The sequence below is a fragment of the Tachypleus tridentatus genome, chromosome 3 (genome assembly GCF_004210375.1).
Source record: "Tachypleus tridentatus isolate NWPU-2018 chromosome 3, ASM421037v1, whole genome shotgun sequence".
Classification (NCBI taxonomy): domain Eukaryota; kingdom Metazoa; phylum Arthropoda; class Merostomata; order Xiphosura; family Limulidae; genus Tachypleus; species Tachypleus tridentatus.
The window spans coordinates 106,920,181-106,982,522 of record NC_134827.1 but is presented as its reverse complement, the minus strand read 5'-3'; the positions used below and the strand labels follow the sequence as shown (position 1 = coordinate 106,982,522).

Below are 62,342 nucleotides of genomic sequence, written 5' to 3'. Positions count from 1 at the left end.
AAGAGAAAATGTCGATACTAATAAGAGTGTTAGTTAATAAATCAATATTGTCCAAGGTGTCTAGAAGAGTATATCAGTCGATACTAATAAGACATGTTAGTTAATAAATCAATATTGTCAAGGAGTTTTAGAAGAGTATATCAGTCGATACTAATAAGAAGTGTTAGTTAATAAATCAATATTGTCCAAGGTGTCTAGAAGAGTATATCAGTCGATACTAATAAGACATGTTAGTTAATAAATCAATATTGTCCAAGGTGGTCTAGAAGAGTATATCAGTCGATACTAATAAGACATGTTAGTTAATAAATCAATATTGTCCAAGGTGTCTAGAAGAGTATATCAGTCGATACTAATAAGAATGTTAGTTAGTAAATCAATAATCCAAGTATATCAGTCAATATTGTCCAAGGTGTCTAGAAGAGTATATCAGTCGATACTAATAAGACATGTTAGTTTATTAATAAATCAATATTGTCCAAGGTTAATAAATCAATATTGTCTAGAAAGTATATCAGTCGATACTAATAAGACATGTTAGTTAATAAATCAATATTGTCCAAGGAGTTTAGAAGAGTATATCAGTCGATACTAATAAGAGTAGTAGTTAATAAATCAATATTGTCCAAGGTGTCTAGAAAGTATATCAGTCGATACTAATAAGAAGTGTTAGTTAATAAATCAATATTGTCCAAGGTGTTTAGAAGAGTATATCAGTCGATACTAATAAGACATGTTAGTTAATAAATCAATATTGTCCAAGGTGTCTAGAAGAGTATATCAGTCGATACTAATAAGACATGTTAGTTAATAAATCAATATTGTCCAAGGAGTTTAGAAGAGTATATCAGTCGATACTAATAAGACATGTTAGTTAATAAATCAATATTGTCCAAGGAGTAATAATAGAGTGTTAGAAGGTATATCAGTCGATACTAATAAGAAGTGTTAGTTAATAAATCAATATTGTCCAAGGTGTCTAGAAGAGTATATCAGTCGATACTAATAAGACATGTTAGTTAATAAATCAATATTGTCCAAGGGTTTAGAAGAGTATATCAGTCGATACTAATAAGACATGTTAGTTAATAAATCAATATTGTCGTTTAGAAGAGTATATCAGTCGATACTAATAAGAGCATGTTAGTTAATAAATCAATATTGTCCAAGGTGTCTAGAAGAGTATATCAGTCGATACTAATAAGACGTGTTAGTTAATAAATCAATATTGTCCAAGGTGTCTAGAAGAGTATATCAGTCGATACTAATAAGACATGTTAGTTAATAAATCAATATTGTCCAAGGTGTATAGAAGAGTATATCAGTCGATACTAATAAGACATGTTAGTTAATAAATCAATATTGTCCAAGGAGTTTAGAAGAGTATATCAGTCGATACTAATAAGAAGTGTTAGTTAATAAATCAATATTGTCCAAGGAGTTTAGAAGAGTATATCAGTCGATACTAATAAGAAGTGTTAGTTAATAAATCAATATTGTCCAAGGTGTCTAGAAGAGTATATCAGTCGATACTAATAAGACATGTTAGTTAATAAATCAATATTGTCCAAGGTGTCTAGAAGAGTATATCAGTCGATACTAATAAGACATGTTAGTTAATAAATCAATATTGTCCAAGGTGTCTATTGAAGAGTATATCAGTCGATACTAATAAGACATGTTAGTTAATAAATCAATATTGTCCAAGGAGTTTAGAAGAGTATATCAGTCGATACTAATAAGACATGTTAGTTAATAAATCAATATTGTCCAAGGAGTTTAGAAGAGTATATCAGTCGATACTAATAAGAAGTGTTAGTTAATAAATCAATATTGTCCAAGGTGTCTAGAAGAGTATATCAGTCGATACTAATAAGACATGTTAGTTAATAAATCAATATTGTCCAAGGTGTCTAGAAGAGTATATCAGTCGATACTAATAAGACATGTTAGTTAATAAATCAATATTGTCCAAGGAGTTTAGAAGAGTATATCAGTCGATACTAATAAGAAGTGTTAGTTAATAAATCAATATTGTCCAAGGTGTCTAGAAGAGTATATCAGTCGATACTAATAAGACATGTTAGTTAATAAATCAATATTGTCCAAGGAGTTTAGAAGAGTATATCAGTCGATACTAATAAGAAGTGTTAGTTAATAAATCAATATTGTCCAAGGTGTCTAGAAGAGTATATCAGTCGATACTAATAAGAAGTGTTAGTTAATAAATCAATATTGTCCAAGGTGTCTAGAAGAGTATATCAGTCGATACTAATAAGACATGTTAGTTAATAAATCAATATTGTCCAAGGTGTCTAGAAGAGTATATCAGTCGATACTAATAAGACATGTTAGTTAATAAATCAATATTGTCCAAGGAGTTTAGAAGAGTATATCAGTCGATACTAATAAGAAGTGTTAGTTAATAAATCAATATTGTCCAAGGTGTCTAGAAGAGTATATCAGTCGATACTAATAAGACAGTGTTAGTTAATAAATCAATATTGTCCAAGGTGTCTAGAAGAGTATATCAGTCGATACTAATAAGACATGTTAGTTAATAAATCAATATTGTCCAAGGTGTCTAGAAGAGTATATCAGTCGATACTAATAAGACATGTTAGTTAATAAATCAATATTGTCCAAGGAGTTTAGAAGAGTATATCAGTCGATACTAATAAGACATGTTAGTTAATAAATCAATATTGTCCAAGGAGTTTAGAAGAGTATATCAGTCGATACTAATAAGAATGTTAGTTAATAAATCAATATTGTCCAAGGTGTCTAGAAGAGTATATCAGTCGATACTAATAAGACATGTTAGTTAATAAATCAATATTGTCCAAGGTGTCTAGAAGAGTATATCAGTCGATACTAATAAGACATGTTAGTTAATAAATCAATATTGTCCAAGGTGTCTAGAAGAGTATATCAGTCGATACTAATAAGACATGTTAGTTAATAAATCAATATTGTCCAAGGAGTCTAGAAGAGTATATCAGTCGATACTAATAAGACATGTTAGTTAATAAATCAATATTGTCCAAGGTGTCTAGAAGAGTATATCAGTCGATACTAATAAGACATGTTAGTTAATAAATCAATATTGTCCAAGGTGTCTAGAAGAGTATATCAGTCGATACTAATAAGACATGTTAGTTAATAAATCAATATTGTCCAAGGAGTTTAGAAGAGTATATCAGTCGATACTAATAAGACATGTTAGTTAATAAATCAATATTGTCCAAGGTGTCTAGAAGAGTATATCAGTCGATACTAATAAGACATGTTAGTTAATAAATCAATATTGTCCAAGGAGTCTAGAAGAGTATATCAGTCGATACTAATAAGACATGTTAGTTAATAAATCAATATTGTCCAAGGAGTCTAGAAGAGTATATCAGTCGATACTAATAAGACATGTTAGTTAATAAATCAATATTGTCCAAGGTGTCTAGAAGAGTATATCAGTCGATACTAATAAGACATGTTAGTTAATAAATCAATATTGTCCAAGGTGTCTAGAAGAGTATATCAGTCGATACTAATAAGACATGTTAGTTAATAAATCAATATTGTCCAAGGTGTCTAGAAGAGTATATCAGTCGATACTAATAAGACATGTTAGTTAATAAATCAATATTGTCCAAGGAGTTTAGAAGAGTATATCAGTCGATACTAATAAGACATGTTAGTTAATAAATCAATATTGTCCAAGGTGTCTAGAAGAGTATATCAGTCGATACTAATAAGACATGTTAGTTAATAAATCAATATTGTCCAAGGTGTCTAGAAGAGTATATCAGTCGATACTAATAAGACATGTTAGTTAATAAATCAATATTGTCCAAGGAGTCTAGAAGAGTATATCAGTCGATACTAATAAGACATGTTAGTTAATAAATCAATATTGTCCAAGGTGTCTAGAAGAGTATATCAGTCGATACTAATAAGACATGTTAGTTAATAAATCAATATTGTCCAAGGTGTCTAGAAGAGTATATCAGTCGATACTAATAAGACATGTTAGTTAATAAATCAATATTGTCCAAGGTGTCTAGAAGAGTATATCAGTCGATACTAATAAGACATGTTAGTTAATAAATCAATATTGTCCAAGGTGTCTAGAAGAGTATATCAGTCGATACTAATAAGAAGTGTTAGTTAATAAATCAATATTGTCCAAGGTGTCTAGAAGAGTATATCAGTCGATACTAATAAGACATGTTAGTTAATAAATCAATATTGTCCAAGGTGTCTAGAAGAGTATATCAGTCGATACTAATAAGAATGTTAGTTAATAAATCAATATTGTCCAAGGTGTCTAGAAGAGTATATCAGTCGATACTAATAAGACATGTTAGTTAATAAATCAATATTGTCCAAGGTGTCTAGAAGAGTATATCAGTCGATACTAATAAGACATGTTAGTTAATAAATCAATATTGTCCAAGGTGTCTAGAAGAGTATATCAGTCGATACTAATAAGAAGTGTTAGTTAATAAATCAATATTGTCCAAGGAGTTTAGAAGAGTATATCAGTCGATACTAATAAGACATGTTAGTTAATAAATCAATATTGTCCAAGGTGTCTAGAAGAGTATATCAGTCGATACTAATAAGAAGTGTTAGTTAATAAATCAATATTGTCCAAGGTGTCTAGAAGAGTATATCAGTCGATACTAATAAGACATGTTAGTTAATAAATCAATATTGTCCAAGGAGTCTAGAAGAGTATATCAGTCGATACTAATAAGAAGTGTTAGTTAATAAATCAATATTGTCCAAGATGTCTAGAAGAGTATATCAGTCGATACTAATAAGAAGTGTTAGTTAATAAATCAATATTGTCCAAGGTGTCTAGAAGAGTATATCAGTCGATACTAATAAGACATGTTAGTTAATAAATCAATATTGTCCAAGGTGTCTAGAAGAGTATATCAGTCGATACTAATAAGACATGTTAGTTAATAAATCAATATTGTCCAAGGTGTCTAGAAGAGTATATCAGTCGATACTAATAAGACATGTTAGTTAATAAATCAATATTGTCCAAGGAGTTTAGAAGAGTATATCAGTCGATACTAATAAGACATGTTAGTTAATAAATCAATATTGTCCAAGGTGTCTAGAAGAGTATATCAGTCGATACTAATAAGACATGTTAGTTAATAAATCAATATTGTCCAAGGTGTCTAGAAGAGTATATCAGTCGATACTAATAAGACATGTTAGTTAATAAATCAATATTGTCCAAGGAGTTTAGAAGAGTATATCAGTCGATACTAATAAGACATGTTAGTTAATAAATCAATATTGTCCAAGGTGTCTAGAAGAGTATATCAGTCGATACTAATAAGACATGTTAGTTAATAAATCAATATTGTCCAAGGAGTTTAGAAGAGTATATCAGTCGATACTAATAAGACATGTTAGTTAATAAATCAATATTGTCCAAGGTGTCTAGAAGAGTATATCAGTCGATACTAATAAGAAGTGTTAGTTAATAAATCAATATTGTCCAAGGAGTTTAGAAGAGTATATCAGTCGATACTAATAAGACATGTTAGTTAATAAATCAATATTGTCCAAGGAGTCTAGAAGAGTATATCAGTCGATACTAATAAGACATGTTAGTTAATAAATCAATATTGTCCGAGGTGTCTAGAAGAGTATATCAGTCGATACTAATAAGACATGTTAGTTAATAAATCAGTAATGCCCAAGGTTTGTTTGTGTGTATTTCCTGATAGCAAATCCACATCAGGCTATTTGTTGTGACCACCGAGAGGACTCGATCCCCAGATTTTAGCTTTGTAAATCCGTAGACTCACCATTGTTCCAGCAGTAAACTTGTTTATGCGTTTGATCCAAATTGGATGCGATTAGTTTTAAACGGTAAAGGTCAAAGGTTACGACCACAGCAAGTTCACGAAAAGAACATCCCAAACTTTGAATATGGTGTCGATTTTTGCTTTATAGCTCAGTTGAAAGTGACGGATTTTGATTAAACTCGCTGGACTTGTAGAATAATATTTCACATTGTCCTGCGTAAAATGGCTCATGTTTGTTGGTAACAAAGGATAGGTTTTCGCTGTTTTTTTCTGGAGAGCCCAATATGGCAGGGGTATGTACTCTACTGTGTTCCACCAATTCATTTATTAGTTCATCCAATAAGCATGTGCAGTAACAAAACAAAAACTATAGGTGTTATTAGTCGGTTGTACACAAATAAAACTCAAGGTTTTATGTATATTACGAATATTTACACATTTAAATAATAAAATAACAACAATGGGAGTAATACTTCTGTCCAAGTGTCACCATAGTGACGTTTGTACTTCTAAATAACTTTCGTTTCAATAAAACTAACCTCACACTCAAACATCACTCCTCAGCCCACTGACGATGTCCTAACTAAACTTACACTCAAACATCACTCCTTATCTCACTGACGATGTCGTAACAAACATTACACACAAACATCACTCCTCAGCTCACTGACGATGTCGTAACAAACATTACACACAAACATCACTCCTCAGCTCACTGACGATGTCCTTACTAAACTTACACTCAAACATCACTCCTCAGCTCACTGACGATGTCCTTACTAAACTTACACACAAACATCACTCCTCAGCTCACTGACGATGTCGTAACAAACATTACACACAAACATCACTCCTCAGCTCACTGACGATGTCCTTACTAAACTTACACTCAAACATCACTCTTATCTCACTGACGATGTCCTACTAAACTTACACTCAAACATCACTCTTATCTCACTGACGATGTCCTAACTAAACTTACACTCAAACATCACTCCTCGGCTCACTGACGATGTCGTAACAAACATTACACACAAACATCACTCCTCAGCTCACTGACGATGTCCTTACTAAACTTACACTCAAACATCACTCCTCAGCTCACTGACGATGTCCTTACTAAACTTACACTCAAACATCACTCCTTATCTCACTGACGATGTCCTAACTAAACTTACACTCAAACATCACTCCTCATCTCACTGACGATGTCGTAACAAACATTACACACAAACATCACTCCTCAGCTCACTGACGATGTCTCTAACTAAACTTACACTCAAACATCACTCCTTATCTCACTAACGATGTCGTAACAAACATTACACACAAACATCACTCCTCAGCTCACTGACGATGTCCCACTAAACTTACACTCAAACATCACTCCTCAGCTCACTGACGATGTCCTTACTAAACTTACACACAAACATCACTCCTCAGCTCACTGACGATGTCCTTACTAAACTTACACACAAACATCACTCCTCAGCTCACTGACGATGCCCTTACTAAACTTACACACAAACATCACTCCTCAGCTCACTGACGATGTCGTAACAAACATTAAACACAATAATCACTCCTCAGCTCACTGACGATGCCCTTACTAAATTTACACTGAAACATCACTCAGCTCACTGACGATGCTCCTTACTAAATTTACACTCAAACATCACTCCTCGGCTCACTGACGATGTCCTAAGAAAAATTACACTCAAACATCACTCCTCAGCTCACTGACGATGTCCTAACAAAAATTACACTCAAACATCACTTCTCAGCTCACTGACGATGTCTTTACTAGCCTCACGCTCAAACATCTCTCCTCAGCTCACTGACGATGTCTTTACTCGCCTCACACTCAAACATCACTCCTCAGCTCACTGACAATGTCTTTACTACCCTCACACTCAAACATCACTCCTTAGCTCACTGACGATATTGTAAATAAACTCACACTCAAACATCATTCCTTAGTTTCCTTTTCAGGTATAATTATTTTCAAGCACCTAGTGCTCTAAAGAGCCAGGTTAGATCCCTTCTATATGTCAGTTAGAGGTATCTAATTTTAAAACACGGACCAAAATAAAAGGCAGGCGGTTACTTAGCCCTTGTCACCACAAAGCCTTTGTTAGGAATTTAATTGAATAACGAGATCGACTGTCACATTTATAACACACATACACTTTAAATTACGGAACGTGACCAGCAGTGCTGCAGGAAGAATATCAGATCTGTCTGTCCGCAGCCCGCTACGCTAACTCTAGACCACACTTAGTTTTAATTGAAACACTATATATTAATTAGAAATGTAAAACATAGATATGTACATAAACATTGTCCTAATAATTAAAGTTCCAATTAAAATTGTGAGTTAATTATTTATACGTTCAGTAGATAGCACTTTTTAATTTCATATATTTTCATTATAAAAACGAGTGAATATTTTGGTATCTCTCAACAAATAGAGGCTTAGAAGCTTTAACAAACACAATTGGTAGTTTTTTTTAATCAAAGTTTTGTTTGTATTTTTATTAAGCATGTTGTTTGTTTGTTTGGAATTAATCACAAATCTGCACAATGGGCTATTTGTGCTCTTGCCCATATAGTTATCGAAACCCGGATTCTAGCAGCGTGAGTCCGCAGACATTCCGCTGTGCCACTGGAGGGTTACTAAACCCAAACCCACACCGTAGGTATCTACACAATGGACTATCTGTGCTGAGCCCACTACGGGTATCGAAACCCTGATTCTAGCAGCGTGAGTCTGCAGACATTCCGCTGTGCCACTGGAGGGTTACTAAACCCAAACCTACACCGTAGGTATCTACACAATGGACTATCTGTGCTGAGCCAACTACGGGTATCGAAACTCGTTTTTTAATCCTCAGACTGAGCCAGTGTGAAGGGTTCAACGCTAAACCAAGAGTACAGATAATCAGAAGAATCAAACAGTGAATTTTTTTTTGTACTAAGAAGTAAATACAGCTATACCACTTTACCGCTTAGAATTATGCATTATTCAGTTGTGTACATTTCGAGTGCATTTAAAGCAGTCCAAAGTTCTGTTCCCGCTGAATCAATGTGCACCAATAATCCACACGCGTTCTTTTGTTTATAAGCGTTTCAACAGTCACATTGATCGAAACACCATCCCAAAGGGATCTAAAACCTCCAGTCCTGAATACAACCTTCTTCGCCCCTCCCGTCCAAATATCAACTCTTACATTATTAGCATCTTCAAAGTGAAACAATTGTGTGCTTTGTCTGCCAACAGCTCAGCTTTAAGTAAGTAAGAACAAAGCATTGAGAACCTGGAGGTACTGGGTATTGAGATTTAATCCTTGAAAGAAAAGTGTCCGTGATGTACATTGTGGCGAATGAAAGAGGGTTCTATTAAAAATAATCCAATAACGCAGGTTTATTCTGACAAACGGAATCACACTGTGGCCCCGAACATTGCGACAAACATTTTCTTTATCCGAAGATTCAATTTTAATCTTATATCAATATATATGGAAACTGCACAAGAATCAATTTCCATTTGAAAAGGAACAAAAAGAACTTGAACAAATGACAAAGAATAATCTTAATATACTGAATTTTAATCAGGTGTATTTCAGTACATCTTCCAACCACATTTATAATCTTCAAGTTGAAATTATATGGACCCTGTGGAAAAGTTTTCTCGCTTGAGAAGAATCTTATTTATTATTCTCGAGATGAGGCTAGATCCTAAATCTACCAAAACAACATTTGTTATTCTCGAGATCAGGTTAGATCCTAAATCTACCAAAATAACAAATATATTTGTACCATTCTTGTTAATTTGTGCTAGCCCTGACACACAGTGATTGAGTAATATTGCATAAAAAACTCTTTTCAAAATATCCAGTACTATTACATAAAAGCTATCTATAAGAGATAATTGTTTAAAAACATTAACCGCCGACTCTTAAACCTCTGGTATCTGAGTGAATAACTGGACTTAAACATCAATCTTATCGTGTATGGACATTCTAAATGAGAGGAGTGTGTTACAGCGGTAATGGGTCGCGAACCATAAATCATACACAGACCAAACAGGGACCTCGTTTTAAGTAGCACAATTTCATAGTGCGAGTGTGGTTACTCTAGGTTACGGTTCAAAATATAACAGACATTCTGTTGCCTCAACTAACTTGTGCAGAATTAAAATAATCGTCTGGGTGATAAAAATTTCCAAGTCAGAATATAAATAAATTTACCCGTAATGCAACTGTGAGGAGAGATTTTATCTAGAAATATGCTTAACTAGTTTTGTTACCAAGGTTTGAAAAACGTTTAAAACTAAAACCGTAGAGTTCTTTGTTTCTAAGTTATCTGGTTTGTTCGTTTTGAATTTCGCGAAAGCTACTCGAGGGCTATCTGCGCTAGCCGTCCCTAATTTTGCAATGTAAGACTAGAGGGAAAGTAGCTAGTCATCACCCCTTCCGCCAACTCTTGGGCTACTTTTACCAACGAATAGTGGGATTGACCGTCTCAGATAACAAGTCGAGTGCCTTATCCACTTGGCCGTGACGGGCCTGTTTGTTTGTGGAAGTTTCTTTAATTTGAAAATGTTAACGTTTAACTTTCAAACCACCAATATGGTTGGTCATGTAGCTTATTTGTCCTTCCATTTTGGTGATTAGGGGTTAATGCTATATTCGGGCGCCCCAAGAACAGTGACATAAAATAAATTACCAAATGGACAATGGCAAAATCAGCCAATACGAAACTAATGGTCAAATTTTTAGTAATACAATAAGCTCAAATTAATAGCAATGTAAGTAAGTAATTATCTAATTAAACTCGGTCCGTTTCATCTTTGACAATTACATAACATAGTCGTAAAGATCACTGGAAGACGGCAACCATCATCGAGACATGTCGCATCGGACTAGATGCTTCAGCCATAACAGGTGACCTCAAAATGATGGCTGTCTTGAGTTACGTCATATCAGCGTAAAACCCGCAGCCATAACATAAAACAATGTTGTACGCTGTGAAATATAGTATTCCTCAGATAGACTATTATAGAGGTGGCAAGGCTTAATGTCATGTTTGAAGTTATGCCCTGGGGTATAATGTTACGATACCTCCTTTGATGTTACAAGTGTATTTATACCATAAGGCATACTGTTACAAGTGCTATTAGACACTGAATGATATTACTTATACTCAGTGGCACTTTACAAGTTTAATAACGCCCTGAAATCTCAGATTTCAAGGGGGCAGGTTAAGATGAATGTGAGCAAAAACGTTTACAGCTTAGGTAATTTCTACCACAAACATTGAACCTACTGGTCCATATGTATATCTCAGTGATGATATTATTGGAAGTGTAGATGTCTTTTGAAAGAAACTGTTGTCATTGTAGCTAGGAATTGTTATATATCTCTAGTGTTTTGTGGTTTCTAAGACACGTCTTTGCAAGTACGTCTGTACCCTGTATTCTAGCTCGAAAGTAATTTAGTCCTAAAGTGAAGTAATGGAAAAGTTTAGAAGTTTTGTTCCAAAAGTGTGTAATATACATAATTTAGTGCACGAATGTATTTAAACGAGAATTGTAAATGTTATGTTAAAACTTTTAACAAAACAAACTAAATTTGAAACTATCTTATTCATATCTGCACCTGCTTTAAAAAACAACTAACGAATCACGGAGCTCGTAAAACACGTTTTATAGATTGCCATATCAACGAGAACAGTGATTCGTGAACTCCATTTTAATACTTAACCAATCACAACTGTGATAAACACATCTTATAGATTTCTATGTGAATGAAAACAGAGTTTTGTGTGCACGTTTTCTCAGGATACTGCCATAGTTTATTGTATCTATAATTTCTTGAAAATATGTTAATATGTGAAAAGACGTCGGTCACCTTCTCGCTACAACAGCTAACGCCCTCTATTTCCTTTATGAAAAGAAACACGCGCAGAAGGAAATAATTACAACAGATTTAGGAGGAAATTTTCCACATTAAACGTTTTAATAACAACAGAAAGCTTTAAAAGCTATATTCATGATGTAGTGATACTGAAAGGCTAATTAGATACACTGTTTGTGATCTCAGCTTGATAACAGAATATTAGATACACTGTTTGTGATCTCAATTTGATAACAAACAGTATCAGGTACCTTGTTTCTGATCTCAGCTTGATAACAAACAGTATTAGATACACTGTTTGTGATCTCAGTTTGATAACAAACAGTATCAGGTACCTTGTTTCTGATCTCAGCTAGATAACAGAATATTAGATACACTGTTTGTGATCTCAGCTTGATAACAAACAGTATCAGGTACCTTGTTTCTGATCTCAGCTTGATAACAAACAGTATTAGATACACTGTTTGTGATCTCAGTTTGATAACAAACAGTATCAGGTACCTTGTTTCTTATCTCAGTTTGATAACAAACAGTATCAGGTGCCTTGTTTCTGATCTCAGCTTGATAACAAACAGTATTAGACACACTGTTTGTGATCTCAGCTTGATAATAAACAGTATTAGATACACTGTTTGTGATCTCAGCTTGATAACAAACAGTATCAGGTACCTTGTTTCTGATCTCAGCTTGATAACAAACAGTATTAGACACACTGTTTGTGATCTCAGCTTGATAATAAACAGTATTAGATACACTGTTTGTGATCTCAGCTTGATAACAAACAGTATCAGGTACCTTGTTTCTGATCTCAGCTTGATAACGAACAGTATTAGATTCATTGTTTTTGACAGTAAAATGATATCACACATGGAACGCTTAACGCTGCAATTTGTACAGTCGTGATGTCAGTGAAAGTGCGTATGCTATGAATCACGAGAAGAATTGTGCACTCTGAAGACTACAACATGACTATGAACATGAGGAACAAGATATTAAAATATTTGTTATTTTAATTTCTATTTCATTTACTCTTGAAATAGAACAGTCGGAGAATCTGCGGAAGTACATGAGGTGTGCGCATGCGTGTGTGTTATTTACAGCTTTTTTAAGCCCACAACATAGATATACAAGAAGAAACTATTCTATTTGCTATCTGCCAGCACGGCTTAAAGGTAGAAGGCGTGATATGACAAATGATGACCACTGATGACAGAACACTGGGGGGCAGACACTTGGAACCCATACAACAACTGAATATCACCTGGGTGTGTAAATTGTTCAAAGCATAGATACTGGAGAGATGTTCCCTAAATTGTTTTGTTTTTTCTATCGTCAGTAAACCTTCTTTGAAGAACACCTCGGGTTCGTAATATTCTAATCGACTTTTTCATTTGATATAGATGAACAGTTACAAGGATCCGATTTGAAATAGAGAGAAATAACACTTGCACCTTCAAGAATAAGCCTGCGTTATCATTTTTCTTTATTTTATATATGAACTGTCCTATCTCGGTTTATTGGGACAGAAATTATTACCATTCTTTATGGTAAGCCTCTGATGGCATTCGTTGGTTTTCAAACTAACTGCTCTTTGTCAACGTTAGTAGAAATGCTTTGATAAATTAATCATTTTACATTATACGTTTATGTTTTTCTATATAACAGCTTGGACAGATTAATGCGAGAACTAAGTACTCTGTACTCACACATACTTAACTTTTCCTAAATGCCTATCTTTGTACAAGTAAATGAACAAGTGTACAAGAGGAATTTTGATATACAATCTTTATCTTACATATGTAAGGGTCAACAGCCACTAGGGACCTAGCTAGGTCGAACAGCAAGGTGTTTCGGGGTACTACCATCCTGAACGGCTCCTTATGCCATCACAAAGGTTAAACGGACAGGCAAGAGACCTCAAGAGGCAGACGTGGGCTTCCACAGTTAACAAGTTAGGGTTACCTTTCAAGAAAGGTCACCGCTAACTACAGCTACTCTTAACCAGATAAAAAGTGTCCACTCTGACAACGGAAAGTGTTCACAACTGAAAGTGTTCAGCAGTAATTAGAAAATCTGAACTTCCGGCATGCCACCCCCCCAAAAAAAAAAAAATCGATAATAAAAACTGCTTTTTCGGAAATTCAACAAGGTAATTTTTATCAAGTTTATCCACAAGCACTTTTTTCATATGTGAATTATTTTAATGTGTAATCTGTTCTAATTAACATAACTATATATTTGGGTTATTTTAGGTAAAGTAGATGTAAAAGAACAAAATGCTGGATTTTACTGATAAACAGAACAAACTTACTCAGAAAACGTAAACCTGGTTAAAGAAGAAAGTTAGGTGCGTGTAGGTACTTGTGAGATATCGCGGAATCCCTTGGGATCTAGAGAAATGTGAAACTTCGCGTTTTCTTTCATTTTTAGGTGAAAAACATCTGTATTACAAGTCAACAAATGTTACATTTCAGATGGCTGCATATCACCAAAATCATACACTGCTTCCAAGAAACCTTAGAACGTGGACGTATTTCGAATACTAAAAACTTACACTCACCATGAGAACATTAGTATTATTCCGACATCAGGAAATTCCATTCCGAGTGTCTTCATAAAATAGCTTCATAAAAATCCTTCCGCGACATACATTTATTCAAAATTTCACATTCATTTCTCTCTTATTTTTTTTCGCGGACGAACACTGGTTCTGTAGAAGTTAAAATTCCAATGCTTTCAGCTACTCCCATACCTTTTTTTGTACTCGTGTATTAATTTTCACTTTCAGCGTGTTAGGATTTTATCAGAGACAAGGGAAAATCAAAAAGAGTGATTTGTTTTGTTTTTTCCATTTCGCGCAAAGCTTCACGAGAGCTATCTGCGCTAGCCGTCCCTAATTTTGCAGTGTAAGACTAGAGGGAAGGCAGCTAGTAATCACCATCCATCGCCAACTCTTGGGCTACTCTTTTACTAACGAATAGTAGGATTAATCGTAAAATTATAACGCCCCCACCGCTGAAAGGGCGAGCATGTTTGGTGTGACAGGAATTCAAACCCGCGACCCTCAGATTGCGAGTCCAACGCCCTAACCACCTGGCCATGCCGGAGCCTTACAAATCTAAGGTCCGGAATTCAATTCTCCAAGATGACGAGAGAGAAAACACCCCACTGTGCAGCCTTGCTCTAAAACAAACGAAACATATACAAACGAAAACCAAAAATACCCACTTATCACTCTTCCAATCCATCAGAGAAAGGCCACATGTCGGTCTGTGAGAATAATACGCATGTCAACAGACGAAACGTACCCAGGACTTACAACATTAAAATTGGGGATTCGATTCTCCCCAGTGGACACAGCAGATAGCTCAATGTGTCTTTTCTTTAACTGACGTACTTTCCACAGATTTATCACAGTGAAAGTTGTTTAAAACTTCAATAAAAGTGAACGAATAGGCCTATTCTTTAGGACTGAATCATCGTTACTAGCTAGGACACTTGAATGTATATTAGTACTCCAACTCATCTTGAGCTGTTTTACTGTACTTCTGATCGGTTTGTTATATAAGAATAGGCTTAACAACTTGTGAAGTTGTTTTTAGCTTTGAACTCTCTGCCCTGTCCATCGAGGGGATTCCAACTCCGGATTTTAATGTTGTGAGTCCGTAAACCTATTGCTGTCCCATCTGGGGACTTTTAGTTTTATACACTTTGTTTGATTTAGTCAGGAGTTATTGATAATAATGTAAAATCATGAAACCAGTTCTCTGAGCAAAATGATTTTTTTAAAAATGTCTTTTAATTTTTCCATTTTCATATGTTATATATAGACGTAACACACATTAACTCAGAGCTAGGTAACATTAACGAAAGATTTATATTAATATCCACTACTGATTCAAGCTAAGCAGTTAATATTAGTCAATGATTCGAAATGGGCGTGGTAATAATAGCCAAACGTTCAGACTGAACGGAGGGTAATATTAGCCCATAACTTTAACTAAATGTTATTAACATGGTTTAACTAGAACATTTCTTTCTTGCTTGTTGATTTTGCAGTTTATCCAGTGAAGCGATGCTTGTAATGATTACCTTCTATAATCTCAATTATGGTTACTTTTACCATTGAATTAAGTGATTTAGAAGTTTATTTTCACGTAGCACGGCATTAATGACGAAACGCCCCTTATGGGTCAAAAGTCAGACTGTCCTGTAGCAATCAATGATGTAACGAAGTAATAATTTCCAACCTACATTCAGGGTAGAAAGTCAGTTGCTGGAAACGTCTATACGTTATGTTCTACAGTATTCAATGTGGCTTAAGAATCACATTTCGCTTGAAACAACACACCGGATGTTTACGTTTTGTGAGGAGACAGCACCTTGATATGTCTCTTGAATATTTCCCAGAATGCAATATTCTGATAGACGGAAATGCCACGAATTCTGTGCTTTCCTTAAAATAGCCCTACGTAAATTATGTAGCTTGAAATATCTGTATTATAAATATCCAGGCATACACTTACTTGTTAGACGAATTATTTAGTCTCTGCAAAAGAAGAGATAATTTAGAGAAAGTTCAGCGGTATGTCTGCGGACTTACAATGCTAAAAACCGGGTTTCGATACCCGTAGTTGGCAGAGCACAGATAGCCCATCGTGTAGCTTTGTGCTTAATTCAAAACAACAAGTTTGGAGAATAATCAATACGTCATTCTAAAGCTCCTTTAACGTGAACGTGCAACACAAGCAAGCAATGCAGGGAAACCTCTCAACAGTTTGTTTTCTGAATTTCAAGCAAAGTTACACGACGTCTATCTTGCACTAACCGTCACCAATGTTCATGTATAATATAACAACTACACTTGCTAGCTCAGAATGATTAGGTTTCACACTGCCCCTGGTGGACCAGTGATAATTTTGAGAACTTACAAATCTTGTTGTTGTGTTTTTTTATTAATTTCGTGAAAGGTTACACGAAGGCTACCTGCGTCAGCCGTCTCAAATTTAGTAGTGTGATACTAGAAGGAATGCAGCTAATCACCAGTATCCACGACCAACTCTTGGGCTACTCTTTTATCGATGAATAGTGAGGTTGGCCGTCACATAATAACGCCCCCACAGCTGAAAGAGCAAGCATGTTTGGTGCGACAGGGATTCTAACAGACTTGGTGAAACTACACAGTGAGATATCTGCTCACTGTTCTTCCTGGGGAAGTGAACCCCTGATTTAATTGTAATAAGTCTGTAAACTTACAAACCCGCGACCCTCAGATTATGAGTCGAGCAACCTAACCGCCTGGCCATGCCGGGCACTACCACTGCAACAGAATTAGTTACTTTGGATATCCAGTCCACGCTGCACAAATGGGGCATGTATTATCCAGACTGAATTTTAAATCGATAATATAGCGAGAAAGCAGCTAGTTAATAGCACACACCGCCACTTCTTGAGCTACCGTATTTAATTAATGGGGTTTTAATGTTTTTCTTAGCCCAGAAGTAGTATGATATGCGCGTGGGTTTGAAATCACGCGCAAAGCTACACAATGGGTTCTGTGTGCTGAAAGTAGTCGGAGCATGTGTTTTGTTCTTGCTGCAAAACATCGCGAAACACGATCTGTCGAGCTCACAATCTGACACGCTGAATTCTAGGCCACACCAAGCATTCACGTTTGTGAATGCCAACGTATGTTTACCACGTATTATACTAGTCAAAGCTCTCGAGTGCTTCGCGTGTCGGTGACTAAGTGTAAACCTTGTAGCACGTGCTTGAAGCAGATGGCACAAATCTTTCCACTTAAACACAAAATGGCAAGTTTAGTGGTGCACAGTTGACTTCTTACTCTCCACTCCAGTGCTCAACAACGCTACAAACCGGGTTTCGATGTTCGTGGTGGGCGGATCACAGATAGCCCATTGTGCAGCTTTGTGCTTCATAACAAACAAATAAACGAATTATTTTATACCTGTCAGCGCATGCGCAGTTTAAGTGAGATAAAGTAAGGTTTGTTTGTCTTAGAGTAAAGTTACGTTGTGCTATCTACAGTATCAACAGAGGAGAATCGAACCCTTGATTTTAGTGTTGTAAGTCCGGAAACTTTCCACTGTCCCATCGTGGAATAGATAATAAAAGCAGCCACTTCATCTTAATCATTGCAAAAATTTTCCCTGATTAAGCAGCACCGGTGAAACGTTTGCTGGTTGTTTTTATTACTCTTAACTGTGAAGGTGGGCCCGGCATGGCCAGGTGGGTTAAGGCGTTCGACTCGTAATCTGAGGGTCGCGGATTCGAATCCCCATCGCATGAAATATGATCACCCTTTCAGCTGTGGGAAAATTATAACGTGACAGTCAATACCACTACTTGTTGGTAAAAGAGTAGCCCAAGAGTTTGCAGTAGGTGGTGTTAACTAGCTGCCTTCCCTCTAGTCTTACACCGCAAAATTAGGGACGGCTAGAGCAGATAGCCCTAGTGCAGCTTTGCGCGAAATTCAAACAACAAACAAATAGTGTAGGTTTCTCTTTTCAACTTTATTCTCAAAATGTCTCGGTCCCTCCGCCATACACCAGAAATTTCTGAGAAAATAAAGCCATATACATTCAGGACGTTTCAAATGCATCATCTTTATGACAGTATACCACAAAATCGTTCATCTTTGAGACATAAATAATGTAACTGCCATATGATTCACTGCTCAAAGTGATGCGTTAAAACGTGTCAAGTGGACTGGAGACTGTAGATCGTTCTTGAATGATTTAATTATTTAAAAGAAAATAATTTTGTTATAACCTCCGCCACCGGAAGTGGACGGAGGTTATGTTTTCATCCCCGTGTGTCTTTGTCAGCAAGATTTCTCGAAAACAGTTGAATGAAAGTTGAAATACGTTTGGACTATGACTCAACTTACGACAACTTAGTTTATAAAAGGTCAAGGTCAAATGTAACGATCACAAAAATGTCATGAAAATAAAAAAAATCATTCCTATGTGTTAACAGTGAGATAGAATTTTGCACACTAGTTTAGCTCTATAACTCAGTCTAAAACGATTGGATATTGATGAAACTTGGTGGATACGTGTAGAACATTATTCCACATTGTCCCGCCAAAAATGGACCATGTCCGTTAATAACGACGGACATATGGACACCTTTTCGTGTTTTTATTTTATTTGAAAGGTCAATATGATAAACGGCGAAGGGATACGCTACACTGAGTATCCATATAGATTTCTAACAAGATTTATTCATAAAGAAACACCTCTAGATACAGGCCTAACTTCACTAGAAGCACGTACCAACATGGAAATCTGTCAAAACTAACCCCCTGTTATGACATCATAAAAAGAATATAAAAATACTACAGTGTTTCCAGTATCTTGTTATTTTATACTAAAATCATTGGCGGACAATAATACTTTAATAATACTTATCATTCATCAGTATCTCAGTTTCTTACCCTTGTTCTTTCATCCTTTTACCATTTTATTATTATTACTTTGTTCTAAGTTATCCATCTTTGTTATGGCATCACTTATCATTCATCAGTATCTCAGTTTCTTACCCTTGTTCTTCCATCATTTTACCATTTTATTATTATTACTTTGTTCTAAGTTGATAATCAGATTTGTTATGGCATCACTTATCATTCATCAGTATCTCAGTTTCTTACCCTTGTTCTTTCATCCTTTCACCATTTTATTATCATTATTATTACTTTGTTCTAAGTTGATAATCAGATTTGTTTATAATTGAGCACAAATCTGCATAACGGGCTATCTGTACTATGGCCACCTTGGATATCGAAACCCGGTTTCTAGCGATGCGAGTCCACACACATATAATTGTCCCCCAAGGAAGTATGGTAATTAGGATTCTCTACTCGAATCTCGTCACGGATTATACTTGCCATTTCTATTGTGAGGATTTTATTATGCAACGATAAATCCCACTTTTTATTGGTAAAGAGTAGCCCACTTCTAGATTAGGAATGGTTAACGCAGATAGTCTTTGGATAGATATGTAAAAACTGAACAACCTTTAAGTCCCTTGTTTTGTTTTCCCCAAAAGTGCCTTGTTTCGTTTTTCCCCACAAGTGCCTTGTTTTGTTTTTCCACCATAAGTGTCTTGTTTTGTTTTATCCCCACAAATGTATTGTTTTGTTTTATCCCCACAAGTGTCTTGTTTTGTTTTTCTTGTTCCCTTTTTCTCGTGGTCTGCACCTGGTTGCTTCAAAATCACAATCTGCACTTTGAAACCATGGTTTCGTTTTAAGAAATGATAATCAAATTAACTATTCCTTTAGTGCAGCCCAAATGTTGGCGGCGGATGCTGCTTTCGCCCTAGTCTACCTACAAGTTCAGAATTAGAAACGAATAGGCCTTTTGCACCTTTTAGAAAATACCCAAAAACAATGAAATGTTCGTCTTTCATATAATCTCAAAGATTACGAGTAATGTTGAGTCCAAAATAAACATAAAAAATGTTTGTTTTTTAACTTGGCGTAAAGCTACACGAGGGCTATCTGCGCTAGCCGTCCCAAATTTTGCAGTGTAAAACTAGAGAGTAGGCAGCAAGTCATCATTACCCACAGCCGACTCTTGTGCTATTCTTTTACGAAAGAATAGTGGGAATGACTGTCACATTATAACGCCCCCACGGCTGAAGGGCGAGCATGTTTGGTATGACGGGGATTCGAATCCGCGAACCCTCAAATTACGAGTTGAGTGCCTTAATCACCTGGCCTTGCTGGACCGTCATCAGAACTGAAAGTGATTCATTCATACGAAATATTGAATTTAATACTGGTTAGATCTTAACTTCATTATTTATTTATTCACTGCATATATTCAATAACTCCAATTAATGAAATTTATAATATCATTTCAAGTTGTAATTATTTATTTATTGTATTTATAACTCAAGAGTTGATGTCATTTTGAGACTTAAAAGTTACCATTTACATTAAATAAAAAACAATTGCAAATTTTTGAACAATGATCTTCCAGTATATTCAATTAGGCCTAAATAACAGCACTTAGACCTGAATAAAATCACTTAGGCCTAAATAACATACATTATTTGATCACATCGTCGACAATTATTATTATTTTTTGAGACAAAAATATTTTCAGTCAACGTTGTCTGTAGGGTGAAATTCAGATTAATCATTGCCACAAGCGTTAGAAGTTTGTCTCGACAATACTGGAAACATTATTCCTCCTAGCGGTCACGATCTATAACTAGATGTTTTTGTAATAATAGTACAATGTTTAATCTATTTGATAAAAATATAATGGCCTTCAACAAATTAATCAAAGTTACTTTTTCACACACGTTATCTGTACATCAGTTTTATAAATATATACTCTTAAAAAAAAACGCAAAAGGAATATTTTTGTTATTTTAAACAGAAATATATGTAATAACGTTACAAGCTCAGAGTATGTGATGTTACACGTGTTAAGGCACTGATTGTCAGACCAAAATGACAATAAAAGTTGTGCACTTTGAAAACGGAGGAAAGCATCGGATTTTTCGCCAAAACACATTCGTGTCCAACAAATTTGTTTGAGAGATCTGCATGTTCTGCAAGTGCAACATGTGTAAAATCCCTATAAAAAGTGACGGGTTCTCGGTTTTCATAGCTCAGTATTAAGCCACCGACACGCAATACAGTTACGCCAAAACTGACTGAAGCACAACGCAACAACGCCATTGGTCGCTTGGAAGCAGGCGAATCTCGATCAGATGTTGCCAGAGCTGTGAATGTCCACCCAAGCACCATCACAAGGCTATGGAATCGTCACCAACAACATGGATCAACTCGTGACCGTCTACGATCTGGCAGACCTCGTGTGACCACGCCCGCACAAGATCGCTACATCCGGTTACGTCACCTTCGGGATAGGACCACCACTGCAACGTCTACTGCCTCAACCATACCAGGGCTGGGTAGGATTTCCGATCAGACCGTACGCAACCGTCGACGAGATTCTTAGGCCCCATGTGCAACCCATCATGGTGAACGTCAACGACGTTTTTCAACATGACAACGCCCGTCCTCACACAGCCCGACTCACCACTGTCTTCTTGAGACACCACAACATCAACGTTCTTCCCTGGCCCTCCAGATCACCAAATTTAAACCCCATCGAACATCTTTGGGACGAGTTGGATCGACGTCTGCGACGGTGACAACCTCAACCGCAGACTCTACCTCAGCTTGCAGCAGCTTTGCAGGCTGAGTGTACAGCCATTCCACAGGATGTTATTCGTCATCTCATCGCTTCCATGGGCAGGAAGGCTGGTTTCCCACTGCACGTGAAATAACTAACCAGTTACACGATGCACAGATGATTGGCCAAAAACAATTTGAGGGTTTCTCAAAAGACAACCTCATTGAATGAAATACGCCACAGATGATGTGATTTCACGAAACAGACCACCCTTTACTTGAGAGTTCACGCCCAGGACTCTAAGAATGAGCAGGAACTGTCTTCAGTGAAAGAAGACCTGGAGCTCTTGTTATTGTGTATTGCATGCCAGGTATGAAATGGCAGCCTAGACGAATTATTTCGCCATGGTAATCGAGCCTTACCACTATCATCGTCATAAGAAGGAACACTCCACCTGGACATTAAAAACAATCTATTGAATTGTTACATCAATTGTTACATTGATTGTACAGGTTACATCAGCTCTCCTGATGTAACCTGTACAATCATTGACGGAGCAGCTGCCATCTAAATGTTTAGGCCAGGAGCCGCAAAAACATTTAATGAGTTTGGGACAGGTATGTCACTGCCAGAGCTAAACGTGGGAAAGGGGCGTGTAGACGTGTCACTGGTTCTGCTTCCAAACCTTTAAAGAGTCTTCTGCATGTGCGTATTAACAAGAAGAGACACTTTGACTTTCTTTCAGAATATGTCATCAGATCAATAAAGAAACAGGACAAGGAAGTTATAGCCACTGATGGTCAGCTGACCTGTGTGTTCCTATTCCGATGGATCTTGTCTCACTGGTACCATACCATCCAACCATTTCATTCAATAATTGGTAAAATATGGTTTGTCTTTTAAGCCCAAAGCCACATTAGCTATCTACTGTGTCTCTTTCGAGAAATGAAACCCCGAATTTTGGCATTGTAAGTTCGAAAACTTACCACTAACCCGTCGAAGGGCTAGTAATATATAAAAACGATTAATAAAAATCTGAACAAAACACTTTTAATGTGCAGTATTTGTAGTTCACCATAGCGAATCTATATTTATACAGGCTTTGGGGAATGGACTCTTGAGATAAAAATAATTTGTTTAATAAAATGAAAGATACACATTTCTTTTTGTGAGAAATCAGTTAACTCGCATCTCTTCACCAGTCGTCGTGACGGGTTTTCAAATGCAACAGTTTCTTTAACTTTTAATGTAGAAACAACGAAATGAAAACTATTTATTTGTTTTTACCGACCGAGTTGTTTGTGAGTACAGAACTTTGTACATGTGACTGAGTTTTTCATGCCACATGACTCACCATCAATGGTGCAGTTAATCCAGCTAATTAATGTTAGGATTCCATGTGGGTTTTAAATAGAAAATGAAAGATTTCCCCAAATATTTTAGCACGTTATTTATAGTGAGTTTTGTAGTGGACAAACACGCACACAGGAAAGAGTAAATAACATGAATTCTACTTATATAAAACGTTGTAAAAATGTATATTTGCAATTTTAACGTTTCCAGTCCATCATCTTGTCGCTTCTGTTCGTACATCCCACTACGTACGAGTACTTCATCACGTGCATTTAGAATATTATTCTTCGCAGGTGGTTTTAGCATTACGTCATCATAATAGTCGTACCATATTGGTTAGTGTTCCTCAGAGTCCACAGTATCTAGTCAACATAAAAACCTTCTCAACTACGTTCTACGGTACGAGATTGTCTTGAAAATATTGTACAAGATAGGTATTCTATATTTTACTTTGGTAAAAACGAACTTTAGCTGCAACAAACAAACAACAACGACAGTTTTGAGAAAATGGGTGGCGCTGTGGCTAGGATAACTGGTGAACATATAGTCTATGTCCGCACGGGAGACAGAAAGGGCGCAGGAACTGACGCCAATGTATTCATGATCCTCCATGACGAGGAGGGTACAAAGACCCCAGCAATGAAGTTGAACAGTTTTCTCAGAAACGACCACGAGCGGGGGGACACGGGCTCTTACTACTTTCCCAAGATAGAGGGATTTGGTAGGGTCAGTAAAATTGAGTTGTGGAGAGACTCATTCGGCCTCGCCGACGATTGGTTCGTGGACCGAGTGGCCCTGGAGTACCGAAAAGAGAAGAAATTGAAGGTTTACTTCCCCATTAACCGCTGGATCAAACCCAACAAGAGATATATATTTAAACTATATGACTGCAGCTTGCCACAGGAAGACGAACACCAACAGCAACGTTCAGAAGAACTGGCCGAGAAAAAGCAGCTCTATGAATACACACAGAACATCGAGGGGGGTCCGGTTCAGGTACTCATCTTTATAACTTCTTGTTATCGTAAAGCATAAATAGTAAGCCACACACTTACTAGTGTTTTCAGCTAAAGTTAGTTTTACGTTCGACATTAACGTTACAACATTTCTTTAAGTGACTGAAACCTGTTGAATCCAAACCAAGTGATTCACTTGTTGCTTGTAAAGAAAAAATTTGAAACTATGGTTTCGAAACCAATTTTTAATCATGCGGAAATAAAAAAGAATAAGTAATGTATTGAATGTTATAAAGTAAACCGTTTTAAAAACACACCCGATGTTATAAAGTAAACCGTTTTAAAAACACACCGGATGTTATAAAGTAAACCGTTTTAAAAACACACCGGATGTTATACAGTAAACCGTTTTAAAAACACACCGGATGTTATACAGTAAACCGTTTTAAAAACACACCGGATGTTATACAGTAAACCGTTTTAAAAACACACCGGATGTTATACAGTAAACCGTTTTAAAAACACACCGGATGTTATAAAGTAAACCGTTTTAAAAACACACCGGATGTTATACAGTAAACCGTTGTAAAAACACACCGGATGTTATACAGTAAACCGTTGTAAAAACACACCGGATGTTATACAGTAAACCGTTGTAAAAACACACCGGATGTTATACAGTAAACCGTTGTAAAAACACACCAGATGTTATAAAGTACACCGTTTTAAAAACACACCGGATGTTATAAAGTAAACCGTTTTTTTTTTCATCTAACGTTGTACTATTGAGAAAAAAACTATAATTTAGTTTATTTTTTGTTAACAAAAAACTAAACAATGGGCTATCTGAAGAGAAGACTTAAGAACGTACTGGCTGTGAAAAATTGAAACATTTTTATATTTGGAACTGCATGGTCAATTAGGTGGTTTGTCCAAAAATGTATGATCAATTAGGTGGTTTGTCCAAAACTGTATGGTCAATTAGGTGGTTTGTCCAAAACTGTATGGTCAATTAGGTGGTTTGTCCAAAACTGTATGATCAATTAGGTGGTTTGTCCAAAACTGTATGATCAATTAGGTGGTTTGTCCAAAACTGTATGATCAATAAGGTGGTTTGTCCAAAACTGTATGATCAATAAGGTGGTTTGTCCAAAACTGTATGATCAATTAGGTGGTTTGTCCAAAACTGTATGATCAATAAGGTGGTTTGTCCAAAACTGTATAGTCAATAAGGTGGTTTGCCCAAAACTGTATGATCAATAAGGTGGTTTGTCCAAAACTGTATGATCAATAAGGTGGCTTGTCCAAAACTGTATGATCAATAAGGTGGCTTGTCCAAAACTGTATGGGCAATAAGGTGGTTTGTCCAAAACTGTATGGTCAATTTGGTGGTTTATCTAAACTAGAAGGTAACTCACGTCTCTTTCAGAAAAGCCATCAATAATTGGTATTTCATAACAAGTTTCCATATCTTAATTTCTAGCTATATAGTTCCTGATATGTCTATCTAATGAATTGTGTAATACACTAATTACCTGGATTAATAACCTAATTAAATTGTGATAATTATATATATGTATAATTAACCGGATAAATTATGGTTTAATACACGTTTGTAGTAAAGCACAATGCTTTACAATGGGCTATCTGTTCTCGCTGCCCACTTCGAGTATTGAAACCGGATATTTAATGTTATAAGCCCACTGACTTACTGCTGAGCCATCGGGGGCACAACATGTTTCACCTTTGACAAACTATCAAAGTATAATAACCGAAAAATATCATAAAACTAGACTCTAATCTATGTTTGTTGAATTTTGTACAAAACAACTCGAGGGTTATCTGGACATAGCCGTCTTTACTGTTCAAGTGATAGACTAGAGGGTATGTAGCTAGCCACCAACACCCACCACCAGTAAGCACCCTTTATAACACAATCACTAACCCCAGGTGCGCAGCGCGTTCATTTTTGGCGGTAACGAAATGTGTCCTTAGTGGTATAAACTGCGGTCAAACAATCGTAATGAACGGGTAATTCTTTAGTGTGTTTGTTTTGAATTTCGCGCGAAGCTACACGAGGTCTATCTGTCTAGCCGTCCATAATTTAATGGTATAAAACTTGAGGGAAGGTAGCTAGTCATCACCCCCCACCACCAATTGTTGGGCTACTCTTTTACCAACGAATAGTTGGACTGACTGTCTCAATAACATCCACACGACTAAACGGACGAGCCTCTTTGGTGTGATAGGAATTCGAACCTCGATCCTCAGATTACGAGTCGAGTGCTTGAACCATCTGGCCATGCCAGACATCTTTAGTGTGATACTGATAAATGACCTTTAACCTCAGCCTGTTACCAAGACACAACTTGTGACTCAACTGAGTATTGTACAAGTAGTTGTTTTCAGTGTTAATTCTAACGTGTACAAAAATAAAAGTATATGTATATTTGTGTGTACCTGTATTCAGTTAGAAAATAAGGGGAGAAAAACAACAACTTTGATACATCCAACATTTTAGAAACGGCAGAAATCATCACATAAATAAATACATAAACTTGTCTACCGTGATCACATTCCATGACACTCTGGAGAGAAAAGCTGTCTGACATGCTATCTGTACTATGCCTATTGTGTGTTCGAAACCGATTTTGTGGCGTTGTATTCCTCAGTTTTACCTCTGAGCCGCCAGGAAGCATTACTGTTTGTGTATTGTGATTTCTTTTAGAATAAAAAGGACACTAGGTTAGAAGAAAAATATATCACGTCAAGTTGATAAGTTTAAAGAGATCAACAGAAAAAAAAATAAGGAAAATCTTCTAAGGAAAAGATATCAACAAGAATGATGGAGTTAGCTTGGTTAAACGGTTCGAGAGTCAAACAAAATGGCGGATGTTAAACTGATATCTCCTGATGAAACGGTTCAACAGTCAAACAAAATGACGGATGTTAAACTGATATTTTCAGATGAAACGGTTCAACAGTCAAACAAAATGGCGGATGTTAAACTGATATTTTCAGATGAAACGGTTCAACAGTCAAACAAAATGGCGGATGTTAAACTGATTTTTTCAGATGAAACGGTTCAACAGTCAAACAAAATGGCGGATGTTAAACTGATTTTTTCAGATGAAACGGTTCAACAGTCAAACAAAATGGCGGATGTTAAACTGATATTTCCAGATGAAACGGTTCAACAGTCAAACAAAATGGCGGATGTTAAACTGATATTTCCAGATGAAACGGTTCAACAGTCAAACAAAATGGCGGATGTTAAACTGATATTTCCAGATGAAATGGTTCAACAGTCAAACAAAATGGCGGATGTTAAACTGATATTTCCAGACAGATGTGATGCACTACTTAATAAAATGAAACTGACATGTAGTTAATGAAGATTTTTCATGTTGGGTACGCACTTGTAAAGAAGCTCTTTCATGTTGAACAGATACATATTTTGATCATGTTGAAGATACATGTATCGAAGTTATTTGATGAAACATGTCCCTACTGAGCATTTCGATGCTAACATAGATACAACGACATTTCGTAATACTGAACATACAATCAACTGATGTTAATTCACACCGATAACACACCAAGTGAAAGTGGAGTTACTTCATGTTGATCATGTCCTTACTCTAGATGTTTATTATTATTGTTAATGATGTCCACCAGGGGGACTGAAACGTTTAGTTTCTCAGTGTCTAATCCTGCAAGTTTTATATTCTGCCCTTCGGAATACGAAGGTAAACACTGGAGTTCACTACATCCATAAAACTAAGCAAGGAGTCAACAAATATGGCCGACTTTAATGTATACAACTTGTGTACCTGTGCCTGAAAGATAATTTCTATTTAGCTGACAACTAAACACCTGCATTCCAACGAACGAAGCAGGTGCACCCCCTATATACTGGTACACACATATATACCAGTACTACCGGTACAAATAATAATAATAATGAGTCTTAGCTCGGCATCGTGGATTTGATAGAAACCCCATCTGTTAGCATGACGTGGTAAATTATGTAAATTTATATTCAGTTCCGTACTTGCACAAAACATCGGGCAGGCAGTAGAGCTTCATTATCCCTGATTGTTAAAGGGTACAATGTAGCTCTAATGTTTGACCTTCAGAGGTTACAGTGTAACCCTGGTCATTGGAGGGTGTAATCTAACTATATGTTAATTTCACGCACATGAACCCGCCATAACAGTTATAAAACATTACTGCCGAACTTCTATGATTCTTTGTGGTGGACAATGCGACTAAAAAGGTTGATAACGACGAACAGGTGGAGTGAAATTATCTCTCATCTTTGGAGGATATGGTGTAACAATGTGATTTTTTGAGGATATGGTGTAACAATGTGATTTTTTGAGGATATGGTGTAACAATGTGATTTTTAAGGATATGGTGTAACTTTGTCAGGTCTCCAGAGGATTCATTATAACTCTTATAATGTTTTCAGATGTTACAGTGTAACTATTCCTGATTTTAATAAGGTACTATGTAACTACATTTTTAAGGGTACCGTATTTCTCTGTTTCTGATAGCTACAGGGTAAAACTGAACGTCAACACTGGAGTTCAGAGTTTAATCCTGTGACAGAACATTCACTTCACCAAACAGTGTTTACTACTATAATTTAAACCACGACTGAAACACAGCTGGCCCCTGTGAACCGGATTAAGTCTTGCGATAATATTCATGATCAATATGCAAAAACATTAACAACAATAATAAACCTGTTAAGTCGATAAAGTTTTTACGAACCATTCTAAAAAACAAGCCTGAAGCAGAAATTTATTGAAAAGGTTCATGTATTTTGACTGAGTGAAATATCTTATTTTGTTGGCTAACATGTTGTATTGTAAGAATATTAAAAATGGCTGGATATTTTAGAACAATACACAAGTCTTACTTTATGATAAATGTAGATTAACAATCGGAATCGGTATTAATAGTATATCAGATTCCAATATATTCTAACAAAACATTATTCTCTACTATTCCAACAATATATTTTAACATTGTATTGTTCGAACATTATATTAGCCGCTGTTTGTGAATATATTATATACTAATAACAATAAATCTATATAATGGAGGAGTCATCGTGTTTCTAGAGGAACTTCTCATAAAAATAGAACGAATTCACGTTTTTTTTCATCAAATTTAGTAACATAATGAATAAAACAAACCGCTCTGTTAACTGTGTAGAATAAAAACATCACATAAACAAAATAACTGACACTAAATCATTTCTTTCACCCAAATTTCCGACACAAATATAGTTTGTTTGAAGTTAATCGCAAAGTTACACAATGGGCTATCTATGCTCTGCTCACTACAGGTATCGAAACCAAGTTTTCTAAATTTTAAGTTCGCAGAAGTACCGCTGTACCACTTGTAGGGGGTTATATTATAATAAAAAGAATACAAATTTAAAACAGTCTCCTATTTTAGTATATTTCTAGGTAACGTACAATTTATCAAGTTTATGATATGAGACGAAAACTAATAAAGCGAACAGGAAAGTGACTTCATAACAATAAGATTTAATCTGTTTTGCATGGTATTAAACTAGGAATAGGGTTAACACTTAAGAGCTTCACTTTTTTGCACGGTATTAAACTAGGAATAGGGTTAACACTTAAGAGCTTCACTTTCTTGCATGGTATTAAACTAGGAATAGGGTTAACACTTAAGAGCTTCACTTTTTTGCATGGTATTAAACTAGGAATAGGGTTAACACTTAAGAGCTTCACTTTTTTGCACGGTATTAAACTAGGAATAGGGTTAACACTTAAGAGCTTCACTTTTTGCACGGTATTAAACTAGGAATAGGGTTAACACTTAAGAGCTTCACTTTTTTGCATGGTATTAAACTAGGAATAGGGTTAACACTTAAGAGCTTCACTTTTTTGCATGGTATTAAACTAGGAATAGGGTTAACACTTAAGAGCTTCACTTTTGCACGGTATTAAACTAGGAATAGGGTTAACACTTAAGAGCTTCACTTTTGCACGGTATTAAACTAGGAATAGGGTTAACACTTAAGAGCTTCACTTTTTGCATGGTATTAAACTAGGAATAGGGTTAACACTTAAGAGCTTCACTTTTTTGCATGGTATTAAACTAGGAATAGGGTTAACACTTAAGAGCTTCACTTTTTGCACGGTATTAAACTAGGAATAGGGTTAACACTTAAAAGCTTCACTTTTTTGCATGGTATTAAACTAGGAATAGGGTTAACACTTAAGAGCTTCACTTTTTGCACGGTATTAAACTAGGAATAGGGTTAACACTTAAGAGCTTCACTTTTGTGCATGGTTTTAAACTAGAAATAGGGTTAACACTAAAGAGCTTCACTTTTTGCATGGTATTAAACTAGGAATAGGGTTAACACTTAAGAGCTTCACTTTTTGCATGGTATTAAACTAGGAATAGGGTTAACACTTAAGAGCTTCACTTTTTTGCATGGTATTAAACTAGGAATAGGGTTAACACTTAAGAGCTCCACTTTTTTGCATGGTTTTAAACTAGGAATAGGGTTAACACTTAAGAGCTTCACTTTTTGCACGGTATTAAACTAGGAATAGGGTTAACACTTAAAAGCTTCACTTTTTTGCATGGTATTAAACTAGGAATAGGGTTAACACTTAAGAGCTTCACTTTTTGCACGGTATTAAACTAGGAATAGGGTTAACACTTAAGAGCTTCACTTTTGTGCATGGTTTTAAACTAGAAATAGGGTTAACACTAAAGAGCTTCACTTTTTGCATGGTATTAAACTAGGAATAGGGTTAACACTTAAGAGCTTCACTTTTTTGCATGGTTTTAAACTAGGAATAGGGTTAACACTTAAGAGCTTCACTTTTTTCCATGGTATTAAACTAGGAATAGGGTTAACACTTAAGAGCTCCACTTTTGCATGGTTTTAAACTAGGAATAGGGTTAACACTTAAGAGCTTCACTTTTTTTGCATGGTGTTAAACTAGAATAGGGTTAACACATAAGAGCCTCACTTTTTTCATGGTATTAAACTAGGAATAGGGTTAACACTTAAGAGCTTCACTTTTTTGCATGGCATTAAACTAGGAATGGAGTTAACACTTAAGAGCTTCACTTTTTGCATGGTATTAAACTAGGAATAGGGTTAGCACTTAAGAACTTCACTTTTTTTCATGGTATTAAACTAGGAATAGGGTTAGCACTTAAGAGCTTCATCTTTTTTCATGGTATTAAACTAGGAATAAAGTTAACACGTAAGAGCTACACTTTTTTGCATGGTATTAAACTAGGAATAGGGTTAACACTAAAGAGCTTCACTTTTTTGAATGGTATTAAACTAGGAATAGGGCTAACACTAAAGAGCTTCACTTTTTTGAATAGTATTAAACTAGGAATAGGGTTAGCACTTAAGAGCTTCACTTTTTTTCATGGTATTAAACTAGGAATAGGGTTAGCACTTAAGAGCTACACTTTTTTGCATGGCATTAAACTAGAAATAGGGTTAGCACTTAAGAGCTTCACTTTTTTGCATGGCATTAAACTAGAAATAGGGTTAGCACTTAAGAGCTTTACTTTTTTGCATGGTATTAAACTAGGAATAGGGTTAACACTTAAGAGCTTCACTTTTGTGCATGGTTTTAAACTAGAAATAGGGTTAACACTTAAGAGCTTCACTTTTGTGCATGGTTTTAAACTAGAAATAGGGTTAACACTTAACAGCTTCACTTTTTTGCATGGTATTAAACTAGGAATAGGGTTAACACTAAAGAACTTCACTTTTTTGAATGGTATTAAACTAGGAATAGGGTTAACACTAAAGAGCTTCACTTCTTTGAATGGTATTAAACTAGGAAAAGGGTTAGCACTTAAGAGCTTCACTTTTTTTCATGGTATTAAACTAGGAATAGGGTTAGCACTTAAGAGCTACACTTTTTTGCATGGCATTAAACTAGAAATAGGGTTAGCACTTAAGAGCTTCACTTTTTTGCATGGTTTTAAACTAGGAATAGGGTTAACACTAAAGAGCTTCACTTTTTTGCATGGTATTAAACTAGGAATAGGGTTAGCACTTAAGAGCTTCACTTTTTTTTCATGGTATTAAACTAGGAATAGGGTTAGCACTTAAGAGCTTCACCTTTTTTCATGGTATTAAACTAGGAATAGGGTTAACACGTAAGAGCTACACTTTTTTGCATGGTATTAAACTAGGAATAGGGTTAACACTTAAGAGCTTCACTTTTTTGCATGGTATTAAACTAGGAATAGGGTTAACACTAAAGAGCTTCACTTTTTGAATGGTATTAAACTAGGAATAGGGTTAGCACTTAAGAGCTTCACTTTTTGAATGGTATTAAACTAGGAATAGGGTTAGCACTTAAGAGCTTCACTTTTGCATGGCATTAAACTAGAAATAGGGTTAGCACTTAAGAGCTTCACCTTTTTCATGGTATTAAACTAGGAATAGGGTTAACACGTAAGAGCTACACTTTTGCATGGTATTAAACTAGGAATAGGGTTAGCACTTAAGAGCTTCACTTTTTTTCATGGTATTAAACTAGGAATAGGGTTAGCACTTAAGAGCTTCACCTTTTTTCATGGTATTAAACCAGGAATAGGGTTAACACGTAAGAGCTACATTTTTTTGCATGGTATTAAACTAGGAATAGGGTTAACACTTTAGAGCTTCACTTTTTTGCATGGTATTAAACTAGGAATAGGGTTAACACTAAAGAGCTTCACTTTTTTGAATGGTATTAAACTAGGAATAGGGTTAACACTAAAGAGCTTCACTTTTTTGAATGGTATTAAACTAGGATTAGGGTTAGCACTTAAGAGCTTCACTTTTTTGAATGGCATTAAACTAGAAATAGGGTTAGCACTTAAGAGCTTCACTTTTTTGCATGGCATTAAACTAGAAATAGGGTTAGCACTTAAGAGCTTCACTTTTTTTCATGGTATTAAACTAGGAATGGGGTTAACACGTAAGAGCTACACTTTTTTGAATGGTATTAAACTAGGAATAGGGTTAGCACTTAAGAGCTTCACTTTTTTGAATGGTATTAAACTAGGAATAGGGTTAGCACTTAAGAGCTTCACTTTTTTGCATGGCATTAAACTAGAAATAGGGTTAGCACTTAAAAGCTTCACTTTTTTGCATGGTATTAAACTAGGAATAGGGTTAACACTTAAGAGCTTCACTTTTTGCACGGTATTAAACTAGGAATAGGGTTAACACTTAAGAGCTTCACTTTGTGCATGGTTTTAAACTAGAAATAGGGTTAACACTAAAGAGCTTCACTTTTGCATGGTATTAAACTAGGAATAGGGTTAACACTTAAGAGCTTCACTTTTGCATGGTATTAAACTAGGAATAGGGTTAACACTTAAGAGCTTCACTTTTTTGCATGGTATTAAACTAGGAATAGGGTTAACACTTAAGAGCTCCACTTTTTTGCATGGTTTTAAACTAGGAATAGGGTTAACACTTAAGAGCTTCACTTTTTGCACGGTATTAAACTAGGAATAGGGTTAACACTTAAAAGCTTCACTTTTTTGCATGGTATTAAACTAGGAATAGGGTTAACACTTAAGAGCTTCACTTTTTGCACGGTATTAAACTAGGAATAGGGTTAACACTTAAGAGCTTCACTTTTGTGCATGGTTTTAAACTAGAAATAGGGTTAACACTAAAGAGCTTCACTTTTTGCATGGTATTAAACTAGGAATAGGGTTAACACTTAAGAGCTTCACTTTTTTGCATGGTTTTAAACTAGGAATAGGGTTAACACTTAAGAGCTTCACTTTTTTCCATGGTATTAAACTAGGAATAGGGTTAACACTTAAGAGCTCCACTTTTTTGCATGGTTTTAAACTAGGAATAGGGTTAACACTTAAGAGCTTCACTTTTTTTGCATGGTGTTAAACTAGAATAGGGTTAACACATAAGAGCCTCACTTTTTTCATGGTATTAAACTAGGAATAGGGTTAACACTTAAGAGCTTCACTTTTTTGCATGGCATTAAACTAGGAATGGAGTTAACACTTAAGAGCTTCACTTTTTGCATGGTATTAAACTAGGAATAGGGTTAGCACTTAAGAACTTCACTTTTTTTCATGGTATTAAACTAGGAATAGGGTTAGCACTTAAGAGCTTCATCTTTTTTCATGGTATTAAACTAGGAATAAAGTTAACACGTAAGAGCTACACTTTTTTGCATGGTATTAAACTAGGAATAGGGTTAACACTAAAGAGCTTCACTTTTTTGAATGGTATTAAACTAGGAATAGGGCTAACACTAAAGAGCTTCACTTTTTTGAATAGTATTAAACTAGGAATAGGGTTAGCACTTAAGAGCTTCACTTTTTTTCATGGTATTAAACTAGGAATAGGGTTAGCACTTAAGAGCTACACTTTTTTGCATGGCATTAAACTAGAAATAGGGTTAGCACTTAAGAGCTTCACTTTTTTGCATGGCATTAAACTAGAAATAGGGTTAGCACTTAAGAGCTTTACTTTTGCATGGTATTAAACTAGGAATAGGGTTAACACTTAAGAGCTTCACTTTTGTGCATGGTTTTAAACTAGAAATAGGGTTAACACTTAAGAGCTTCACTTTGTGCATGGTTTTAAACTAGAAATAGGGTTAACACTTAACAGCTTCACTTTTTTGCATGGTATTAAACTAGGAATAGGGTTAACACTAAAGAACTTCACTTTTTTGAATGGTATTAAACTAGGAATAGGGTTAACACTAAAGAGCTTCACTTCTTTGAATGGTATTAAACTAGGAAAAGGGTTAGCACTTAAGAGCTTCACTTTTTTTCATGGTATTAAACTAGGAATAGGGTTAGCACTTAAGAGCTACACTTTTTGCATGGCATTAAACTAGAAATAGGGTTAGCACTTAAGAGCTTCACTTTTGCATGGTTTTAAACTAGGAATAGGGTTAACACTAAAGAGCTTCACTTTTTTGCATGGTATTAAACTAGGAATAGGGTTAGCACTTAAGAGCTTCACTTTTTTTTCATGGTATTAAACTAGGAATAGGGTTAGCACTTAAGAGCTTCACCTTTTTTCATGGTATTAAACTAGGAATAGGGTTAACACGTAAGAGCTACACTTTTTGCATGGTATTAAACTAGGAATAGGGTTAACACTTAAGAGCTTCACTTTTTTGCATGGTATTAAACTAGGAATAGGGTTAACACTAAAGAGCTTCACTTTTTTGAATGGTATTAAACTAGGAATAGGGTTAGCACTTAAGAGCTTCACTTTTTTGAATGGTATTAAACTAGGAATAGGGTTAGCACTTAAGAGCTTCACTTTTGCATGGCATTAAACTAGAAATAGGGTTAGCACTTAAGAGCTTCACCTTTTTTCATGGTATTAAACTAGGAATAGGGTTAACACGTAAGAGCTACACTTTTTTGCATGGTATTAAACTAGGAATAGGGTTAGCACTTAAGAGCTTCACTTTTTTTTCATGGTATTAAACTAGGAATAGGGTTAGCACTTAAGAGCTTCACCTTTTTGCATGGTATTAAACTAGGAATAGGGTTAACACTTTAGAGCTTCACTTTTTTGCATGGTATTAAACTAGGAATAGGGTTAACACTAAAGAGCTTCACTTTTTTGAATGGTATTAAACTAGGAATAGGGTTAACACTAAAGAGCTTCACTTTTTTGAATGGTATTAAACTAGGATTAGGGTTAGCACTTAAGAGCTTCACTTTTTTGAATGGCATTAAACTAGAAATAGGGTTAGCACTTAAGAGCTTCACTTTTTTGCATGGCATTAAACTAGAAATAGGGTTAGCACTTAAGAGCTTCACTTTTTTTCATGGTATTAAACTAGGAATGGGGTTAACACGTAAGAGCTACACTTTTTTGCATGGTATTAAACTAGGAATAGGGTTAACACTTAAGAGCTTCACTTTTGTGCATGGTTTTAAACTAGAAATAGGGTTAACACTAAAGAGCTTCACTTTTTTGCATGGTATTAAACTAGGAATAGGGTTAACACTTAAGAGCTTCACTTTTTTGCATGGTTTTAAACTAGGAATAGGGTTAACACTTAAGAGCTTCACTTTTTTGCATGGTATTAAACTAGAATAGGGTTAACACTTAAGAGCCTCACTTTTTTTCATGGTATTAAACTAGGAATAGGGTTAACACTTAAGAGCTTCACTTTTTTGCATGGTTTTAAACTACGAATAGGGTTAACACTTAAGAGCTTCACTTTTTTGCATGGTATTAAACTAGGAATAGGGTTAACACTTAAGAGCTTCACTTTTTTGCATGGCATTAAACTAGGAATGGAGTTAACACTTAAGAGCTTCACTTTTTGCATGGTATTAAACTAGGAATAGGGTTAGCACTTAAGAACTTCACTTTTTTTCATGGTATTAAACTAGGAATAGGGTTAGCACTTAAGAGCTTCATCTTTTTTCATGGTATTAAACTAGGAATAAAGTTAACACGTAAGAGCTACACTTTTTTGCATGGTATTAAACTAGGAATAGGGTTAACACTAAAGAGCTTCACTTTTTTGAATGGTATTAAACTAGGAATAGGGCTAACACTAAAGAGCTTCACTTTTTTGAATAGTATTAAACTAGGAATAGGGTTAGCACTTAAGAGCTTCACTTTTTTTCATGGTATTAAACTAGGAATAGGGTTAGCACTTAAGAGCTACACTTTTTTGCATGGCATTAAACTAGAAATAGGGTTAGCACTTAAGAGCTTCACTTTTTTGCATGGCATTAAACTAGAAATAGGGTTAGCACTTAAGAGCTTCACTTTTTTGCATGGTATTAAACTAGGAATAGGGTTAACACTTAAGAGCTTCACTTTTGTGCATGGTTTTAAACTAGAAATAGGGTTAACACTTAAGAGCTTCACTTTTGTGCATGGTTTTAAACTAGAAATAGGGTTAACACTTAACAGCTTCACTTTTTTGCATGGTATTAAACTAGGAATAGGGTTAACACTAAAGAACTTCACTTTTTGAATGGTATTAAACTAGGAATAGGGTTAACACTAAAGAGCTTCACTTTTTTGAATGGTATTAAACTAGGAAAAGGGTTAGCACTTAAGAGCTTTACTTTTTTTCATGGTATTAAACTAGGAATAGGGTTAGCACTTAAGAGCTACACTTTTTTGCATGGCATTAAACTAGAAATAGGGTTAGCACTTAAGAGCTTCACTTTTTTGTATGGTTTTAAACTAGGAATAGGGTTAACACTAAAGAGCTTCACTTTTTTGCATGGTATTAAACTAGGAATAGGGTTAGCACTTAAGAGCTTCACTTTTTTTCATGGTATTAAACTAGGAATAGGGTTAGCACTTAAGAGCTTCACCTTTTTTCATGGTATTAAACTAGGAATAGGGTTAACACGTAAGAGCTACACTTTTTTGCATGGTATTAAACTAGGAATAGGGTTAACACTTAAGAGCTTCACTTTTTTGCATGGTATTAAACTAGGAATAGGGTTAACACTAAAGAGCTTCACTTTTTTGAATGGTATTAAACTAGGAATAGGGTTAGCACTTAAGAGCTTCACTTTTTTGAATGGTATTAAACTAGGAATAGGGTTAGCACTTAAGAGCTTCACTTTTTTGCATGGCATTAAACTAGAAATAGGGTTAGCACTTAAGAGCTTCACCTTTTTTCATGGTATTAAACTAGGAATAGGGTTAACACGTAAGAGCTACACTTTTTTGCATGGTATTAAACTAGGAATAGGGTTAGCACTTAAGAGCTTCACTTTTTTTTCATGGTATTAAACTAGGAATAGGGTTAGCACTTAAGAGCTTCACCTTTTTTCATGGTATTAAACCAGGAATAGGGTTAACACGTAAGAGCTACATTTTTTTGCATGGTATTAAACTAGGAATAGGGTTAACACTTAAGAGCTTCACTTTTTTGCATGGTATTAAACTAGGAATAGGGTTAACACTAAAGAGCTTCACTTTTTTGAATGGTATTAAACTAGGAATAGGGTTAACACTAAAGAGCTTCACTTTTTTGAATGGTATTAAACTAGGATTAGGGTTAGCACTTAAGAGCTTCACTTTTTTGAATGGCATTAAACTAGAAATAGGGTTAGCACTTAAGAGCTTCACTTTTTTGCATGGCATTAAACTAGAAATAGGGTTAGCACTTAAGAGCTTCACTTTTTTTCATGGTATTAAACTAGGAATGGGGTTAACACGTAAGAGCTACACTTTTTTGCATGGTATTAAACTAGGAATAGGGTTAACACTTAAGAGCTTCACTTTTGTGCATGGTTTTAAACTAGAAATAGGGTTAACACTAAAGAGCTTCACTTTTTTGCATGGTATTAAACTAGGAATAGGGTTAACACTTAAGAGCTTCACTTTTTTGCATGGTTTTAAACTAGGAATAGGGTTAACACTTAAGAGCTTCACTTTTTTGCATGGTATTAAACTAGAATAGGGTTAACACTTAAGAGCCTCACTTTTTTTCATGGTATTAAACTAGGAATAGGGTTAACACTTAAGAGCTTCACTTTTTTGCATGGTTTTAAACTAGGAATAGGGTTAACACTTAAGAGCTTCACTTTTTTGCATGGTATTAAACTAGGAATAGGGTTAACACTTAAGAGCTTCACTTTTTTGCATGGTTTTAAACAAGGAATAGGGTTAACACTTAAGAGCTTCACTTTTTTGCATGGTATTAAACTAGGAATAGGGTTAACACTAAAGAGCTTCACTTTTTTGAATGGTATTAAACTAGGAATAGGGTTAGCACTTAAGAGCTTCACTTTTTTGAATGGTATTAAACTAGGAATAGGGTTAGCACTTAAGAGCTTCACTTTTTTGCATGGCATTAAACTAGAAATAGGGTTAGCACTTAAGAGCTTCACCTTTTTTCATGGTATTAAACTAGGAATAGGGTTAACACGTAAGAGCTACACTTTTTTGCATGGTATTAAACTAGGAATAGGGTTAGCACTTAAGAGCTTCACTTTTTGCATGGTATTAAACTAGGAATAGGGTTAACACTAAAGAGCTTCACTTTTTTGAATGGTATTAAACTAGGAATAGGGTTAACACTAAAGAGCTTCACTTTTTTGAATGGTATTAAACTAGGAATAGGGTTAGCACTTAAGAGCTTCACTTTTTTGAATGGCATTAAACTAGAAATAGGGTTAGCACTTAGGAGCTTCACTTTTTTGCATGGCATTAAACTAGAAATAGGGTTAGCACTTAAGAGCTTCACTTTTTTTCATGGTATTAAACTAGGAATGGGGTTAACACGTAAGAGCTACACTTTTTTGCATGGTATTAAACTAGGAATAGGGTTAACACTTAAGAGCTTCACTTTTGTGCATGGTTTTAAACTAGAAATAGGGTTAACACTAAAGAGCTTCACTTTTTTGCATGGTATTAAACTAGGAATAGGGTTAACACTTAAGAGCTTCACTTTTGCATGGTTTTAAACTAGGAATAGGGTTAACACTTAAGAGCTTCACTTTTTTGCATGGTATTAAACTAGAATAGGGTTAACACTTAAGAGCCTCACTTTTTTTCATGGTATTAAACTAGGAATAGGGTTAACACTTAAGAGCTTCACTTTTTTGCATGGTTTTAAACTAGGAATAGGGTTAACACTTAAGAGCTTCACTTTTTTGCATGGTATTAAACTAGGAATAGGGTTAACACTTAAGAGCTTCACTTTTTTGCATGGTTTTAAACAAGGAATAGGGTTAACACTTAAGAGCTTCACTTTTTTGCATGGTATTAAACTAGGAATAGGGTTAACACTTAAGAGCTTCATGCACCTTTAGTGACTCGAACGTCATTACGCGTCAACGACAGTTTCCGGTCAAATAGTGTTTTTGAAAAATAATTTTGTTCTAATCGAAAAAAAAACGCGATACGTTTTGGCTTTCAGTTCCCTTTTAAAATAGCGCATGATGTTTCACTTCGTTTCAGATCAAGGCAATACCTGAAGGAGAAAACTTTACTGACCAATATTCAGTAAGTAAGCAAGCTGGCAAAAAGGACTACACTGACCAGTACTCAATAAGTATAGATATACTGAAAGATATAATTTCATTGACCAGTATAAGGTAAGTAGAGAGGCTGAAAGAAGTGGATATAACTGGCCACTATAAGGTAAGTTAATACTCTAAAGGAGAGGATTTTACTGACCAATATAAAAAACATAAACGCCCTGAAGATCAGACTTAACTCACCAATAAGTTGATAAATACTGATTACTTCTTAAGTGAAAAAGGAGTCGAACCTATGTACTAACTAAGATATTTTTTCCTTACATGTACGATTTTATTTTGAAATGTAATCTTTTTTTTTCTCAGCCAAACTAGTAAGTGTTCTCAAGATGTTGTCATCCGTCGAATTTGCAGAGGTTTTATTGTCTTGAAAGTTTTACATGCTCTACAACAATCTACACCAGACTTGTACATTATCAATATGTTTCTCTCAGCCAAACTCGCATGTTTATTAACCCTATCTTTAACTGTGTTTAGTGAAACATCAAGTCTATGTCCACCAAAGTCATATGTTTATTAACCCTGTCTTTAACTGTGTTTAGTAAAACATCAAGTCTATGTCCAGCAAAGTCATATGTTTATTAACCCTGTCTTTAACTGTGTTTAGTGAAACATCAAGTCTATGTTCATCAAAGCCATATGTTTATTAACCCTGTCTTTAACTGTGTTTAGTGAAACATCAAGTCTATGTCCACCAAAGTCATATGTTTATTAACCCTGTCTTTAACTGTGTTTAGTAAAACATCAAGTCTATGTCCACCAAAGTCATATGTTTATTAACCCTGTCTTTAACTGTGTTTAGTAAAACATCAAGTCTATGTCCAGCAAAGTCATATGTTTATTAACCCTGTCTTTAACTGTGTTTAGTGAAACATCAAGTCTATGTTCATCAAAGCCATATGTTTATTAACCCTGTCTTTAACTGTGTTTAGTGAAACATCAAGTCTATGTCCACCAAAGTCATATGTTTATTAACCCTGTCTTTAACTGTGTTTAGTAAAACATCAAGTCTATGTCCACCAAAGTCATATGTTTATTAACCCTGTCTTTAACTGTGTTTAGTGGGACATCAAGTCTATGTCCACCAAACTCAAACTTGACGCTAAATTAATCGGCCTTACCTCCGACAAGTGGGAATCTCTACAGGACCTGAAGAACATATTCAAACTCAGTCTTTCAGAGCCGTCGGTAAGCCTTGTTGTTGTTTAACTTAACCAATCTTCTGTGATTGAAATCACCTTTCTTTACTAAGAACTTAAAATAGTGGAAGAAATGTTCGCATACATTTTTTTCCTGAGGTGAAGCCACCAAAGTTACTAATGAACTTGTAATAATTAGATATTATATACTTCTGTATTGAAGCGCATTCTTCTAACATAAAAATGAATTGACAAATAATAATTCATAAGTATAACGAGGTGGACATATTACGTGTTGAGGGGTGGACATATTACGTGTTTCGATAGAATTGATCATAGCTAAAAAAGATTTATCAATGTTCTATCGAAACATTTAGGATGTTCCCCAAATTAAAACCTCTTAATCACGTTGTGGAACGTTATTTGTCAATTTACTATTAAACATTATATAACCGTGCTCACTTAAAAACATAGAATTTTAATTAATTTCTACTACAGAACAGAACTACGCATTTAACTTTATTTTAAAACGTTGTTTTAGAGTGTTGGCTGTTCTGAATTAAATTATTATACCTAAAACGTTTTAGTTTTTGTTTACCTTGAACCTATGATCATTTAATCGATGTTTCACTAGCTAATACTCGTATGCTGAAGCATATGTTTACTAACTAACAAAGAAACTTCGGTTTCTTTTAGTTTCGAAAAATTTTAATCGCTCTAGAAGTAGCTAATTAGATCCTGATAAACGTTATCTCCTCTTGAAGTTAAGAGTTGTTTATTACTCAATGTTCATACTTTGTTTTGTAATAAAATTATACGCCTCATAAAATAAAAAATGACGAAACGCCCTCTATATTGCAGTGCTTGCCACGATGGAACGATGATAAATGGTTTGCTGTGCAGAGAGTGCAAGGACTGAACCCTATCTCTATACAGCTTTGTTTGGAAATTCCTGAGAAGTGAGTGCAATTTGAATATAATAACCATAAACGTTGTTCAGATAAATATTCGAGATTTTATTATTCGTTTCGTGTTCAATTATTTAGCTAAAAGAATACAATGTGTGGTTACAAAAACCAAAGTTGTTAAAGAGTTTAGTAGTAAATTTTGTAAAACCCGATAAACAAAATAAAAACCGGTACATATAAGAGAAACAGAGCTCGTAACTAAATAAAAAAAAATATACATGTATAAAAAAATGAAAACAAGTTAAAGTTGTTGTTTTTTCTTGGCCACGTGTCACGAATGAAATTGATTCCGTCTCTACTCTCTAGCTTTGGAGTTAATGTGTTTGAGTTAGAACCGATGTTGGAGAACCTGACATTGAGGGAGGCGCTAGACGCACATCGCATATTTATTGTCGACTTGAAGGTTTTGAAAAATCTTCCCTGCAAAGATGACAGAACAGTAAGTAAAGTTATACAGAACGTAACTGATGTGTTCTCGTCTATCGGATCGTATGGTTACGGTTGGTGTTGTTTTTATCAGATAAATCATTTCAACACTGCTCTGTTTTTCAGATGGTTGGCTACACTGTTCTGTTTTTAGTTTACCTCAGTATAAATCTCGATAGCGTATGAAACATTATATATATCAGAGGTCTGAAGAAATGTTGGATATTTATTAAAATGAAAGGAAGACAAAAGACGTCGGCTATTCAAGATTGTCATATAGTTTTCTTTGATACTTATTAAAAACACAACATTTGTCGTTTGTTATATACTGCAGATTAAGTCGACACACAACATTTGTCGTTTGTTATATACTGCAGATTAAGTCGACACTGTCATGTTTCTTTTGTCTGTTGTTTTTTGAAAGGGTAGAAGGCTGTTAAGTGTATGTCAACTGATTATTAATCGAGTTCTCCCACCGAGATATTTTAACAACATCATTCAAAGGAAACATGGTGTGAAACAAACAGACACACTAAGCGAATTATTATTATCTTACTTACTCCTTAGCTAACTTAACCTCCTATATTATGCCCGCATTTAATATGTGTTCCTGTCCAGAATTAAACGTTGGAACTAGCACAGATAGCATCGTGTACATTCTAATAACCTACAGGTTTTAGAAGTTATAGTGCTTGTAAAAGTTGAAGTAAAAACCTATGAGGGTATCTGGAGATACATATTGAGGTTTTGGCAGAAAAATTCTAAACATTTACGTCTGTTTTATTTACTTTTAACACAAACGATACTTCTTCCCCCCATGTTTCGAATTTAACGTGGGGTTCACACTTATAACCTTATTCTTAGATAGTGAAAGTAACATTATAAATATTATATTAAAATATTGGTACACTGAACCTGGTGGCGAAAATCATCCAAGCGACTGGTTTGGTTTGAATTTCGCACAAAGCTACACGAGGGCTATCTGCGCTAGCCGTCTCTAATTTAGTAGTGTAAGACTAGAGGGAAAACGACTAGTCATCACCACCCACCACCAACTCTTGGGCTACTCTTTCACCAACGAATAGTGGGATTGAACGTCACATTATAAAGCACCCATGACTGAAAGGGCGAGCATGTTTGGTGTGACGGGGATTCTAACCCATGGCTCTCGGATTGCAAGTCGAATGCCTTAACCACCTGGCCATGCCGGGCCACCTAGCGACTGAGTTTGAAGAAACCGAAAAAAAGGTCTAAAAACGAAAATTATTTGTACTGAAAGAGAATCCATGAAAGAAGATAACATATTTTCCGGTCTTAAATCGAAAAACAAAGTATCCAAAAATAGCTCAAGTTAAAACTGACTTTAGAATATTTATTTATTACTAATAAGGCTTACTTGTTCGAGTTATTTTCTTTTTCGATAGATATGTGCACCACTTGCCTTATTTTTTCTCAACAAAAACAAGGAACTTGTACCTCTTGCTGTCCAGTTATTTCAGGATAAAGCTCCAGACAATCCTGTAAGTTTATATGCTTTTGTTACTTTATAAATATCTACAGATAATCCTGCGAGTTTGTTTTATTACATTAAAAATATTCCAGATTACAACTCTAGATTATTCTACGAGACTGTTTTTGGTTTTGTTTTGTTTTTTAATTTCAAGAATATTCCCGTTATCCCAGGAAAAATAATTAAATAATCCTCGATATTTACAAGTATATCAAGTACCTGTAAGGCATCACGTGCCCACATAACAATCGCTGCAATTGGTTGGAGCATCTGTCGAATTGCTAACGAACAGAATTTTTTTCTCGTATAACAGTGGCATTCAACTTTGCTATTTAATATCATAACTTTATAAGTATTTTATTAGAAACAAATGATACGATAGAAATCACTAAGTGACAATGTGATACGAATTAACTCATAAATAAGCACTAATAATTACGCCACAGCTGAATTATTGTAGGCTTAGCGACTGGCAGTTATGGATGCAACTGAATTATGCCAAATAGGCTTAGCGATACCTCAAACAAGAACGGAATTAGCTTCTTTCTGGTGAGAAGCTAAGGTTAGCTAGTCAAAAAAAGAAAATAAAAATTGTGGGAACTGCACCTCCTACACGTTGTGGGCACACATCTGTAGCGTTTAGGCTTGAGGGGAAGAGGTTAAGATACGTTTTACCCAACAATCTCCTGATGTTGTCCAAGTTTGAATATTGCATGTAGGTTTAACGAGCTTAGTTCGTCACCTATACGAGTTGGATTTAGTAATGATTTTGTTGTGTCTTTTATAACAAATGATTGATCTGATTTATTCATGACGTACATTAAATTTATGGGTGTGGTTTCAAAGTGCGCGTGAACACAATTGTAGTTCCATCTATAATTACCTGATATTTTAGTATTTTTTGAATTGAACTTACACAAATACACTTTTTGTACTCTTCATAACGACAAAAAATTGAGGCTTCCTAGCTTTCCAGCTAAACCTAGCTCTAATAATTTTTCCTTCCTAGCTCTTTATAAGTTATTACTATAGTACATCAGACCACATAGAGTAAAAACTGTTAAAATTGTTTTATTTCTGCGTTTTAATAATTTCTAGGTGTTTTTCCCCACTGATCCACCTTACACATGGATGTTGGCTAAAATGTTTTTCAACAACGCTGATGCAACATACCATAGAGCTTGTCTCGCTATTGGTAAGAAAAATTAACATTCTTCAGTATTAACAAGAATATAAATAAATGTGTTAGAATTAGACATTTTGAAGTATGTTGCTGTTACCTCATCAATATACAGATTAATAAACCAGCAGCCAGTGCTTGCTTTCTCCTATGTCTACTGATGGGAATATAACCCCTGATTTCAGCGTTGTGAATTTGAATATTTATCGTTGTCCCACCGTGGTACTTATTGTTTTACAATGTTGTTGACAATGTTGTTGTCGTAGTAATTAAAAATAAAATCTTTAGCTCTTAACATTTTAAAAATAATGACTTTTATATCTCAAATACAGTCAAAATTTGTGTGTTCAGCCCGGCAAGGCCAGGTGGGTTAAGGCGTGCGACTCGTAATCTGAGGGTCGCGGGTTCGCATCTTCAGCCGTGGGGGCGTCATAAGTTACGATCAATCCCACTATTCGTTGGTAAAAGAGTAGCCCAAGAGTTGGCGGTGGGTGGTGATGACTAGTTACCTTCCCTCTATTGTTACACTTCAAAATTAGGGACGGCTAGCGCAGATAGCTCTCGAGTAGCTTTGCGCGAAATTCAAAAACAAAATTGTATGTTCAATTTGAGGTAATAAAATCCAAGACGGCTTCAGCCAAGCCCACAATACAAAAGTGGTATAAAGTAGTACTTATCCAAGAGAAACAGCTATTTAAAATGTTAGTAAAGAAACTCAGGTGGAGTAACTTCCTGATTAAATACGGAAGTAAAAATAGAGGTAATTTTATGACTGAAATGGTAAGTACAGCAATGTTCTGGATAAAGTCTTTGTGTTAAATTAGCTGCAGCCGTTTTTTTAATTAAATCTTCAAGGAAAGAATGTAAACACATTTATATTAAATACTTTTAAAGCAACCATGTTAATGATTGTAACTGGCACTAACATAAGATCACTTACGGCTGTTCTATATTAATTATCTGCTGGCATCTTTGTAGAACATAATCCTGTTAAAACCCCACCATCTTACGTTACGTCATTCTACACTGTTCGTTAAATATAATCCAGATTTATTACATTAATTACACAGTGTTCTCCTGGTGAGAGAAATCTCGCACATGAGTTTCAGATAACTTTATACAGCCGCTCTGATAAAGATAAGATTTTAAAGCAGTAAGTTGTCTCTCCATCTGTAGGTCGAACTCACCTGATGATGGAAAGTGTCTGGGTCTGTACAAACAGGAACCTTTCACCCTCACATCCACTATTCAAGCTCCTAGCACCTCACTTCTACTTCCTCTTAGCTGTCAACTCGTGAGTGGTTTTTTAAACTACTAAACGATTCGTTTCCAAGTAACCACAATATTTGTTTTAACTGTTTGTTTTAAACTGGTACCGAGTATCCACAATAGTTTATTTCTAAAGGTATTCACGTTTCAGCAACAACCGAAAATGTTTTAACAAAGATTATTTCCGCTAGTTTTGGTGGAACACATAATTCTTACTATTTGTTTATAAAATAAAAACTGGTGAGTGCTGTGAATATGTTCAATATTATCTCAATGTAATACAGTAATTATAGAACCACTTTATCACATTATTGGTAAGTATGACAATTGTTAGAAATATACAGAATTTTAAATTTTGAGATAGAAAGCAAAATAATATAAGTAACAGGAGGTATCTATTTGTAAAGGTAACGCACATACAAGACTTGTAAATATTTTAAATACATTATTGGTTTCTTACAATATAAATGAGAAACTTTAATGAATATAAGATGTAATGACTGAAGTTTCATTTTTTATTTTTTTTTTAGAATGATCATGGAAAAATTCATGGCGATGGGAGGGTGGGTGGACAGAGTGATGACTATTGGCATGCGAGGGCTTTGTTCTTTGATCGCCAGAGGGTAAGCATCTACTCAATATTGTTCTGTGTGCAGTTTGGTTTCCTGGTAGCTTGGAGTTATGCTGTTTGAACTTAAGAACTTCCTTAAAATAGTCTAAACTAAAGAACCTTGGAAGAAACTAGCCTTAGTTTATTAAACTACGCCATAAAGTTTGAGGGATTAATATTGCTAGTTGTATAGCGTTCGTTTAATTAATGTGCCTCAATACATAAAGCCAGAAAAGAGAAACGTAATACGCTTAATTCTAATTCTATAAATGAAAGCGAATAATCCAGTACGGGGTTTATTTTTATGTACATAATGTAAAAATATCGAGACTAGACATGTTTTATTAGTCCGTGACTTAACCTTCTGGGTAGCGATGCTGGAAGCATAATTGCAGGTGGAGCTGAACCACTGAATAACCCCTCATCATCCCCCCAAGGCATAGCTGTAAATCTGCGGACTTAAAACTCTAGAAAATAGGTTTCAATAATCGTAGTGGGCACAGCACAGATAGCCCATTGCGTAGCTCTGTACTTGGCTACAAAAAAAAAAAAAACTATGAAAGAAGATAAAACTTTTTTTTTCAGTTTATGAAAAGTTGTTAAAAGTTATAAAAAAAGACATTTTACATTTTTTTTCACCACAACGTTTAATAAATTCGTTTACCCCAGAGTTGGGCATTAGTTTTTCCTATAAACATTTAGAAATAAACACTAGAGCTCAACACTTAGAAATAAACACTAGAGCTCAACAGACACTTAACTCTCTAATGACTAAGATCTGAGCTAATGTGTCATGGTGTAACAACGGTAGAGGGAAACATAAAATCTAACGATACCGCTGTTTCAACCATCGGAAGCATCTACTTTACTAAACACAAAGTTTTGAGACTTAATACAATCTCAGAACCAGATCCGTTTTGTCCACTAATGTTACATAACATCGTACTTTTGTGCTCTGGTAGGATTCAAGCCATTATAAGTGCTAACACTTTCGATATCATTGGTTGGGAACATATACAAGGAAACAATCCTTCGTGATGATACAAAATTCCAAACTCAAACGTAGCAGTATTCATATGACTGTTTTAAGATTCAAACAAACGGAACGTAGTGTTTCGTATGCGTTTCCCCTGAAATAAAAAGTTTGAAAATATTCATCAATAGATATACCAAGATTACAGGCACATTATTGGAAAACCTGGATGCCTTTAAGATATGTAATGCGCTTTTTCCTTCGTGGTGATTAATACAAACACCTTTAAGTTCTGCCCTTCAAACTGTTCGAATTTCGTGTGACTGATATCTTGACAATGTCACAGAAGCATCAGTGCTATTATTCATGGTATTCCACAGAAAAGTGTCACAGGAGAACCACAATTCATAGGTACTCCACTCAGGAGTGTCACAGCAGAGCCACAAGTTCTTATTCAAAGGTCTTCCACCACAGGTCTTCCACACGAACAACACTATCCTGTGACCTGTCACTAACTCCATTCAGGATTGCCACACAAAAGAATGCATTCCACAAGTTCTTGCGATATTAATGACAATCAAAACAACTACTGTTACAAATGAAAAACAGACAGAAAACACTCATAAGATTTGAAAAGTTCATGGTAACGGCCGAATTTATAAATAAAGATGAAAAGCCAGCTTCCCTATCACTCTGTGTATCTAATACCAAAGTCGAGCACTGGTGGTTCGTCACTGAATTAAAACTTTTTTATTTCGAGTCTATACTGTTACTTCCGACTTACGTGCTTTTCACAGCTTTTATGGCCAAACCAAATAACTACATCACACGCAAAAAAACAACACAAAAAATTTTATTACTAAACACCACCACGATGAATTTTAGTCAGCATACTTAAAATTAATAAAATAATTTCATACGGCTCACTCAAAGTTTTCAAAGAAAAAAAAACCAGAAAAACAGTGGTATAAAGTATTAAAAACGTATGATTATTTAACTTGTTTTTGTTTTTTTCGTTCTGTATCTCTAATTACTCTCCGCCTCCTGTCGTTTTTTTAAATAAAATAAAAGAGCCAGCTAACGGTACATCAAACGAGTAAGTCAGTTGGTAATGAATTCAGTATTTCGTATTTCTCGTAAGAAACAAGTCAAAGTTAATGTCATGGGAGAAACAGGTAAGAGAAAACCTGAAACACAAACAAACAAAAAACATTTGGAAAAAATAAAAAATAACATTCTTAAGGCTGTACACATAATAAAGGAATTCGGAAATAACAATAGAAAGACGTGGCCACTAAGTTTTAACTACTAGAGTTAAATAGAAAGACAAAAACTTTAACTTCTTTACAGAGCAGGAACTCAAACTGTCGATTTATTAAAACTTGTTCGAGTAGAAAAGAGAAAATGTGACCTTTAACTATTATTCTGACACTGTATGCGATTTTTTGTGATAGTTTTGTATTTAACACAAAACTAAACTGTGTAAATCACAGAGTACAGTTTCGGTCTATCAACAAAATATTGTTTTTTCCTCACACAGCTGAGAAACGAAATTCAAGGAAATTGAATCACTACTTTAAACTTTCACACGACTAAGCCTAACTCTGTGTAGCAACCAACAGTATTCCGTTTTCAAATGTAACCATTACAAGGTGTACGTATTTCCTGTGGTGTAAAAGCCATATCCCATAAAAATTTTGAATAACAATAAAAGGTTTTCTTTCGTTTATTCAAGTAAATATTTCAGTTGGTGGTATTTAACAATAATCGTTATAAGCTCAAAATTTACCTTATTTAATAAACAAAAACATAGTTACCTTCACAATCGGTACAGGGCGCCACTCTCGCACCACACTTTATTCTGTTTAATCACAAAGGTTTTAAATAACAATTAGATATAAAACACAAATATCTGGGACATCCTCTGGTTTGTTTTATGCATAACTCTATACAACAGGTTATCTGCACTGCGTCTGGAACAGGGATCGAACCCTAAGTTATAGCTTATACTTAAACGACACCATTTCTCAGCAAACTGGATGTACAAACATGTCCTGTGATCATGGTATTGTTAAGCAAATGTTACTTATTGTGGAGAAACTTATTTCATTATCTTTAGGTACTAGTATCATAAAATGGCCCCCTGGCGTTGTAATCAGAGTTTTTTTATTCATTACACTGCACAACAAAGCTTTTGCTTCTTGAACACTGCTGGGTGTTCCTTATAGATTTTTGGCTGCTGATCACGAAAATCACATCCAAATTTGCCCATCACGTACCGTTTCATCGAAATCTTCAGTTTTGCTATAATGGAAAAACGATATCAGGACAACTGGAATCCGTCGATGCTTGCTGACTACTGTTCGACACTGCAACGTGATGCACCAGACATTGAATACAAACGAAAATCAGGAGCAAAACACTTTTAATTATGTTGAACTTAATAGCGTATTAGAAACATAAACACAATTAAATACGTTATTGCCGGTAAACAGTTAACTGTCTATTTCTCAGAGTTCCTACATGATGAAGCAAAACCAAAACTATATTTGTGCATATCCACCAAGTACCTGTCACAGTCAGCAAAAACTTTTCAAAAAAATTGTTGTCCAGTGTTATTAAACGGATCGTTCACTATTACTACTTCAATACTTGGTCAGAAGTAGAACAAGTTATTAATAGTTCCTATAACAGATATTCCAACTATAAACCTGATCTCGCACACTAGACAGTGAAGGTTACAGTGTATTTTCACTACAAACCCGATTTCACACACTAGACAGTGAAGGTTACAGTGTATTTCAACTATAAACCTGATCTCTCACACTGGACAGTGAAGATGGTGTCCACCTGACAGTACTTTTGGTATTCACAGGTTTCACGTAACAAACATTAGGAATTTGAAACACATAGGGCTCGTAACCAAAATTTTATTTAATCTATGTCGTCCCAAAAATAACATCTTTTTTGGTAATGACATGAAGCTGTTATTGAACCATGATCAAAGTGGTAAGAATATACTAAAAACAGACGAGCTAGTGACACGTTTGCAATTCATGTTCGCTTCGTAACAAAATTAGTTAATGTGAAACTTAAAAGTGTTTAGTGCCAACAACTGTGTGTGTGTCTAAATTGACAGTTGTTGTTGTTGTTTTAGATTTCGAGAGTGGAAAATTGACCGGGACCTCAACATTCCACGTGAGATTGAATCTCGTGGTGTAAGTAAAACGCTGTGCATAACTAATAAGTACATTTAAATAGTATGTTCTACTTTTAATATTAAATCAAAATGTTTTAGAATATTAAACCAACTGTGTAGTAGCCGAGATAGTACTGCTCCGCCTTACTTTTACACTTGCAATTCAAGCATTTTTATAGTAGCGACATCTATTATTAAACTCATAAACTAAACGTTGAACTCGCATAATACGGCCATAAACTACTGCACTGCTAAAATTATATCTAAAGCTAGTATATACCTACTTTAAATTTTGTCACTATTTTGAGTTAGGCTGTTTGTCATTACCAAGGTGACTTTATTATGATAGTTTCTTTGAAATTACAATTTCATCTCTGAACACAAGCGAGATTGTTCTGGTGTCTGTCATTTGACTGTAATGATCACTTCGTATCAAAAACGATCCCTCGTGTAAAATGTCCACTGACAAGTAACGACACACGTAACAATACATAATTTGCCGCAATGATTTCTTATCAGTAATGATAGTACAACAAAATCTCAAACAGGTAACATTAAAAACATTATATTTTCAAAACGAATAAAACTTGTTCAATCAGCCCCATCCATCGTGAGCATACGTTCTTACAGTCAATAAAATGAATTAAACCACACAAATTTGATCTGTGCACAACGGAATCTATGTATCTTATGCAATATATGGACGAGATATTTATTCGTTATATAGAACAGTACAGACTTTGTGACGTAGTGAGACATCCCTCCCAGTTACACACACACGTTTTTTTTGTTGTTGTTTTATTTTCAGGTGATGGACCCGGAAGTTCTGCCATATTACCCATATCGAGATGACGCTGTGGACGTTTATAAAGCAATCCACAATTACGTATCGCGAATTGTCAAGCACCATTATGGTAAGTTCTGTCGGAACTTTATCCGAATCGCTTTGTGCGCGTGTATAAAGACATCTATGATTAATATTGCTGTTGATTTGTGGCATATGTCGTCCTTATATTAACAGCTTTCTTTGATAAAAATCTTTGCAACCATTATCACTGCACTTTATGATGTGCATTTTAAATAAAAAAAAAAATTCTGTGTTACAAAGAGAGAACCTTGACTTTCTGCAGAAGATTCTTTGTGGTCATTTCACTACACTTGATCTTTGACCAAATTTCTCCATTTGTGAACCTTCTTTTGATCACAATTCCCTCTATTTATCAAAGCTACTCTACATCTTCATTTGTTCGACATATCTATTCAGTGATTATCATCGTTTAAACAAGGTCCATTCGTGTTTATAAATGTTTCTCATCCTTTGATCAATGTCCACCATGTTTATTTTATAAACCGTCATCTTTTGTTCAATGTTCACCATATGTATTCAATACTCTATCATTCTTTAACCAATGTTTACCACAGTTATTCGAGAAGTCGTTATCTTTGAAGTTTCTAGATGTAATATCCCCAGCGATAGATACTTGTTACAATGTTAATATCTCAACAATAAAAGGAAGTAATTACTCATTTTGTTCAGTATTATGAATCGTTTTCACAAACAAGAACTTGAGTCTTGTCTCAACAAAGAAACTTAATATTTCTTTAACAAAGAGTGCCATTTTGGATGCTTCCAATTTAGATACATTTACTTCCAACATATACGATTTTCAGAAGTTTACTAAGTTGTATAAAACTTGTTAGTGGTTCAGATAACGTATTCAGTGACATGATGTTCTTCTTCTTAGGAAAAGATGGACAAATCTCAGAAGATACTGAGCTTCAGAACTGGCGAGAGGAGCTGATGAAGCCAAGAGAGGAAGGTGGTTGCCACATCATGGTACTTCGCCTTTGGTGATTTATATTTCTTAGTTGTTTGTTTTGTTGAATTTCACGAAAAGCTGCTCGAGGGCTATCAATGCTAGCCGTCCCTAACTTAGAAGTAATAAACTAGAGGGAAGGCAGCGAGCCAACACCACCTACCGCCAACTCTCAGACTACTCTTATACAATATTGGGATTGACCGTAACATTATAGCACAGTTCCCCTCCCCAAAAGTGTGGGTATGTTCGATGATGGGACGCGAACTCACGATTCGTGAGTCGAGCATCTAACCACCAGGCGACGCTCCAAACAGTCATTATGAATATTACATGTAAATCATCCAAACATGAATACAATTAATTACCCTCAGACCCAAACTACTGCAAAGTTTATTTCAAAATACTTGGGTTTAAAAAAAGGCTTAGATGATGTGGTGGATTTTCATTAACTTCGCTGGCTTACTAGTGATTATGTGTGCTATTGGGCACAGAACCGCAAGGATTGAACGTGGAGTTTTAGCCTTATAAGCCCTCGGGCAGGCGACTGATACACCGAATGGAATAATCAGCTCGTTGGAAGGTTATTAACTGTGTACAGAGGTTAAAATGGCGACGGTTAAATGTATTTCATTTCAGTGAAGTTCATATACTAAATTGAGATCTCCACTGATCTGTGTTATCCTAACGGCTCTTCTTCTAAGTTTATTATATTACATAAAATGTTAGTGTATTTGCGTTTAAAATTGTAAACTGACAAAGAGGAAAATGTATTTAAAAGGAATTTATTTGTTTCGTTTCTTAATTTCTTAATTTCACGCAAAGCTACTCAAAGACAACCAACCTGCCATCTCTAATATTGAAGTGATAGGCCTGAGAGAAAAACAGCTAGTCAATATCACCCACCACCAATTTTGGGGCTGATCAATGTCTTTACAAGTGTTGTGATCAAAGTTTTACGTCATTACCATAACTATGTTTATAAAAAAAATCAATCATATCAACAGTTTTAGGTTAGATTTTCAAAACTTAAACATACAGACATTCGAACGGACCGACGGATAACCAAACAGGTAGACAACTGTTTTCCTATTGTTCTATTAGCTCAAAGCTACACAATGGCTATATGCGCTCTGTCTACCACAGGGAACCGAACCCCGTATGAACCAGGTTGAATAAAAGACAAGTGGATAGAGAGACAGACACTAATGTAAAAAAAATGTGACTAAGAAAAGGTGTAATAATTTTTAAAGATTTAGTTTTTTTTCCTTGATTCCACTTTAAGTACGAGTTTGTAAAAAAGCTCGTTGCTTAGTGATTGAATACATCGTTGCGCCAATGCACAGTTCATCTTTTCTTACAACATCTATTTAAAAAAGTTAAAACTCCGTTTGCTGTTTTCCAGGGTGTCCCTGGGGATCATCAACTTGGCTTCACTAATGTAGAAGAAATTATCGAAACCCTAACGGCCATAATAGCAAACTGCTCCGTCTTCCATGCTGCAGTGAACTTTCAACAATATGACGAATGTTCGTTTCCCCCTAACTATCCACAGTCCATGAGAGGAGTCATCTTGAGGGACAAGGTGAGTAGGCTTACGAGGTCAGCTTGAGGGACAAGGTAAGTAGGCTTACGAGGTCAGCTTGAGGGACAAGGTAAGTAGGCTTACGAGGTCACCTTGAGGGACAAGGTGAGTAGGCTCAAGAGGTCACCTTGAGGGACAAGGTAAGTAGGCTCAAGAGATCAGCTTGAGGGACAAGGTAAGTAGGCTCAAGAGATCAGCTTGAGGGACAAGGTAAGTAGGCTCAAGAGATCAGCTTGAGGGACAAGGTAAGTAGGCTCAAGAGATCAGCTTGAGAGACAAGGTAAGTAGGCTCAAGAGATCAGCTTGAGGGACAAGGTAAGTAGGCTTAAGAGGTCATCTTGAGGGACAAGGTAAGTAGGCTTAAGAGGTCAGTGGAAAGTGTACATGTTAATGACGTCAGCAGTAAAGGCAATGGTTGATTTGAGGCATCATAAAAATAATTGATGCTTTCAGAATAAAAGACTGAGTTTACTAAATCTGTATGCTTGGACACCCCAGTGTATTCTTTTTCAGAATGATATCTGAGATAAAACATCAACACATAGAATTAAAAACTCCGAATAGAAGATTCCAATCATCAAACATCTGCAGTTTAGTGCGGCTTTTAAATCACGAATATTAGATTTCAATGTTTTATTAACACAAATTTAGATAAAAGCAAGCTACCTACATAAATCAGATACACCACACAAACCAGAAGATAACGTATATTATTTAACAAAGGGAATTTAATGATATCAAATGAAGTCGTATCTCGATGGATAAAATTACGGAAAATTATGATGAAGAAAATTACGGAAAACCTAATGATCAGAATGAATCAGTTTATCAATCAAGTGCTCCCCCCACACGTGGGTTTTCTTTTAGCAAAGCCACATTGGGCTATCTGCTGAGCCCACCGAGGGGAATCGAACCCCTGATTATAGTGTTGTAAATCCGGAGACATACCGCTGTACTAGCAGGGCGCCCCACACACAACAAATATTGTAGATGTTCCAGTCGTAATCCTAGTATCATTTTACAATGTTCGTCAGGTTGTTTGTTTATTCAGCCCGAAGTTATACGTAGGGCTCTTTTTATTCTCTATTGTGTCTACGACAGAGATCGAATCTCAAATTTTAATGTTATAATCCTCCCTGAGCTCACCGCTAAGCCACGGGGCGGGGGACAACCATCTTAAGAGATTTAAATTACTTCGGAATTCAAGTATGAAGCTAAAAACGTAAAAGAAACTTCAAAATAAATAAATACATATAATAAAAAAAAAACTTATGTAGACACTTAATTAACACCGTTATAAACTAACGTTCAACAAATAACGAAATACAACTTACCTATAAGACGCATAAAAAAGTAGTTGTTTGCTTCGTGAACCCTCATTGGTTCCTTACTATCTGAAAGGGTGACGTCACTTGCGTGAGAAACTGGCAGATGTCTGTCGGTTTTAAAACGTACACACATTAACAAGCTCGTGCTGAAACCTATTTTACATCCTAACGTGAGATAATTGTTATATTATTTTTTTTCACAATATTCTAAACATTATTTACCGCTTATTATATCACAATACTCAGGCAGCTAATAAACAGACTTCAACAATATAACACTATTGGCACTGTAGTAAATTTTAACATGTTACAGAATTAACATCGTAGCAAATCTAAAAAAGTGATGTGTGTTTTCATCCATATTATCGATCTATTTTAACCACAACAAAATTGACCAGTTTGTGGTTCACCATCTTTTCATTTAAGCACAGTAAATATTTTAGATGATCACGCACTACTAGATAACAGCATGTTTCTCCAAATCCAACACAATGTGGTTAGGTAAGCACACACACACACACAAATAATATGCACTCTCTAAACCATATCGTTAAAGACTAAACTACTGTTGTGTAAAACTTGCTGCCAACACTAACTGAAAATAAGTTTTCTGTTGCTTAAAATAATTAAAGGTCAATAAAAGGTCACAATAATTATGGTTCGTTTCACATTTCCAAAATGTTTCCGTAACTTACATTCCTCTATATAACGTTTTTATTATTATTACTATTTTGAACTTGGTCGACTCAACGATTTTCTCAAATAAACACTGATATTTTATTCTTTTAATGAACAGTTGGTGTTTGGTTATTAACAATTGTTTTAACATTTAATATAGTTCAATAAAATATCTTCCTAAAATTATACTTGGTTCGTAGTGTAGTAACACTAATTAACCATCTTATTTCATATTTCAGGTACTTATTATTATCGCGCATTAATCACACAGTTTGTTTCGTAACTTATTTATTTAAAGCGTGCACTTATTCTTGAATGACCATATTTTCTAATTATACGTTTTAGTAGCACGTATTTAAAGAGTTTGTTGGGTAAAATCCTTAAATAACAGTTTTATTAAAACATATTTCCAAACGAGAAATTCAATAATTGACAGCAGAAATACCATTAATTTAAAACCTATATGACGGTTTTGTACAAATTTATTGTATCTTGACATAACCTATAATTTCATATTTTTTATAGCGCCCTCGTACGGAGAAAGATATTCTTGACCAACTGCCAAACAAAGAGACAACGTTTGATGTAGTACTTGCTATGCGCATGTTAAGCACCAAAGCCACCAAGTCTTTGGGTGACTTTGAAGTTCGATACCTCTTTGATCCTTCCGACGTGGAGGCACATAGAGAGTAAGTTGCTTGGAAACGAATTTTTGAAAACACAACAGACCTACTGGTAAATCCTGGTTGTCCCATCCTCCAATAAAAGAGAAAAAAACAATAAAGTCATTAGACATGCAGCTCTAGCGTTTGTATGGCAAAGTAGATATAATAAGAGCATTCATTAATGTTACGTCATGTCGTATCTACCCAACCCAATATATTTTTGAGAGAAAAAAAATAAAGTATTGCTTAATAACGGTCAATCATATACAACTTTTCAATAATATATTCTCTCTATCCAAATGGTAACGTCCAGGTGTAGTGTTAATAATCCAGTTGTATACAGTTTCATTCATGTGAACAGGAAAAGGTAAAAATAAGATTTCCAAGTCCAATGTATCCATTACTTCGAATATCCAGTAATTTATTTGTCATGAGTTTTTAACATTTTACCATCAAGTACAAAGTTAACAACTAACAGATGATATTGAATTAACAGTTGCGGTTAAACAAACTCGAAACTTATGTTTAATCAAAACAAAATTAAGACCACCTTCATTAAAAAAAAAAAAGATGACTAACCATTATTCAATGTAAGTTTTATTATCATTTGTCGAACCCACGTCATGACAAAGTGTTTGACTTAAGATCATACAGAAGATAGAAATCAATTAGTCAATGGCCATGGTGTTTGACTTAAGGTCAACTATAAGATAAAACCAATCAGTCAGTGACCATAGTGTTTGACTTGGATAAAAACCAATTAGTTAATGACCAAAGTTATAACTATAACTTAAGTTCTGATATTTCATTAAGAAATGGACTGTTCCAACGAGAGACACATTTTGTAGTTTGTTTTCTTTAACTAATCATTTTGTCTAAGCAACTTTAAACAACTGAAGAGAAATTCCCAGTAATTTGACATCCATCGTGTTATACCAAAATTGAAAGGGCATTCTACAAGATTTCTCGAAACTCCAACCAAATAAACTTTTAGTTTTGAAATGACAAAAGTATCAAGTCCGATAAAAAATATAGCAATATAAACAGATAAGTAACAGTTTGATATGAATAGTTTTGAAAAGCTGTTTTTGTCTTTCCTTTCAGGTTTGTGGAAGAGCTTAAAAACATCAGCGAAAAAATTAAAAAACGGAACGAGACCCGAAAGTGTGCCTACACGTGGCTCGATCCAGAGATAATCCCTAATTCAGTGGCAATTTGATATTCCACACAGGGATTGTTCCCAAGTTTTAATAACAGCAGGGATTGTTCCCAAGTTTTAATAGAAGCTTTCTTTCTTGAGGAAAATATTTTATTCTTTATCATTATCAATACTATTTTTCGCGGCTTTATTATTTTTATTTCTGGGGCTGTTGTTGGGGGGAAGGGGTACCATATTAGAACTAAATAGTTCCTAAATCTATATATTGATTATTATAATGAATGTGAGTGGGGGAATATACATGAAACTGTGTTTATTTCACTCAGAAAAGAAAAAAAAAAACATCTTGGCCAATAGGAAGCATTTATGACACAAAGTTCTATTTTATTATAGAGGGCGTTACGTGTAGTTTTTAAAATAAAATTAATGCGGTGTATATAACCTATTATTATTGTTGGATTCGCCTACCTTGTGGCACTGGGGTAAGTCTGAGGGCTTATAACACTAGAAATCGGGTTCCGATAACATGGTAGGCACAGCACCGTTGTGTACCTTTGTGCTAAATAACAAACAGAAACTATTGCTTGATTTTGTCAACATATTAAAATGCATGCGATTATCAAAATCAGATATGTAATTTTCATGCGTTTTGAAACACGTTTCTACATAAACCTAAATATATTTTGTCTGACGCTGGCTTTTAGAATATATTAGAAAGAGTTGGTGGTTTGATAATTTGATGTTAATGTGCAGTGTAGGTAAACATTTCTACCCACATTAGGACAAATTATTCTAATTTATATATTCTCAACGCAAACCAAAACGTTGCAACTTTGTTCCATCCAGTCCTATCTATTTAGGAACTTTTAACTCTGTAGATATAATGAAAATATATTAATTTAGCTACCTCTTTTATTAGTCAATTACAAGATAATATGGGCTTAAGTTTTGCCCTCCCTTCACTCTCGAAACGTGACCCCCCCCCGTAGTTTGGTTAAGAAGAGAAACAAAATAAAAATTTGTTTTAACAATGGAAACAGTCCTTCTCAGCTAGAACACTGGCTTTACCAGATAATTTGATCATAACAGTGTAATACTCTAGATGCGAAGAGTCGAGAAACGTGGCATTAACACGTTCTCATCAATAAAGAGGCTTAGTGTTTATCCCTAAAATGCAAGGCTCGATAAGAGACGGTTTAAAATTATCAGTCTGGTCAATACCACTAGATAAACTCCGTAGAACTTGTATCCCACTATGGGGAATACCATTAGATGAATCCTCAGAACTTGTATGATTTCGGGGTTAGTTTATTTTGCGGCGAATAGTTATCAGAACTACATAACCTAACAACCAAACTAGTTTGCGCTTAACTTTGTCCACAAAACTCCTGTCGTGAACATAATTATAGTTTTGTGACGTAGGTCGCATGAAATTATATTTTACGTGTTGGAGATTCGCGATACTCAAAAAAGGACGAAGTGCCTTTTGATTAAGTTTTATTTTACGATACCTGTTAACGTTTAACGTGTTAAAAGTGTGTTATATTAAAAAGTAATTCTAACTAATATACAGAGTTTGTTTTTTTGTTGTTTTTCAAAACGTTTTGGTGGAGGAAACTTGTAAGGCTATAGAAATAAATGTACGTATACTTCTATACATATAGAAAGGATATTTCTTTTGGTAAATACGGTTCATTTAAATTATGAAATTTTCTGTTCATTGTAAATAAAATAATAAATAATTCTACGTGGCTTTCAAGTGTCATGTATCGAACACCTTGTTTTTATTTCAGGAAACTGGAAAGTTCAAACATTTATTTCGGACTCAATTAATTCGCAAGTGTAACCTAACTCTCATGATATTAACTCTCTCAACAACTATTTTGAAGTGGAATAAACTTCAACAGAAATAACGAAATATTAATATGTTTACAAGTGAAGTATCGCGTACGAAAATATTCATGACGAATAACAGCTTCAAAAGAAAATGATAAAACATAAACTCTGATAAATATCTTGTGTGATGTCACATGTAAAGGTCCAATTACACGTTTAGGTTCATTAAATTACATTTTACTCTTTTTTCAATTTTAAAACAAAAGATAAATTCAACATATATATATATATATTTTTACTTTGTTTTACTGACTTTCACAACACGTGCGTAGGTTTAATAAACGTATGGACAGTACACCGTTTTACGGATTCTGGGAATACTTGTTAAAATTTGTTTATATACATTTTATACTGTTTTAACCACTTACTGAAAGCGATTACACTACAAGCCCTCGAGAACCAGGACTGGATTTAGAAAAGTTCAAAGGTGACCTTTGTTCAGGGCTCAAGTTAAAATACACAAATACTTTGTTTTTAGTATCCCTTATTCAAAGCTTGAAATCCAAACCACTTGCCCTGTAATCACGCTAATTAAAGGTAAAAAAACATCTTCAAGATTAACTAAACTGTACAGTAACACAAGAGGACGCTCATTTAATCTCAATCGGTACTGTGGGGGGTCTGGTTCCTTATTCCATCTATTACTAAAGTAAGACCACAGCTTATGCTAGAGGAGAACGAGTGGTTCACGTACCAGGCGGCTAACCGTAAAGGTATGCACATTCGAGCCGTTCAATACTTTCAGCTGTTGGTACATCATAAGAGTGACATGGATCCTCTTATTCGGTCTAATACCCTAGTTATAGCAGATACTGATAACTATTTGCAGTTCCTTTGGTCAGTAGTTCAAAAGAATAGACGGCTCTATCCCAAAATCACTGGCAAGTGTCGCGTAAGGTGCTCATTTCGGGTTGAAGACAACCCTAAATATCACAACTGATAAACCGACCGCAGACAATTACATTTTTTAACCACATGTCCACTGATCCGTTATTCATCACACTATTAAATTCAGTGTCCTTCGTGAAATCAAGTACGGATAACTGTACAATTAATCGACTGTAAATCCCCGATAACCATAGTTTATCAGAGAATGACACAATCTGCGAGAATGGCTGAAGAATTCGATGTATTAGTCACGTGACACGAGCACGCAAAGACGTATTATCACAGAATGTGTATACGTTTGTTGAAAGAAAGGCACAGTTTTGAATTTCGCACAAAGCTGCACGACGGCTATCTGCGCTAGCCGTCCCTAATTTAGCAGTGAAAGACTAGAGGGAAGGCAGCTAGTCATCACCACCCACCGCCAACTCTTGGGCCACTCTTTTACCAACGAATAGTGAAATTGATCGTAACATTTGTAAAAGGGTGAAAGGGCGATCATGTTTGGTGCGACCGGGATTCGAACCCGCGATCCTCGGATTACGAGTTGAACGCCTTAACACGCTTGGCCGTGCCGGGCCTTGTTGAAAGAAAAACACAGTTTTTCTTTTCGTTGCGTTAGAGAACAAAGAATAAAACTTAGTTGTGGACTAGGCTGGATTCAGGGTTTATTGACCCCACGCTTTTCAACTTATACAGGTCCCCTCGAGACAGAGCCTCTGCGTGCAATACATTTACAGTGACAACTTGAAGA

The 62,342-nt window shown here is 35.1% G+C and overlaps 1 protein-coding gene across 1 annotated transcript; it reads left to right on the top strand.

Annotated features, from left to right (window-relative positions):
• Positions 1 to 23,647: 23,647 nt before the first annotated feature.
• Positions 23,648 to 60,560, top strand: LOC143247690 (allene oxide synthase-lipoxygenase protein-like). Its single transcript, XM_076496084.1, has 15 exons — positions 23,648 to 24,279; positions 40,222 to 40,266; positions 41,364 to 41,489; positions 42,302 to 42,399; positions 42,715 to 42,847; positions 44,259 to 44,354; positions 45,443 to 45,539; positions 46,701 to 46,818; positions 47,324 to 47,416; positions 51,534 to 51,594; positions 52,384 to 52,489; positions 53,321 to 53,412; positions 54,798 to 54,977; positions 57,509 to 57,672; positions 58,753 to 60,560. The coding sequence occupies exons 1-15, from the start codon at positions 23,791 to 23,793 to the stop codon at positions 58,865 to 58,867; spliced, it is 2,013 nt and encodes a 670-aa protein (XP_076352199.1). The 5' UTR covers positions 23,648 to 23,790; the 3' UTR covers positions 58,868 to 60,560.
• Positions 60,561 to 62,342: the final 1,782 nt, after the last annotated feature.

What these genes read in the sequence shown, in the direction of transcription:
- LOC143247690 (XM_076496084.1), top strand. Translation starts at nt 23,791, where the DNA reads ATGGGTGGCGCTGTGGCTAGGATAACTGGTGAACATATAGTCTATGTC. An exon ending in TTCCTCTTAGCTGTCAACTC is followed by an intron (nt 46,819 to 47,323) that starts GTGAGTGGTTTT and finishes TTTTTTTTTTAG; the next exon opens with AATGATCATGGAAAAATTCA. An exon ending in TGTTCTTTGATCGCCAGAGG is followed by an intron (nt 47,417 to 51,533) that starts GTAAGCATCTAC and finishes TTGTTGTTTTAG; the next exon opens with ATTTCGAGAGTGGAAAATTG.